This window comes from Zerene cesonia, chromosome 29 (assembly GCF_012273895.1).
Source record: "Zerene cesonia ecotype Mississippi chromosome 29, Zerene_cesonia_1.1, whole genome shotgun sequence".
Lineage (NCBI taxonomy): Eukaryota > Metazoa > Arthropoda > Insecta > Lepidoptera > Pieridae > Zerene > Zerene cesonia.
The window spans coordinates 5,542,878-5,597,283 of NC_052130.1; the positions used below are offsets into that span (position 1 = coordinate 5,542,878).

General features: G+C 33.8%; 2 protein-coding genes across 2 annotated transcripts in view; both read left to right on the forward strand.

The window, feature by feature from the left end:
- LOC119838032 (dedicator of cytokinesis protein 1) overlaps positions 1–5,480 on the forward strand; it is a 48,383-nt gene extending 42,903 nt beyond the window's left edge. Inside the window, exons 36-38 of the mRNA XM_038363845.1 lie at positions 8–164; positions 1,488–1,590; positions 3,629–5,480. Of these exons, the coding sequence (XP_038219773.1) occupies positions 8–164; positions 1,488–1,590; positions 3,629–3,888 (520 nt within the window). The 3' untranslated portion in view covers positions 3,889–5,480. The remainder of the gene's footprint in view (positions 1–7; positions 165–1,487; positions 1,591–3,628) is intronic.
- A 15,678-nt stretch (positions 5,481–21,158) lies between these two features.
- LOC119837962 (sodium-coupled monocarboxylate transporter 1) lies at positions 21,159–51,148 on the forward strand. The gene is made up of 10 exons (XM_038363761.1): positions 21,159–21,283; positions 36,153–36,365; positions 43,285–43,427; positions 43,920–44,122; positions 45,568–45,699; positions 46,175–46,534; positions 47,138–47,268; positions 48,007–48,257; positions 48,885–49,024; positions 49,646–51,148. The coding sequence occupies exons 2-10, from the start codon at positions 36,158–36,160 to the stop codon at positions 50,007–50,009; spliced, it is 1,932 nt and encodes a 643-aa protein (XP_038219689.1). The 5' UTR covers positions 21,159–21,283; positions 36,153–36,157; the 3' UTR covers positions 50,010–51,148.
- Positions 51,149–54,406: the final 3,258 nt, after the last annotated feature.

Here is a 54,406-nt window from a genome sequence, read left to right on the forward strand (position 1 = left end):
AATCCAGCGGCAGCCAATGGTACACGACGGCGACAACGAACGGCGTCAACAACGCAATCAACAGCGCCATCAACACGGCAATCGCGAGCGCGTTCAACAGCAACAGCATCAGCTCGTCGAGCCTCGACACAACAGTCTCGCCTTTGCGGGAGTTGCGGCAAGAGGTGAGGGTGTTCGGGATTGGCTATCAACATATAGCCTAACCCCTTGTACGGCATAAATAATAATGAAATAATATATATCATATCAGAGAAATTTTATAAGCGATAACAGTAGAAAGTCGACGAACCTTGATACAACAGTCGCCTTTGAGGGAGTCGAGGTCGTTTAGGATTTATTAAGAATTCTATTTAGCTTATAAAAGCTGTATACAGTATCAGCCTATTCCCTAGTTAGATATGGGGCAACTAAATATAGACCGAGCAGTTTTATAAGCGGCTAGTCAGCACATATATAGCCTATGCCACTCAACGAATTTGCAGCTAATAGTGAAAGAATTTTTAAAATCTAACCAGTAGTTTTTGAGTTTCCATTCCATCCATTACAAACAAACAAACCAAAATACAAATTCTTTTTCTTTATAATATTAGTATAGAAGTGTAGATAGGTCTAGATAAGACAGGAGGTGAGATTATTTGGCTTATTTACGATATATACGAGATATGATAATATATAAATAGTAGAGAAACTATTGACTCAAAAGAAGCCTTTTCAGCGTATTTTTTTTAGGTCTTCAAAAAAAAAACACATAAAAAGTATTTAATTTTTAGTGTTAGAGAATTCAAATGCTTTATATGCTTTATCTCATATAAATTCATATTTTTTGTATAAGAGAATAAAATTGATCACGAGACTGGATTCGAACCTGTGATCGATTATTTTATTCTGCTGTCTCATTTGACACTTGAACTATAAAATATATGACGGTTTGAAGAAACATCATCAAACCGTCAGAGGTAAGAAACAGTTTGCTTTGAGCTTGTGATTCGGTGTTATTGTCAACTATTTAAACGCTGAATTATTTCAATACTATAAATAATTTAGCTTATAAATCATTTAAACGCTTAGTATTGCATTTTATTCGTACTTTATTCGTGTATGTATATATGTACGTGGCTTAGAAAGCTGATCATGACCAAATAAAATTTAACAACTATGCTTTATAATTATTATGATTTCAACTCATAAAAACGACAATATCAAATTTTGTTTCATTTTATGCCTTCCACAGATCAGTAGTCTATAAATGAAACCGATTTATTGGTCTTTATTAATTTAGAATATAATTATATTCATATTGAAGTAGGATTTTTCAAATTCTAATGTCATTGATTGTTTATTAAATTGTTAAAGTAAATAATTGCTAAAATTAAAGTGGAATAAAACCATATTTTATGAAAGATTTTCTTTCTTCAATTAGTAAAAAAAAACTCACAAACTGTCTATACATACAAGCACCGATACTGAGCTTAAAATGAATTGATCAGTTGGTGACGGAGCGTCCGCTCCGCGCGGACGTCGAGCGGCGACTGTCGCAGCGGACGAGTTTCGTGACGTCATCCGAACCGCCGTCCAACCGGGACTCGCTAGGTAACGGCGGCCATTTTGGCGCGAAATGTTGATGCATGGGTTGTTGGTTTGTTGTTTTAGGGCTCGGATTGTTGTTGTTTTTATTTTATTGTTAATGTATCTAATGGTTTGTTAGTATATTATTAGGTTTTTGGGTTTTTGTTTTTATCTATGTATTTATATGTATGTTTATTTATTTATAAAAGTTTAGCATACCACATTAATGATTATCGCGCTAAATATTGAATAACGCCATCTGGTAGTCAGCAACGGGAGTTAATTTTAGTTTATTGATTATAGACACTGAGGGTTTTTATAAATCAAAGTCGTTATACTATTACAGTACAAAATAAGCTATTAATATATTAGAATCAGTAAAGTTGAGTACAAAAAGTAATCCATCTACTATTAAGAAAGATGACTACAATTTTCGACTTGATTTATTTATTTATTATGTATACATTTACAAAAATACAAAACGGTTGTAATTAGAAAACAACTTAAAACTAGTGCACAAATGTCGTCCGTATGGCTAAAAGCGATCTCTACCAGACAACCTCTTTATGCTAAAGATATACGATTGACCATTTAAAATCCTGATTCGATACACTCTCAGTCTAGTATATCCATTTCTAGAAAATAATAGTAAAATTTACCTTTCTTTAACAAAACCGCGAAATAATAATTATTTTACTTTACTTAAAATAATAGTTTATACAAAGCATGATAGCATGGTGTCTTGTTTGGATGTATGTCTGTACTCAATCGATTCTGGGGGAACCGTGACGTCATAAAGCAGTATTTATTCCAGCGTGGAAAAAGTGTTCTATAGATCGTCATGCGCCATCACATTTCCATCCTGGAATCGTGACTGATTTAAGACGTGACGATAACGCCCCTGGGTGAAATTGATTATAAACATCATTGTGTGGGCGAGAAACTATAAGCGAATGTTATTTCTTTTATGTTAGCACGGTTCACAATTTATTACCGATTCCATTTTGAAAGAGGTTTTATATTTTTCATCTCTTATTATTATATTGTATCTGTTACTGTGAAGTAATATTTAATAATATCACATTGTATACCTAACAAAAACAATGTCGTCAAATGGACCTTATTGCACTTAAATTATGGCTCATTTTCATGTATCTCCACTTTGCAGGATAACTGTACTAACTTTTATTATCGCTTCGCTCGCATTGCATTAATTACTAAACGCATGTTACATCATATTTGGAATAAAGGTTCGTTTCTTTATGGCCGTATAATACTGACTAGTTATGCTATCTCATGTTTTTAAAGACAAAAGAAAGAGACGGCTAATGGTTTAACCAGTTAAGTTAAATTACCTTACGTTATACGTTACAGAATATAAACAAGTATTTTGATTTATATGAGACTATTAGAAACGAACCTTTAGTGCTGATTTCACGATATCCACTCAGAAGTACGTGAAATGCCCTCTCTTACTATCTGAAACAAAAGAAAGAGAAGGCTGGAATGTTGAAGCACAGGGAATAGACCAAAGAGATAAAATATTCTAGGATTAATTACACATTGGGACATATATTATTTATGCTTTTCAATTCACAGTTAGATTTAAAATTTTGACATTCACATATCTTATGACGAGATTGCTTGTAACCAAACAGCAGAAGCATTTAAAGATTACCTTTGACATTATATTTATATGATAGTACTATTTAAACTGTGCTTTGAGATTTTAATCATCCATTTATGGAATTGGTCTTTCGATAACTTAACTAACATTGTTAATTTGTGTTGAAGCACTTGTGTTAAATAAATTAATTATGACTGGCGCAGAGGTTTTTATTTAACCTAAATCTTACCCAAATGCTGCTCATTTTAAAATTACCTATAAAGTTCATGAAAGAAGCACGTTCGAGCATGATTTGTTTTTTATTCGAGTGTTTAGCTGAATTTTGATTAGGACTAATTAACTTTATAACGGATTTTAAACGCGTTTTATTTTTCCAATAAAATCGCGTTTCTCGTCCGTCAAATGGGACAAAAATAAAATCGTTATATAATATAGGAACCACTGACTCAAACCAAGATGAGGAAGAGCCGCCGCCGCTGCCAATAAAGCAGTCCCACCGGAGTTTAGACCTGGACAGCGAGAACAATAACCTGGAACCGAACCCCCTGCCCACTAGATATAACTACGATCTAGTGCTTTCGCCGAGGAATTCCTATTTGTACCAGTCGAAAAGGAGAAACACCTGCGATTTGCCGCCGGCGAACGAAAAAGCTCCAACCCCCCCGCCGAAGAAACGGAATCAGTCTAACGCTTAAATTGTTATCTTACTAGTGTTATATATTATATTAGCTATTGCCCGCGTTTACGCCCGCGCGGTCTTAATAAACCGTGGTATTCCTTTGTGGTAATTTATCAAGATCCTTTCTAAGCGGATGCCTACGTCATAACATATATCTGACTGTCAAATTTCAGCCCGATTCGTTAGTGGTTTGGGCTGTGCGTTGATAGATCACTATGTCACTCAGTCACCTTTGAGTTATATATATTTAGAAACTTTAAAATAGTATAATAATTATTATATTTTGTTCATATACATTGTACTGGTATGCTAGATTTTATCCAAATTAAGATATTCAATTATTCAGAGTGTAACTTCAAATCTACGATAAAGATTCTTCTGCAAGATGTGATGTGATTTAAGTGTAATTGTAATATTATGTATGTTACAATAATAAGTAAATAAATCAATAATAAGGTAAATAAAATGAAAACCATTACATTATTGCTTTAATAAGTTTTGCGCAATATAGTAAATATAGTACACATTTTTATAAGAACATACTATGATAATTAACATAGTCAAAGATTTGATAAATAATTTATTACGTATTGTTAAATTTACTTGAGTATTTGACTCGAAAAAATATAGCAAAAATATATATCAAATTATAAATCCTTAATTATATTAAACCACATCCTTTTGAGTCGTTTTAAAGTAGAACAATGGTCTTCCATATAATTATGAAGAGATATTTTGATATTTATATTAAACGAAGTATAATCATATGTAAATGGACGATAAAAATACTTATTTCTAATATACGATTGCTCATCTTTACATTGCAGGCCACCGAAAACGTAACATTAGAATAATATTTAGTATTGTGATAATATTGAAACGAAATGCCATTATTCCAAAGCGACGTTTACCAGATATGTGTCATAATAAATTAAAATATATAGGGATTATATTTTTATTGATCTTATTATATATACGTTAAAACCATGAACATAATAAATGAATGTTATGAAGCTATTATAACTTTTGTCCTATGTGATAAACGATATTAATTTACTATCACAAAAAGATAGAATTGTAAACTATTTGCATTTTTAAATTTCTTTCCACATTCACATTTCGAAAAATAAGTATATTTTTGACGTCTTTGTGATGTCACCGAGACAACATTTCTCAGTAATAACTATAGGTTAGGTTATACTTACTAACTTTTAATGTTTCTATCGGCAACCTAGAGCTATACCGTATCGATAGAGAAATAATGACAATCAAACGTGCCTTGGTACAAAACCACTGCTTTACAATAGAAATAGAACATACGATAGTTAAGATTTTTATTTATATTCATTGTAAATAGGTACATAGTCTCATTCCGATGTAAACAAATTATGTTGTTCGAGTAATGTTACCACATTTTGTAATCAATATATAGTAATAGAAGACAATATGAAAACGTGATTTTTTCGTTGTTATTCCATTTTCGTATTAAAATATATGGCGTGAATATTTTTTGCTTCATATTGATAATTTATAGAAAGGGATAAATTAATAAAAATGCGTTTTTTCGACTTAATACGTATAACACAATGATATTATTTGATGATAATTCAATATTGTAGAAGAAATTAGTGGTTATTTATGATTTTCAGCTGAATTGTTAAAACTCGATAGAACAAATTATATTTATTAAGCGTTTCTTTTTTAATGACAGTAAGTGTAATGATGGCAAATATATCAAGATAAGCAATTGATAATTTTGAAATATACTCGTGTAATTAAACTATTATTTAAACTCATTTGTTTATAAATGTTATTATAAGTGTTGCATAATTATGTAATAAAATATTATGATGATTTTGATTTTTTTAATTAACCTTTTTGTATTTTTGTTTATGTCGCTTGGTAAATATTAACTCAACAATTTTTTTTATAGTCTTTTAGCGCAATTTATTCAACCGAAATTATGTAAGCATTAATTTAAATCTGTTTGAAATATTAGCAATATATTTCTACTGGTCTTAAATTTCTAACCCCTTCTCATATTATAAATGCGAATAGAACGCTGTCCGTATGTCTCTTGAAATCACTGAACTGATTTGGATGAAATTTAATAAAAAGATAGTTTGAGAACCGAGTATTGGCATTGGATAGTTCTTATTCTTATATAAGTTTGCGAGGGAAATCCCGGTACTATCTTATGTTTTCCTTTACCCGGGTGGAAAACAATCCTTACTAATATTAATTCGAAAGTTTGTTTATTTCTTTGTTTCTCTCGTCTTGCACGTTGCCGGAGCGATTAATCATCTATAATATTTTAATGTATGGAGATCGGAGGAGACTAGAGACTGACATAGGCTAGTTTTTTACCGGGGTGAAAAATCTCTTTCCCATCGGTTTTTTCTTTGATTGTTCGTTCAATGCCGCGGAAAGTTAGTGTATTATAAAATAACACATAAAAACATCAAAAGTAGTGACTACATCACATAAATTGAATAGTAAAGGTTTGTTCGTCTGGGAAGATAAAAAAAAAATAACTCATGTCACTAAGGATTTAGGAATAATGTAGCTTTAGGTAAGTAAAATAAGATTCAAAATCGAATCAACAGCATTTTTTTAGGAAAATAATGGCTTAGTCAGATAGCGTCAGAGCGCTGTCACTGTTTGACGGTATGTTACCGCGTAGTACAACACAATTACAACACATACAACGCGGCGTCATAGCGGGGCCTCTGATGCTCTCACGCGTTCCATCCAACAAAGCCATAAATGTATTGACGCAGACATCTCAATAGAACTATACATATAATTTATAAATACCTACACAATACGTTTATGTAAATTGTTTTCAAATCGTCCCCATCCTGCAATTTTGTAACACTGGACACTTAAGAATATATCACAGTAAATTTGTAGACACCGTTAGATTAAATTCCCGCAATTATAATAGTAGTACTGTGGACAAATTGTAATCATAACGTATGGCTTAGAATTAAATATACTCTTCGTCGGTAAGTAGTCTATCGATGTGAAAACGTTAAATTGCGAAATGGGGATTCAATAATATGGTGCGTTAAATTAGGCTTTGTTTATTTAAAAACTACACAGTTGTAGGACGTCTAACCGACCTTTGGGAAAAGTAACAATTACGACATTGGGGCCTTCAAGAAAAGAGCGTATATGTCCCTGAGAGGCCGGCAAAGCACTTGTAACACCTCAAGTGTTGCAAGTGTTTATGGGCGGTGGTGAATGCTGTGGTGGTGGCTGCCATAAAAAAAAAGTAAATTGCGGGCATAATACATAATGCGATGTTATGTATGCGCATAAATACCGCGTCTCTATGTTCGTCTATTATCAGGTTGTATCTCTTGAAATTGGAATAACAGTCGAAATTTTAAAATTTGACGTCATGAATTGCTTATAAAATTTGAGGTCATGAATTGCTCTTAAGCTTATTTTTCCGCAACCCTTAGTGTCCTGAATCCGAACCTCACTCGCCCATTATTTTCTATTGCATACAAACTTACATCCCCAATCCGTAACCTAAGCAATCCTTCTGAAATATTACCTGTTAGAGTAACTTCATTCGAATCCAATCAATGAATAACTGAAAGTTAGGTAAAGGTTGGTTACGCAATTAATATGACGGTTTAACACGTAATAGCGCTGTCTCAACATTTATATTCATATAACTATTTTGCTTACGTAGATACGTCAATTTTTTCAACATACGCCTTGTAACAGCTTGCATTTTTCTAGGCTGAATTAAAACTTTGTTATTCGGAAGTGTTGAAGTGCTGTTATTTTTATTGAATCTGTAGAATTAACTCAGTAAAGATTAGTGATGGTGTTTTCATATTGTTTCGGGTTTGTGTTCTAGTGATATTCTTGGAGGGAAAAGGTAAGCGAAGAAAATTAGAATAAAAACGTCATAATATGGTGATACTTCTTTTTGGTTTTGTGTTCATCATTGTTTATGTTAACAGAATCAGTATAAGATTTATATCTCACAATTATTAAAGACCTTGTGGACTCTACGCTACATATTTTCAAAAACAAAGGAGTTTCTCAATTCTAATTAAAATCTTTGAGTTTGTCACTCGATAACTCTGTGAGTTCTCAACCCATTGATGTTATACTTTTTGTTTTGATAAAGAATTATTGTCGTTTGGTCCCGTTTAGAATTTGAATGGTACTTCGCCCCTGGCAGAAAATTTTCTTTGTAGAAAAGAATTATTTGCCAACCAATTTATTACTGATATTAATAGACCATACATCGTCATATAAGCAGGATATAAACTTTACATTTTGCTGTGTAGGTACCTACATATATACATAGTTTAATAAGATGCTGAATCGTATTCAATAAAATATTGGGGTATATAGGTATTGCTAGTGTATTATTTATATTCATTTAACTGAAAAGACAAAATTCACCTGCTTCTTTTACATAAATATCGCTTCAATTTCCCAAAAACGAATAAATCACCAAATATTTATGTGACATGTTTTACATTAGCTGTGCCGCGTGGTGTCACCCGCGGGCGAAGCTGGGGGCCAAAGCAAGGATTTCTTAGCTTATATGTTAGTCTGGTAAATAAGCTACATCACTGCCAAGTGAAGTCCCGTGTCCCCTAGTGGGGTATGGGGCAGATGATACACATCTGTTTCACTGATCGATTTTTTTTATAGACAAGTAGGTGATCAGCCTTCTGTGTCCTGCCAGACCGAGACTTTTTTTTTGTACGTCCCCACCGGGAATCGAACCCAGGACCCCTCGGTTCTACGCTCACGCGTTAACCACTGTACCAAGGAGGCGATCACATCACTGCCAAGTATAATCAAAATCCGTTCAGTGGTTTTGGCGTGAAAAGTTACATACATACATTCGTATAAACTTTCACACATATAATATTAGTAGGATAGGATATTACGGGGAAACTAAAAAAGACCCAAAACAGCACTATATGCAGAGAATTAAAAGATAATATAAAATCTAGATTTTCCTCTGACACCCTAGCACAAAAAATAAAATGCATTATTTACCTACATCGTTAATTTTAGTAACCGCAGTAGGTACGAGCAAATATTGATGTAATAAAATTAAACCGAATATACATAAAGGCGTGTAGGCCTTCACCCAATAAGATAATAACGAACAACATATTTTTTATTAGTTTATGAAAACCGTTGTAAGACATCGTTTGTTTTTATGCTTAATGCTGTTAACAAGTGCATGTTATTCATTCGTACTGGAAACATTTATGTATTATTTTTGTTTAAATAGGTCATTTTATGTAAAACTAGACTCCCGCCCCGGTTCCGCCCGCGTATATAAATGTTATAATAATGACTTATACGCGGATATTTATATTAATTTTTATAAAACAAATTGAATAAAAAATCTTTAGATATTTTATAAAAATCGATTCAGTATCTATAACGTCACAAATTTATTTATTACGTAAATTATCTCTGCCTGGTACTGTCTCACAGTATCCGTCTGTTTAATTATAAATCTATTAATTAATCCACGTAAATTCAGCATTCTCGTGTTTCACAAAGTTTAACACTAAAAATCGATTTCATTTGAACAGAGAAGAGCTAATAACCTTATTACGTATTCAAAATCATTCATCAATATGACATAATTATTTTTAACAATAAAATAAACGCCTTCTCATTGTCACAACTAGACCAATAAATGGGATCACCCAGTCGAAAGTTCTGAGGAAACTAATCCAAAAAAATACAATCGAATTGATGCCTCCTATTTTGTAGTCGGTTGAATATGCATCTGCCTTACAGCACCTTGCAAGCGAACTTTTGTCATTCAAATTTCGATGCAATGTAAACTGAGTCACTGAACAAAATAATATTAGCATACCTATGGACACCGACGTCACATTATAGTTTATTGTAATATGCAGAGTTAACTATCTATGAAGTTAAATAATACATAAAGATGATTCACAGACGGCATACAAATTGTTCACTTGTATAAATAAGTTTTTTAGCGGCACAAGGCATTTCAGTCGTGTATTTTTAAATATAGCTGAATTCAAAAACAATATTATAAGCCAATCTATAAACAGGAAATTGTGTTTTGGAGAACTCGCGATATTAGCTACTGAGTAATTTTAATTACTTTCGTTTTTAAAATTATAAATTTTTACTATTTCACATTTTTTGTACCTACCTACTTATGTGAAAATGTACTTAGAAATTTTGAAAGAATAGAAAAAATTTGATCACGAGGTGGGATGATCAAATATTTTATATTATTTCAAAATTTCTCATTTATAAAGCATTTCAATGCTATAAAACTAAAAATTAAATGTACTTAGATATTATAAATTAGATGCAGCATTTTAAAATATCATTTATTACACTCGGATATCGTATCTTAAACTGTCTAAGCTGTGTGTATATGCAGTAGGTATTATTACGTAGACGATTTCGAAAATAAAAGAACAGTATTAAAAATAAAACCGATTGATAATCCTTATCAAATGGAATATTTTGAACTGAAAATAACTAAGCTATGTATTTGTCTGAAGTATTTACATAGAAAATAAGAATTGATGATGATGATCGAGATTAAAATATGTAAAATTTAACTGATGCGTTATCTGCAAACGTGATCAGCGGCTGAGTGGTAGCGTGGTCACAGAATGTATCTGTCTCGCAGTGCGAGATGGTTTTTAACTTGCGTCATTTTTTGGTAGATCTATAAAAAATGCGTCAAAGTTAATCTTTTTTTTTATTTTTAAACTATCGGTCCGCCCCGACTTCGCCCGTGGTACATATATAGCCTATAGCCTCCCTAATAAAAGGGCTATCTAACAATGAAAGAACTTATTTTCAAATCGGCCCAATAGTTCCTGAGATTAATAGTGCGTTCAAACAATCAAACAAACTCTTCAGCATATTAGTGTAGCAAAAGAACACGTTTTACGTTTGACGTTTGTTGAGTCATTGTTGATTTAATGAAAACGAAAAAACGTACAAATGAGAACCCCCTTTCTTTTTTGAAGTCGGTTGAAAAGTTACAACGTGGGTTGCGTTTCACAGAGGACGCAATTTTATAATGTGTAAGGGCCATAAATGATACACTTATATAATGGTAGTAGGTTAGTAAAAGCTTTACTTAAAGTTTATTGCCTTCTGTTTTATTCCAAGGGAGCATTTAGTCGGGATAAAAAGTGTCCTCATACTCTGTCTGTATACAAAATTTCATTAAAATCCGTTCTGAAGTTTCTGTGTGATTGACGGATTAATATCCAAGCAAACAAACTTTTACATTTAAAATATTAGTCTGATGATAATATAGAGTTAACCTTACTAAAATTCTCTTTATCTGTAAAATATCCAGTATATTATAGTATATTATATACCTATCAAGAAATAATTTATGTATGTACCCATTAAGAATTGCCAACAAAAAGTACAGATAATATTTTAATTAACTAATAAATAATGCATTTATGTGGTCTTCGGTAACTTCAGTTACAAGAAATTACAGCATTTCACTACACTGGGTTATAATAAAATATTAATTTATACTTCATGGATAAAAATATTGTAACAAACTGATATGCTGAAATTATAATAGTAAAATGGAATAATTGTAATTAAGCGTTCCTCAGTCAATGGACTATTCAACACCAAAAAATCTATGTCATCGAAGTAATTCCTGAGATTAGCGTGTTCAAACAAACAAAATCAGCTTACATTGAATATGAGTACAATCATCAATATCTTAACAGATTTATATGTCGTTAAAATTTTACTACCATGTTACCTTAGTTTAGTTTTTTTTTTCTGTCTCTCATAAGAGCCTTTACCTCACAATAACCAAAAGTAATTAGGGATATCGGTCCAGCCATTCACGAATGATATAGATGCAATGGCTAATTTTCCATGTTTCAATTTTTGAAAACAATGACTCGAAAAGAAAATTGGAAACTCATAAATTGTACTGTACTTAACAATTCCAAGTCTAACTTAAATATTATTCCGCTCACGGTTCTAAAAAAAACCCGCCTCAAGTCTGTGATCGTTTATCGATTGTCAAATAATGATTTTTTACTGACTAATATCGATGATAAGGTGATAGCACTCCACTAACACGCGGTAGCCAAGTCCCGAGAGTGACGTTAGCGACTTGGCTTATCACTGCAGGCTGCGACTGATAGCCTCCTGCCCCGGCTTTGCGTGAAATACAAATTCATCATCATCAGCCAGCCCATATATGTTCCCACTGCTGGGACACAGGCCTCCTATGAGGGTTCAGGCCATAATCCACCACGCTGGCCAAGTGCGGGTTGGCAGATGTCACATGTCGTCGAACTTTTGATTCATGGACATGCCGGTTTCCTCACGTTGTTTTCCTTCACCGTTTTAAGCAGTGGTGATATTATTCACATGTGCAGATAAATTGAAAAATCAATTTATTTCCTTCACGCTCCGCCCGGTCTCGAACCCCGACTTATTGATTTTGAAGTCCGAGGTTCTCACCACTGAGCCACCACTGCCTAAATACAAATTAAGGTTCTTTTATAGCAGACCATTCAAAGAGGCAGATCGGTCACATCATGTAACAATTAGAAAGAAGGAAGAAAAAAAGAAAATACGTTTATTATATATATATGTGTATATATACACAAAGAGAAATATAACAATAAAGGTCACTTATTAGGTACTTAAAATACATATGTGCCTTAATTAGGCTTGCTACTCAGCGTAATGCCATGGGCCAGCTCGCACAGGGGAAGTACAACACTCCCACAAAAATGGCCGTGAAATAGTGCTACTATTCTTGCTATTATGATTCGTACGGTGAGTGAGTGAGACGGAGGACTGTTTCCTTTTCCTCATTGGTTTAAAAAAGAGTTAAATTTAAGAAACTGACTAAAGAAATTAAAATAATACTAAGAAGTATGGGATAATTTCTATTGAGAGCTTAATATCTAAATCACTACAAAGTCGCTTTCTCTGTCCCTATGTCCATATGTATCCTTAAATGTTTACAGTTACGCAACGGATTTTGATGGGGTTTTTTAAATAAATATAGTGATTGAAGAGGAAGGTTTATATGTATATTAACATCAAAGTACCCCGAAATTAACGCATGCGAAGCCGCGGCCAAAAACTAGTATACCTATGTAACTCAAAGGTGACTGACTGACATAGTGATCTATCAACGCACAGCCCAAACCACTGATGAATTGGGCTGAAATTTGGCATGCAGATAGATGTTATGACATAGGCATCCGCTATTAAAGGATTTTGATAAATTCTCCCCCCAAGGGACCAAAATAGGGGATGAAAGTACCATGATAATTCATTATGACCACGCGTGCGAAGCTGCGGGGAACAGCTAGTTTGTATATAAGACAAATTAGTGTTCATTACAAATATAAGAAAATAACCTAAACAACAGACGAAATGAAGCGAAACAAATACTGAATCAGAGTTAATGAGAAAGCAAACAATTCCCATTAATTTCATAATTTGTTTATTAGTTCAGTAAATATTCAAGCGCAATTGGTTTCATTCATGTTGACTATATGACGCTGTGTTTGAAGTATAATTAAAAGATTATTCTATTACGTGTTGAATCTTTTATGGTATTGTCAACATATTAACAACTAGCTTTTCAGACGACTTCAAAAAAGGTTATTAGTTCGATTGAATTTTTTGGTTGTTACCTTATAATTTGCCTATCTTTATTACAGTTATAGTAGCAATTATCCTGAATCCGACTATGTACTTACAATAACTTAATAATACTCATAAAAAACCTTTTTATGACTGTACAACCAAATTAGCAGATGGGAACATAATATTTTCAAATCTATTAATAGAATTCCTAACATTTTATCATAATAATTATTGTAAATTATAACATAACTAGCGGTCCGCCCCGCCTTCGCCCGTGGTACATATATAGCCTATAGCCTTCCTCAATAAGTGGGCGGGACATTGAAAGAAATTGGACCAGTAGTTCCTGAGATTAGTGCGTTCAAACAAACAAACTCTTCAGCTTTATAATTTTGGTATAGATAGGTATGTGCTTCTTCACGTAGTTTCGACTTTCGGTTTCTTTTTGGAAAATCTTTAAAAACATCAATGACTAGCTTAGTAAAAATATAGATACTGCTATATTATCCATCTTAATCTAAAGCTTGATAAAAATGCTTACTGCGGATGAAAAATTTATTAAAAGCCGTTTTGTGTTGTTTTTGAATTAGTTTCTTACAAATATTAGATACATGTATATATTAAAGAGTGGATACCTTAATACCGTTAGAGGTGACAAAAAAAAAATTATGTAAGTAAAGGTTATGAAACCTTTTTATGATAAAATTAAGATAAAAATTATATAAACTTGCACAACCAGAAAATCTTATAAAAATTCTTAATATGGCATAACATTTATTGAATTTTTGTTATTTATTCGAAATTATTTGTCGTAATACGTATAACATTATTTAACATTTATTTCTTGGTTAACATTGGCGTTTTATGATAACGTGATGTTTTTTATTTTGACGTAGACATGCACTTGGCGATAATGAAATGGGTTATTTACAGTTAACAGGAGATAGACGACGTTTGAACGCCAGAATTCGCTATGGAGTATTATTGAATCGTGATTTTATCGTAAGCATGAGACTGGAAAGTGCACATCATCGTCGAAATATCAAATGTAAAATGTTCTCAATGTATTTAAATAGAGCTACTTTTAAACGTTTTGTTAAAGAATGTGGTAGCAGAAGTAATTTTTGCACTTGATTTTATCTATTAATTTTATTTTTATATACTTTTATTGTGTTGGTTAAAATTCTAAGCTTTCCTTAATAATAATTTATGTGTAATTAAAGAGAAAGTTTTTATATATATGACAATAATAATCCTCAAATATAACATGCAAAATTTTGTAATAATGCAACATTATTATTTTAGACCATTTTTCATGTGAAATAATTGTATAATTGGTATTATTCCAAACGTTGTGTACTTACATTTAAAATTGATAAATATATAAGTCTAGCTGCTCCCCGCGGTTTAACACGCGTAAATCTGTGTCCCGTAGGAATGTCGCGATAAATAGTTGCCTTTGTTTTATTCCAGTTGTCCAGCTATCTATGTACCAAATTTCATTACAATCAGTTGAGCAGATTTTGCGTGAAAGAGTAACAAACTTACATCCATTCATACTTACAAACTTTCGCGTTTATAATATTAATAGGATTATATTAGTTGATGATAATGGCTTTAGTTTAAGTTTAATACGTACTTGCTATTGAGTCCCATAAATTAAATAAACAAATAAAAATTAGTAATATTTTAATTGTCTGAACGTCAGTTTCTCATTTGCCCTATAGATGTAAACAATAGATAATCTATTGAATGATATATCCATTTGTATGTTCAAATTGTAATTTGCATGTCCAAATGACGTATTATGTTACATAAATTAAAATAACAGATGTTCGTAATTGTACATAAAATTATTAACCTTACTTTCGTATTTAACCTTTCTTGGACACGTTTTATCGCTATTATTCACTTTATAATAATAGATAATAATATTTTTATGGGGCATAGACAATATAGCAGCTGTACGGTTCATTGGTCCCCAAACTAGGACAGCCTGTGTCTTGGGGACCACCTTCCTCTTGGATACAGTTACATTTTGGTTAATTGTAGCATAAACGATTACATGAAAACTATGAATACTGATTATCTACATAGTATTAAACGATGTCGCTTTCTCTGTCCCTATGTCTCTATGTATGCTTAAATCTTTACACAACGGATTATGAGTTGTTTTTTTTTTAATAGATAGTGTTTCAAGAGGTTTATATACGTAATAACATTTATTAAACTACTCCGAATTAATGCGTGCGAAGCCGCGGGCAAAAGCTAGTATGTATGTATATTTTAATTTTTTATTTCATAGCGGGCAAATGATCTGGTGTGCCCCGTTTTTAGGATAAGGGATAAGGAAATGATTGTTTACTTGAAAAAAAGGAATGCACTGGGATGGAAACGGGCCTCCTTACGATACTTTTCAGTATCGTTTTGAAAAGTGGTAATGTGATAATGTGCAGATAAATTACAAAATCTATTTAAATTATGCACTCTGAATCTTGAACCCTTGACTTTAATATAAGTCGGGGTTAACCACTAAACCACCGCTGTTCAATGCACCACAATAAAAGACAATGCTAACAGACAACAGAGAGTGTGTTTGCATATTTATTTATTACAAGACACGTTCCCAGTCACATGGTGTTCGCATACCATAGCTTATCGGCGTTATTACCGTGGAGAAATCGCAATTGTGCTTTAATTACTTCCCTTGCATGATTAGTTTTACGATTTCGCTGAATATTGATGACTTGATCTCGTATACGATTAACTGCGCAGAAGTTTAGCGTTTTTCCCAACCCTTTGGGAATAACATCTTGACAAACCATAACTGAAAAAATACCCTAATGTATTTTGTGTCAGCCATCTTGAATTTGAAATTAGACATCGTATTCTGCTAGCCTGAGTATTTATATTTGATCTACGTATATAGCCAGATCCCATTAACTTGAGAATAGCTTATTGTAAGGACCGCCGTAAGTCCTTTGGGAAACTAGTACAGGGACACTGAAAATTCACCACTACACCCAGTACAAATGTAGGCGCACGTCGACCCCGACCACGTACGTTACACGACTGACTGATCGACAGCTACGCCATCTACTGGTGTACATGTGACAATGTATATATCTATAGGTACAAACACTATACAGATGATCTTTAAACAGCTGAACTAATTTTCATCAAACATGTTTAAGCACTCGCACGTAAGTCACCTTTTATTTTTTATTTATCTCATGCTATATATATCAAACATCCCAACCAAAGTTTCAATACTTATGTAAAACGCAAAGGGTTTTAATCAAATCTACCCTCAAGTGGATAAAAAAGAGGATGGAAGTTTGTACCATGAGCATTGATGGTCAGTTATAACATCCCAACATTCACAAAAAAAGTCTCGGACTGGCAGGACGCAGAAGGCTGATCCTTACCTACTTGTCCGTGAAGAAAGTCGATCAGTGAAACAGATGTATGTCATCTGGCCCATACCCCACTAGGGAACACGAGACTTATAATATCCCCATATTTCTAATAATCTATACACATCCATATGCCTTCGTAGATACGTCATCATTTAAGTCTAGGTCTAATAAACAATTAAGCGGTATTTGGAATCAAACGTAGACAGCGTACAGAGGGATCAACGCGGCAGACAGAACCGATGATAAAGTAAATATTAAATATTTACATCGAAATCCAGTGACCAAACACCGTGTGTAGCGCGTGATATATAACATGCTATAAGTGACTCACGATGCGGTGAAATGTATTTTTAATCTATCTTGTAATGAGGACTCTTTACCCTCGTTCGTATGTGTACCTGCTTACTTATAAAATAACTTTCGAGCTGCTTGCCGATTCTTCTAGGTCATAGTCATTGACGGTGGTGACCGGCGACGGTGAACCATCAGGCGAACGCAGTTTCCCACTATGGCATAAAAATATTTTTTTTTTCAAGTTTATAAATGATGTAAATTGATCGTTTAAATATAAAACCTTAACAGATTATTATATGTTGAAAGCTTTATCGAGAACCACGCTGTCCATTAGTGAAAACAGATAGAAAATTGGTGCAGTAGTTTTTGATTTTATTGCTAGCACACAGAAAAACGCCGCAGACGACTTTGTTTTCACTCCCGTGCCCAAATCAATGTATTGAACATTCTCAACTCAAATTTGTCGCAATCAAAGAAATGAGACCAGAATTATAATTATGCATCTGCAAGCCTTCCGTATGTGTTATCAGTATGTATGATTCACATCCGGAACGCAGGTATTAATTGATAAAGAAACTAGGTCGTAAACGACCTACGACATACCGAAAACTAGTTTATAATTAATACATCCATTTTAGTTGTATTAAAAATTAAACCCTTGGAACATAGCTTCAGAATTATTTGGAAAAAAAACAAAAACCTTCATTCTTCTAGTATATTTTTAGGATTTTGTTGATTTAAGCAGAGCAGGTACTCGTATAATAATATGGATTAATAATTATTTTTAACAAACTAAAACACCATCAAATTGACAGAACTAGAACAAATTTAAATGGGATCAGGGAAGCACATGGCAGGCTCCAGATTTTAAATAATAAATAATCATTAAAGTCTCTTTAGCCAGTAACAAGTTATGAGGTAACAAACACAAAAAATATTGAATTAATAACCTTTTTTGAAGGCAATTGAAACATACAGTTAAATTCAGAACAGCATCCCCCTTTTTAAGTCGTTTGCAATGCCCTACTATGCATAATGATAAACACTGAATAAAAATTACTTATGACTACTAGTAGATAATTATTATCTGTGCTTTCTATTGCGTACTTATCGAAGCTCTTAAGCCGCATCAAATAATATCCATCTTTACTACAGATAACATATTACTATCTATACGAACATACGTAGGTGCATTGCCATGTAAATGCACGTAGGTGTGATATTACTCATAGAAGCAATTTTCCGTTATTACAACTCCCCAGAAATAGATTAATGGTTAAATGGCTCTTTCCTTAGATTTTAAATAGACTACTAGCTCTAATCCACGGCGTCACTCGCGTGATATCCGTGTAAGAAGTAGCCTATGTCCTAATTCAGACTAAACCTCTGTAAAAAATTCAAATTTCATACAGATACGATAAGCTGTTAGTCTAAGATCCCGCTGCAGGATTAGTCCGTTCATCGGTTTTTTTATGTTTTAGTATGGATACACGCTTGATTGATATAAATATATATATATATATACATACTTACAAAGTTTCGATTTTATAATATTAGTAACACTAGCTGAAGCATATGGCTTCACTCGCGCGGTAAAGTGCCACAACTTATCTCTGAAATATTTATATCATTACCTTCGCGTGTTACATTTTGAACAATATTCCGGGCATGATTTTTAGGCACATTCTTCAGTAAACATTTGAAATTAAAACACACAGCACTTGAAGTAGTCAGCAATGTGAAATATTCATCATCTTTACCTAAATTTTTCGCCATTAAAAGATAAATTGGTGGCACTGTATTCGATAGATAGAGGAAGTCGAATACCTGATGAAGATGGCAATGCATCTTTGTGCCAACCGTCATCAACGTTTTTCACAACAATCTCGACTTATGTCGCTTGTAGTACTTCGCAGGCGATAAATTCGGAGTAGTGTAAAATATATTATTATACATATAAACCTTCCTCTTAAATCAGTCTATCTAAAAAAAATCCCATCATAATCCGATGTATAGTTTTAACGATCTAAGAATATATACATACAAACAAACAGAGACATTTATACTTCGAAGTGATGCGCGAGTAACTCTGTCTCTTCTTCACGCCTACACCACTGAACTGATAGCGATGAAATTCTGAGTGAGAGAGAGTGATACGCGAGAAATGATTTAGTTTTTATCCCAGAAATCTCACGGGAATGGAAAGTATGTAAGGAAAACCCTGAGACTGCTTTCCTCTAGACTATGCGGGCGTACAAACCTTCCCGATTTCAGTACTAACTGTAGCCCCCGACGTAACTCGTGTACTATCCACATAATAGAGCCTGTGTGAAATTTAACTCGGCGATGGTTAGGTTAGGACATTTTTCGTGATTAAAACACTCACATCATAATACTTAGATATTCGAATGTGAAATGTAATTATTGTTTTTTGTTATTTCCTTGATCGATAAAGTTAATTGTGCTGTTTTCAATACCCAGTACCTATTTTATTAAATTGAAAAAGCAAAAAAAAGAAATGTATTTTACATGCTCGCCTGTCTGAATCCCCCACTTTTTGATATAAGTTCGAGGTTCTTACCACTGAGCCACCACTGCTAATGAATAATGTTATGATTGACTTATTAAATTTTATAAAATATGAAAGCTTTAAATATTAAGTATGTATGTTCTGAGTGAAATTTTCTTTTTTTTTTTCTTGTTAATTATTCGTGACTAATTAATTTTCACGCATGTTACGGGTTACTGGCCCTATAACGCGGTTCCTAAACAAAAAAAAAAATTATTCACCGTTTCGAAAGAAATAAAGAATTTTTTTTTTATTATTTCTTTTCATCACTGTTTCAAAATTTACTGGAAACATCGTTCTACCCATTTCACTTGGGGATATATATGAAAAAGTTTACGCACTTAAAATAAAGAAAAATAAATCATAAAATACGATCACGAGGCGGGATTCGAAGCCGCGTCTTTTTGCCAAACCGTAGCAACGCCTAGCCTCTCGGCCACCCGTGATAACTCGGGTTCCAATCCCGCCTCTCTTTCTCTTTTTTCTTTCAAAATTTCTCATGTATAAAGCGTTTCAATGCTATAAAAAAGTAAGATTAAATCACAAACAATTGGACCGACTTTTCGTGTCGGAGTAGACGGTTACAAACACGAGACATGTGAATTTTATTTATTTCTCCTGTGCGTGTCTATGTCACTGAACCTCCTAAATGGTCCTCCTCCTAAGTGGAAATACTTTCAGGAGGATAAGATAATGGTATATATATCTATATTTGAAACACGAACGAAACCGCAGACATTTCATTTTTTTATCTACGAACTCAGAATTCTTGTCTTGTATTTATTTCTTATGTAATAAACTTTTAAGTTATTTTTTTTATATAACAGTAATAATTTATAAACACCTTCCGTGTACCAATACACAAGCTAAAAAATCTGAATAACATAAAGCTGAATAGTTTGTTTGTTAGAACGCCGTTATATTAGGAACCAATTTGAAAAATTCTTTCATCATTGGGTATGTACGGCATTTCTATCCCTACTCATATTACAAATTATGTAACAGTCATTATGTCTGTCTGCCTTTCCTTCACACCTAAACTACTGATCCGATTTGAATGAAATTTGGTAAAGAGATAGTTAGAGACCCAAAAAGGACATAGGATAGTTTTTGTGCTGGAAATCCATCGGAAACAGGAACTAAAGAGGAAAAACCTCGGACTACCCATTTTTTCTTTGACTACGCGAGAGAAGCTGCGGACGAAAAGCTAGTATGGTGATAATATTGTGTATGTGCCACGAGCGACGCCGGGGCGTATCGCTAGTCAGCTGCAGCAAGTCGGGAAATCTCGAAATCCGCCCGCCTAACGCCTAATCTTTGCTTATTTACTCTGTGCACTATATTACATACGTTTGTCGTGTTTTGGCGGCAGTTTTCATTCGGCCGCGAGATCTCACGGAGCGCGGACGTGTGACGTTAAATACAACGTGTGGATTATAGCCAAATCTATTTCAAATACGGAAGATGTAAGTTATTTTGTGTCGTATTTCATGTGATTGTGCTGTGTCATTCGTTTAATATATTCTAGTGACTGTTTACGGGTTGATTCTACAGGTTTATGTGCATATTTTAATATGAAACTAATATATCTTATATGGTATTGTTTTTGGAGTATGATGCGTTAATAATGATTATATTTAACAAAAAGCTAAATCGCCATCAAATTTTTGAATTTAAATGGGACCACTTGGCAAGCATCAATTTTCAAATTATGAAAAATCATAAAATTCGGTTTAGTCAGTTATGAGGTAACAAACACAAAAAAAAACACAAGTGCAATGTGGGTAATTTACCCCTTTTTTAACGTCGGTTAAAAACGAACGATTTTTATGACGTTTTTAGGTACATTTAAGTGGTATTGACTTTTTCTATTCGGTTAAAATAAAGCTACATCTGATGTTAATTATAATTATGATAACATTAGGCACAGATAATATAATACTATTCTAATATAGGATTAAATAAATTATACTTAATTTTCCATAATATTTCTAGTATAATATAAGCAATACCGAAATATTATCATGATCTGATAAATCCTGCAATGTACATAATGGTGTTAAAATGTGAACTATTATTTCTTTTTCATCATCAGCCCATATATATGTTCCCACTGCTGGGACACAGGCCTCCTATGAGGGTTCAGGCCATAATCCACCACGCTGGCCAAGTGCGGGTTGGCAGATGTCACATGTCGTCGAACTTTTGATTCTTGGACATGCCGGTTTCCTCACGATGTTTTCCTTCGCCGTTTTAAGCAGTAGGTGATGTTATTCACATGTGCAGATAAATTGAAAAATCAATTTATTTCCTGCACGCTCCGCCCGGTCTCGAACCCCGACTTATCGATTTTGAAGTCCGAGGTTCTCACCACTGAGCCACCACTGCTTTGCATTGCACTGCATTATTTCTTTTTATTCTTATGTTATTAACTAGCATACCCGACCACGCGCTGCTGTGGCTGAGTAATAATTAAAAATTTTAAGATTATGAAGTATTGGGATAATTAATCGAAATAAAAACTATCCTATATCTTTATTTTTGGACCAAATTACACATAAAATGCCAAATTTCATTAAAATCGGTTGAGTTGGTGAAGAGTTCATTAGGAACATACGTCATGACTCTGGATTTTTTTATATTAAGATTTATTAATTTATACCAGGCTAACGTTGAATAAGAAAGATTACAACAAATTACGTAATGATTTAAGAGTATCTTTTATATATAGATATAAAATATAAAAACACGCTCGCTAGGTTGTTAAAACTGGTTTAAAATTTTAACTGCAACAAAAACTTTAATTATTAATTTGAAGCAAACGCAGGTATGTTGTTTTGTTTCATATTATTTGATAGTCTATGGATTCAGTTTTAAATCTATCCATAGTAATAGCATAAAGCTGAAGAGTTTGTCTGTTTGAATGTTCTTATCTCAGGAACGAGTAGTCCGTAGTAAAAATATTTTAGGGTTAGTCAATCATTCCTTCAAGAAGACGGACGCGCGGCCTATATAAAGTCATGTATTTCGAGGGTAAAGCCGCGGGTCCAACTAGTTATCTATACTTTTACAGAATAAACTTAACTTGCTCCCGCGGTTTTATTCGTGTGGTATCCGGATTAAAACTAGACTTTGTACTAGTAGACTAATCCATATCTACCGCCCTAAACACTTTAAATATACCCTTTCGTATTTATCTTTTGCTGTTCATATTGTTACTTTGTTAAAATCATTCTAAAAACTAATTTTGCAATTAATAGAAATGTGTATTATTCGACTAAAATATTTATAAACAATGTTCATAAATCTAAACTCTCTTCAATATGTTCATGTTTTCTATTTTATGCTTAATTCAACGATATTAAAAAAGTTATGTTATAAATTTTGTACTATGAAACATTATTTATCATGTTTTTGCAGTTATTATTAACTAGTCCGTCCCGGCTTCGCCCGTGGTACATATATAGCCTATAGCCTTCCTCAATAAATGGGCTATCTAACACAGAAAGATTTTTTTAAATCGGATAGTTCCTGAGATTAGTGCGTTCAAGCAAACAAACTCTTCAGCTTTATAATATTAGTATAGATTACATTTTGTCGACCATGAAAACACATTTTCTTTGTCGTAATAATCGAGTCTTAAAACGTAGGTTAGTTGGACAACCCCCTTTCCCGCTCTCTTTAGATATTGTGTTCTGATAAACACTAAATTTCGGTTAAGAATATTTTTGTCTTTGCTTAGATTTTTTTTCCTGTGACCGTCTGATTTCTTCGATATTCTTTCGCTTTAAGAAATGGCATTTGTAAGCACGCTGTGATTGCCGGCTTCTAACCTACACTAATGTTATAAAGATGATTGTTTAGTAACGATTTCACGTAAAGACCAATAGACCGATTTCAAAAACTCACTCACCGTTACAATGCTGCAACTTCACTGAGTGACATGCTACATATGACCACGGGCGAAACCGGGACGAAAACCTGGCCGTATAATAAAACGAACGTGTAATATCACAGATGAAAAATAATTAGATGCTATTTTGTGCTCTTTAATTCAATCTTACGTCAGATTAAATACGGGGAAAGTTCATAAAGGAGTTCTCAAGGAGGCAGGGCGGTCAGAGAAACGTCATCAAACTTATAACCTAAGAAAAATTACAAGCATTTAAAACACTTATAGGACATAAGAGTCTATTGTCACGTGTTTTATATCATTAAAGTATGTATGTGTTTATTAAATTGGCATAATTATTCCGTACAATGGTTGACTGGCATTGCACCTGCGTGAACTCTGGGAAATTGATGTAGCCTTCATCTGCTGGAAGTAATAACAAAATTGTGTTTATTTCGTCTAGATTAAAACTAATATTACTAACTTTTTCCCGCGGTTAAGTACGTTAAATTCGGAGTAGTTTAATAGATGTCATTATACATAAACCTTCTTCTTGAATCACTCTATCTATTAAAAATACCACATCAAAATTTGCGTATTTTTAAAGATATAAGAATACATACATATGGACAAACGCGGAAAGCGACTTTGCTTTGATAAATTTGAATAAGCCAATCGTAATATTTTCTTGTGTTTGATTTTACGCGAGTATTATACAGTTAGAAATTAAAGTCTTTAAAACGGATTTTAAAAGCGATTTATTCATTTTATTATTAACCCGACGTTTCGAACACTTTACAGCGAGCGTGGTCACAGGGAGTCTCCCCGGGACCACGCACGAAATATAATAAATAAATCGCGTTTAAAATCCGTTTTAAAGTCTTAAATCCAATCATGTGACTGTCAAAAACGAATTAACCGATTTCAGTTTGGTTTTTTTATAGATAGTTTTATCCGTTCTGACATATCATAGTTTATTAACACACTATATTAGCTAATATACACATATACACAAGCATGTTTATGTGAAACCATCTCCCTTAGACTAAATTTTAACTCACTATAAGCGGACAGATTTAATTCAAACTTTGGCAAAACAAACATCGATCGATACAGTAATTTCATGAATTTATCTTATTGTCATGATTACAATCGACGGGTTAAATAAATTTCCTTCCGTATACACTATAAAAAATGGAGACAATTTTGTTTTTTTTTTTATTATATGATAGAAGCGAGTTTTTTTAGTTTTTAAACTGTATTAAAGACAATAGTAGGTACATTGTTATGATAATGATACTGATTTAAAATAGCTTGTTCATCAGTTTAAACTGTTTATAATAATTATTTATTTGAATAAATGAAAGATAAGCATAAAATTAATCTATTTAAATAACTACTGGTTTCTAAATACTGTCTGCTAGATATTTTATGTATAGCGATATCAGTTCCACCACCTTCTTGGTACAGTGGTTAATACGTGAACGTAGAACTGAGGTGTCCAGGGTTCGATTCCCGGGTGGGGACGCATAAAATGTATATCATCCGTCTCACTAGGTGACACGGGATTTCAAATTTTTTTATGTCAATAAATTAACTACTTGCATATAAGCTGCCATTAAAATGGCTAATGGTGACTTAGATTTATTATTATCAAACGCTTCAAATTCTTCTGTACACGTGACGATGCTGCGTGTTACGGCTAATGTGATGTATTGGTCATTTTAAAAAAGACTAGGATTTATGATAAATATGTAAAATACATAAATAATACCGCATTGGACTGTATGCACAAAAAATAGTAAATAATAAGCTTTACTTCTTGCAAGACTAAAATTAATTAATTGGATACCGAAAATACGAGTCGTATTTTCGGTATCCAATTAATTAATTTTCAAAGATTTCATCATTTTCAGATTCAAAAAAAAAAAAATTACGCATTACAGGAAAGCATCACTCAAATTTTACACAATAATAATATTTCTGATGGTAGCATAATATGTTTGATAGGTAAGTTAAAATAACATATTTTTGTGGCTAAAAGAATCTTCAAGTTTCAAGGATTCGTTCAATATATAGTAAATTTTAAATCAATTACATACTTTTTATATAAAATATATTTGTCATAACTTAAAAAAGTCTGGATTGGTTATTATTTTTAACCAGTTTTTATGCATAACGTTAACATAAACCACTTAAACCGTAACATAATATAAATTGCGCATATGCTATACTAACCTACAATCAATTACTTCTTTGAAATGAAGCACTAATAAAATAAACATTATATTGCATTATTCACATACAGCACACATTCACGAATAATGCACAAACACACACATATTATTCTACACATTACCACAGATAATCCTACTATAATATTATAAACGCGAAAGTTTGTAAGGATGCGTGTGTGTTTGTTGCTCTTTCACGCAAAAACTACTGAACCGATCGCCATGAAATTTGGTACGTAGATAGCTGGACAACTGGAATAACATATAGGCAACTTTTTATCCCGATTTTCCTACGGAATACGTACTTACGCGGCTGAAACCGCGGGGCGCAGCTAGTATTTCTATACTAGAAAGAAGAAAGAAGAAAGAAAAAAAGAAAGAAAGAAAAACATTTATTTGACACAGACATACACACACACAACAGATCAAACAGAAAAAACAGAAGCATACAATAAAAAACAAATATATAAGAGGAAAAAAATAGATAAAAATAAAAATTTACACTTAACAATTATGTGTGGCTGCGTGTGCCAAAAAGGGATGCCACTCAGGAAACCTGAGGCTTAACGCCTCAGCTCTGATTTTCAGTGGCACCCTTTACTACACTAATTTACTATGCAAGAAAGTATGAGAGCTAGAATTCCGCACACACACATTGACAGTCAACATGGTGGCACTCGGCCGCACGCACACATGCCTACGTATAACGTTCAGAAATGAGAAAACGCGATTTAATAAAAAAATATTGATTGCGCTAAAAGAGTAAATCACTATTGAATTGCAATGTTACCTGTAGAATAATTTAACAAAATTTCAGAATAACTTTCCTAAATTACAATTGTTTAATTATAAAATACGGCGAGTTGTTTTATGTTTTAAATATACTTACGTTCTTTAATATATAACCCTTTATACAATACTATATTTTATAACTTCCTTAGATAATTTAATTGCATAAAGTACCCGGATAATTAGATTTACCATAAGACAAAATTTATTGTTCGGGTAATTATTATACGAACAGCATGAATGTACATGCCCTGATATATATTTAATTTAAATTTTATTCTATACAGCCTTATAAAAAAGATTATCAGTATATTAAAATGTTAGCTGTGTATAATATACACGCTTTTGCCCGTGGCTTCGCATGCGTTAAATTCGGTGTATTCGGATATTCGGATGTCATTATACATACAAACCTACCTCTTGAATTAATATATCTAAAATATTATATAGTATTTAAAAAATATATAATATAATATTTAAAAAACCCATCAAAATTCGTTGCGTAGGTTTAAAGATTTAAGCATACAGAGGGACATAGGGTACCACAGAGAAAGCGACTTTATTTTATACTATGTATATACATATTATATTATAGGTACATTGTTTTATTATACCTATTCCTTGAAAAATGTTAGAACAAATATTTATGACATTTTTATTATTCAGCTTCGCAATTGAATATTTTCGCGATACTGATTGAAATATATTTGATTCCTTGTTATTCAAGTTTAAATTGTATTTAATATTACATGGAAGTATTTTATGTTTATTGAAAACTTTAAAACGTATTAAAAGCATGATTTCTTCCTGTTAGTTCAACCTTTATAATTATAGTACTAGCTGCGCCCCGCGGTTTCACCCGCGTAAGTCCGTATCCGGTAGGAATATCGGGATAAAAAGTTGCCTATATGTTATTCCAGTTGCCCAGCTGTCTACGTACCAAATATCATTGCAATCGCTTCAGTGGTTTTGCGTGAAAAAGCAACAAACACACACACATCCTTACAAACTTTCGCATTTATAATATTAGTAGGATTATGACTTCGAGGGATGGATCATTTATGCTATTTAATCTTTTATCCAAAAGCCGCTGATTAGATCTGTGTTAAATTTTGCATAATGAAAGATTATAGTGCGGCAAGTATTCAATGGAGAATTTTCGATAGTATTTTGGTTTTTTACTAGCTTTCCAATGCAGCTACAGTCGAGCGTTGTTTCATTCATTGGTCACCTTTTAATATTGTTGTGTAATAGTGTTGGACGGATAATTTTAAACCACAGAGTGAAAAACGAGCCATATAATGAACCCTTTGTTAATTGTAATATAAATAATGTAAAAAACGTGTTAAAAATGTATATAATAAACGATATTTAAAATAATGGAGTGGTGGCTCAGTGGTGAGAACATCTTACTTCAAAATCGATAAGTCGGGTTTCGAGACCGGGCGAGCGTGCAGGAAAGAAATTGTTTTTTCAATTTATCTGCACATGTGGATAACATCACCACTGCTTAAAACGGTGAAGGAAAACATCGTGAGGAAGCGGGCATGTCCAAGAATCAAAAGTTCGACGACATGTGACATCTACCAACCCGCACTTGGCCAGCGTGGTGGATTATAGCCTGAACCCTCTTTGGAGGCCTGTGTCCCAGCAGTGGGAAGTTATATGGGCTGATGATGATGATTTAAAAAAATAGACAATTTAAAATAATAACGGACAGTTATAGTAAAATAATATTATGTTATCTGTTGTGATACGATACCTAATATATTATCACAGTTATTGTAACATTATTTTTAATAGGTATAAATATCGCATTGTTGTTTTAATCTGACGGATTTGTAAAACAATATCTCATTAGTATTAGTATACTAGTAACTTATTGTGTAAGTTATCATAGAACTGCCTCAGAATAATAGGTAATTATTAGAAATAATTACGTAAGATATCCGGTTGGCGGTTAAAATATTTTAGGATTACGGTGGGCTACGTCATACATATGTGGTACTAGCTGCGCCCTGCGGTTTCACCCGCGTAAGTCCGCATCCCGTAGGAATATTGGGACAAAAAGTTGCCTATATGTTATTCCAGTTGTCCAGCTGTCTTCGTACCAAATTTCAGTGCAATCGGTACAGTAGTTTTTGCATGAAAAAGCAACAAACACACATAGACATCCTTACAAACTCTCGCATTTATAATATTATTAGGATTAGTTGGAAGTAGGATAGTAGGATAGTGTGTACAGTGGTGATCACTTACCATATATCGAACCACTGCCTGGTTGACCGCTCTGTAGAAAAACAACTTCGATTTGTTATACTAGACCGGGAAATTGAGCTAGTGTTTAGCCGATGGTAAGCGATCACTACCACCCATTTACAGAGGTACTAATTATGTAAACGCGTTACCCGCTTTTAAGGGGTAAGCAATAAGGAAAGGTTTGACTACGTAGTATGGGATCCCCCACTAACCGAACGAAACACATTGTATGCTACTTTTTTCGTCGATCTTCTGTGAGGGTGTGGTACCCCCCCGTTGCGAGCTGGCCGAAGCGTGCTAGGCTTCAATATTCAAAATTCTAACACTCAAAATATACCTAATTAATTTAAGATCAGCTGCATTGTTATTATTTGTTATTTACTAGGTAATGTTATAACAGCTAGTCTCCACGTGATATTGCAAATGAAATTGGCCGTATGCCAGTGCAAGTGAGAACCGAGGCGCCTTGCTGACCTTTGACCCTACGTTTATTTAGTTGCGGCTCATTGCATAGTATTTATTATTTATAATATGTAAAGTTACATTAATAACTCAATTGTTACATTATTATGACTTTTTTGTTTTATTGTGTAATGAACTAAATTTCTTAATTTTTTACTTATCTATTATACTAATATTATAACGCTGGAGAGTTTGTTTGTTTGTTTGAACGCACCAATATTAAAAACTACTGGTGCGATTTGAAAAATTCTTTGAGTGTTAGATAGCCCATTTATTGAGGATGGATATGGGCTATGTATGTACCACGAGCGAGACCGGGGCGGACCGCTAGCCGTTGATAAACATAGAAAGTTGTAATAAAATTTTTATTTCAAATCAAAATCGAGTCAAACGAAGTCGTTTACATAAACATTCAGGTGAAGCTAAATCATGTTAACATGTTAACTATTATTGTATTGCAAACGCCAGTTCATGAGATTAGTGCGTTCCAACACACTCTTCAGCTTTATAATATTAGTATAGATTGGTGAGAATACTATAATTGATTGATCTTATTATCCTGATAAGCATCGCCAGGATTCAATCATTCTCTACGAATTTTTTTTTTATTTGAAAGCTGGTGTGTCCCAACTGGTCCCATGTAACTTTCTAGTTCTGATAATTTGAAGGCAGCTTAATTTTTTGTTCAAAATAATTATTTAATCTGTTTTTACTCTTTTCATTGACAAAACCCATTATTATAACAGTAGTCATTGTAGTTCTTTGTGCATTATAACTTTAAAATGTCATTAAACTGAAAATATTATTGTTACATATTTACAATGCGTTTTAATAAGCATGTCTCCTGTATTACACGTCTGTTATATTTCACAGTTATTTATTTTTCACAGTGATTTCGCATTGCAGTGAAGTTGATAGTCAGCTATACAAGGTCATATTAATCTTACACAGTTTCCTAATTCGCAAGATACTGTTTGATTCGTTCACTGTTGTGTGGTTTTCTACTATTGGAATAAATGCGAAATTAATAGCATGAACTTAAAGTTTCCCATTCCCTATTTTGTGATGGCGGCCATATTGGATTTCGAAATATGTCACAAAGTTATCTACTAGACGAGTCCTTTCATTTGATTCAATTATTGAGTGAGGTCTGAAAGAATAGCAGTTCACCTTTCAAACAAAAACAACAAAATCGTAGTCGGTTCATCCGTTCTAGCTGCGTTGCCACAAAAAACACACAGACACGTTAAACATATAATAACCCGTTGTTTTATTATTTTTATCTTTTGATTATTTGTCCGCTATGGCTTCACCCATAACACATAACGTATACAACAAATGGTGAAAGAATTTTTGAAATCGGTCCAGAAGATCCTGAGAATCGCTCGTCCAAACAAACATACTTTTCAGCTGTACGTTATTTATATAGAATTTATATAAACGGTGTGTTTATAGATAATCTCATGTATGAATATAATAATAAATAATGTATACTGTCGCTGCTATTAAAAATATTCACAGTTGAAACATTTATCATAATTACTCGACGTGGATTATGTAAGGGAGCAGTCATTTATTGGTTCTATGTTATAAGCGGGTGAATATAAGATTTCATTTGATTTAAACAGTGGTGGCTCAGTGGTGAGAACCTCGGACTTCAAAATCGATAAGTCGGGGTTCGAGACCAGGCAAGCGTGCGGGAAATAAATTGATTTTGCAATTTATCTGCGCCTGTAGATAACATCACCACTGCATAAAACGGTGTAGGGAAACATCGTGAGGAAACACCGTGAGGTAATCTGTCTGTAAAACAAATTTCATCAAAATCCGTTCAGTAGTTTCAGCGTGATTGGCGGACAAACATCCAAACAAAAACTTTCACATTAATAATATATTGTGATTAGTGTGTAATTAAATTAACCCGCGTTTAATATGTTTGTATTCTTTTGCTTCTTCTGTATGTTTGTATGTTACAGTCCCCTTTAGTGAACCACTTTAAACGGATAGTCTTAGTTCATACTTTGTACATTTTTCAATAATCAGTAACAATATCATAATTTCAGGAGTGTAGCGTGTTTATTTTTATTTATTAATTTAACAACTACCTATCACACGCGCAAATCTGTATCCCGTAGGAATATCGGGATAAAAAGTTGCCTATATGTTATACCAGTTGCCCAGCTATCTACGTACCAAATTTCATTGCAATCGGTTCAGTAGTTTTTGCCTGAAAGAGCGACAAACACACACACATCCTTACAAACTTTCGCATTTATAATATTAGTAGGATGTTTTGCTGACAGATAAGTAATATAGACTACAAGCGCAGCGACCAAGGACTGTCATACCATAATGATGCTGTGTTCTAACTATTACATAACTTACTGAATGTATGTATGTCATAATATTGCGAACAAACTGGTGAGAAGACAATACCCTTTGTGCTATGATCTACATAGCTACATGGAACATTGTATGTAAAATAGACGGACTGGCGAAGTGGTTGTAATTGGTGTCGATTCAATATCTATACGAAATAGTTGACGAAAATGCACGACGCCAAAGATTATTTTTAACTGACCTCGAAGCACTAGGAGGTTCTTAATTTGATTTTTTTTATTTGAAAATTTGTCTGTCTAAAACGTTAGCGTTTCGAAATATCTTCGGCCCAATAGCTATCGGGTCTAAAAAAATTAACTAATAATATATGTATTTAAAAACCTCATTACGCTAAAATATGTATAATTAAAGCTTACATATAATAGGTTAATGTGATTAACATTTATAGTATTAAAAAGCATTAGTGAAAGACGTAACAAAAAATTATTCTATTGCATTAATAAATATACTTATAACTAGCAGTCCGCCCTGGTTTCACCCGTGGTACATATTATAGCCTTCCTCAATAAATGGGCTATCTAACACTGAAAGAATTTTTCAAACCGAACCAGTAGTTCCTTAGTTCCTGAGTTCTGCGTTCAAACAAACAAACAACCTCTTCAGCCTTATACTATTAGTATCCCACTAGTCCTACTAATATTATAAATGCGAAAGTTTGTAAGGATGTGTGTGTGTGTTTGTTAATCTTTTACGCAAAAACCACTGAACCGATTGCAATGAAATTTGGTACGAATATAGCTGAACAACTGGAATAACATATAAGCAACACATTATCCCGATATTCCTACGAGATACGGACTTATAATTTTCCTCCCAATATCTTTCTCTAGCAGCTGATACCTTACGTTTTTAATATGCTAATATTAGTGTAGCAGAATTCTGTTATATTTAAGATATATATTGTATGCCTATCTAATATTTGATAATGTTTATTGTGTTAAATGACTGTGCGTTTATAAACGATACCTTCATTCATTCACTACGTTGAATGGAGACAGACTTATCAGGTAATCTCTTTATAAATACAATGATCTGATGTCATCACACGATTTTCTGATATACATTTTAGACTAGTTTTGATGTGTAACATCAGTGATAATGGTTATGTTAACAGACTAATCTTTTGGGCTAGCTGCACAGACTGGCGGGTTGCTTGGGGACTAGACTTCTTTTTAATGGGAAAATCTTGCATAGATACCAACGGTCCGTGGAAGGAGTCGTGTAAACCTCAATTTTTATTGCTTTTTCTTCTAGCGGTAATAGAAATAGGCTATATCTGAAAATTTCAGTTGCTTAAGTATCACGGTTCAAGGATACAATCTGAGGACATACAGGCATACAGACAAACAGACAGACACTGGAAGACGTCTGTCCCCTTTACGTTTTGGGTACGAAACCCTTAAAATAAGCGAAGTATCTACACTAATAAGAGGAAACTTTTGTATGTTTTGTAACAATTTCACACAGAAACTGCTGGACCGATTTCAAAAATTCTCACACCATTAGCAAGCTACATTTTCACTAAGTGACATAGGCTATATATATGCACCACGAGCGATGCCGGGGCGAACAGACAGTACAATATACAAACCAATATTTATAAATAATAATGCAAGCTCTGGGCGCTAAGCCAGCCGCCTGTCTATGCGGCAGGGTTTCGACGGTAATATACATATCTATTGCCATTTAAATTTAAATTTCTGTATACCTTACACTACAATATTTTATAGTAAACAATATTAAACAAACGGTTATTTATTGACCTGACCTGACTGACCATTGCGTTCATCGAAATGTAGGTATAAATAATGAATGACAAATTAAAAATAAATCGCAATTTAAACCGTTAAAACCTTTTTTTTCTAAACGTATACCTATATATACGTGAATCATACAAGGAAATTCATTAAAAATATAGCATGGGCATAGTATAATTTAAATAAATAAATAATAATGAATACCTACTTGGCATAAGTGTGTTGTTACAAAAACTCGGAACTCCCCTGATGACTTCTAAAACCTGTAGGAGGAAAATTCCTTTTCCTCATTTGAACATTGTAAGTGCTGCTTGCTAATGATCTTAAATTAAAGATAATTAGTATACACCTGTATATATAAAAATGAATCCCTAATTTCCTCGGTCACGCCATCACGCGAACGGCTGGACCGATTTCAATAATTCTTTCACAATTAGAAAACTACAATTGCACTCAGTGACACAGGCTATATAACCGCGGGTGAAACCGGGGAGAACGGCTAATAAACAATAAATGCTGGCAATGAAATCTAAACTTACGCGTATCTAAAGATTTAACCTATGGAATCCTACCCTACAACGTATGCCAAAAGATGGTGGTTCGCCTGATGGTAAGCGATCACCAACGCCCATGAATATTTGCAGAGGTAGTGCCTTTGCGAATGCGGTGCCCGGTTTTAAGGGGTCAGCAACTGTAAAGGGATGACGGAAAAGAAGGAATGGTTTGGGAAGGCCGATGAAAAGTATTTGTAACAATATAACAGCAATTAATAAAAAATGCAGTGGTGGCTCAGTGGTGAGAACCTCGGACTTCAAAATCGATAAGTCGGGGTTCGCGACCGGGCGAGCGTGCAGGAAATAAATTGATTTTTCAATTTATCTGCGCATGTGGATAACATCACCACTGCTTAACGGTGAAGGAAAACATCGTGAGGAAACCGGCATGTCCAAGAATTAAAAGATCGACGACATGTGACATCTGCCAACCCGCACTTGGCCAGCGTGGCGGATTATGGCCTGAACCCTCATAGGAGGCCTGTGTCCCAGCAGTGGGAACATATATGGGCTGATGATGAATAAAAAATCAGGACCTAAAAGCTATGGTTGGCATAGCCATATATGGATGTATCAACCATCCCATAATAAAATATCAAATGATTTCAATCATATTTAATAATAGTAATAATTCTTTATTGTACACAAAGAAATTGACGAAAAAAATACAGCACAAGAAGTTGAGGTACAGAAGGCGCTATCGCTATTGAGCGATTTCTACCAAACAACCACAAAGCAAAGGAAAAGTGAAGTGAGAGTGTAGGCGTCGTACAAAACGGAATTTTCATAACAGATACATGCGTGATAAATATAAAGAGAGATAAATACATATTACAGAAAAATATTTTTGTACGGCCTATTAAATAATGTTACAATTATAGCTGTTAACCTATCGTTTTATTTTTAAAAGCTAATGGTTACAGATAAATAATTGGGTACAGTTTCACCGTTTGGACATGGAACCCAAGAAAACCAGTAGTTTAAATTCTAGTTAAAAATATGTTATTTTTATATTTTACAATGAAGTAAATCCTAGCATAAATTATGGTTAAATTAAACATTTAGGCCGTGTTCTATTATTTGTAATCTGCATAGTTTTTATTCATTTGATAAGACATGACTTGTGTACAAAAAATAGAGGTTTATTCGAGATTTATTACCTTTCGTCTTCACGATTAAGAGGCCAATGACCATAATTTTGAAAGCCATTTTTTGCGTAGGTAATATCAAAGTTTGAGGTTTGTTTTTCATATTTTTTCAGTTGATCTGAGTATGCTACGTGTTAAAGTAAAGAATCCGAAAGTAGATAGTATCATGCGAAAGAAATGAATGAATTAATTAAGCTAAATTATCATATTTTTATATCAATTGGAAAAAAATACAATTATATTCCTCTAAAACTTCTTTCACCGTTCGATAGTTACGTGATATCCGAGTATTATAAACTACTAGCGGTCCGCCCCGGCTTCGCCCATGGTACATATAAAGCCTTCCTTAATAAATGGGCTATCTAAAACTAAAAGATTTTTCAAAACGAACCTTTAGCTTCAGCTTTATAATATTAGTATAGATATATATACTACGAGCAAAGCCGGCGCGGATCGCTAGTCATATTCTAATAACTATAAATAACTAGCTGCACCCCGCGGTTTCACCCGCGTAAGTCCGTATCCCATAGGAATATCGGGATAAAAATTTGCCTATATGTTATTACAGTTGTTCAGCTGTCTATGTACTAAATGTCATTGCAATCGGTTCAGTGGTTTTTGTGTGAAAGAGCAACAAGCACACACACATCCTTAAAAACTTTCGCATTTATAATATTAGTAGGAATAGGATAAGAAAAGAATTGACGACCGCAATAAAGGAATGGACTGAGAAGGGTGAGGAAAAGGATACGGGCCTCTGGGTTCCACTTACTCTGTTGATATATCTTGCATTTCAATGCCATATTACTTATATTTATTACGTTATTTTCTTTGTTCCAGTAATCATGAACACTGGTTGGCTTGTATGGGAGTGCGTGGTGTTTGGCATATTCGTGTTCGCTTCGTCGTTCGCTCCGCTATGGAAGCGCAAGAAGGACGCGAAGGCGGGGGGCAACGCGAAGCGGGCGTACATCTTTGCGGGGGGAGGGGTGTCCGTGTTATCGATGGTGCTGTCTGTGGCTAGAGGCACATTGGGAGTGAGGTTATTTTTGGGTAAGTGAAATAAGTTATATTTAAGTAACTATATGTTACTTACCTTTAATCTTTTATGAAATAATAGGTATTATAATTGCCTTTGTTAATTGTTGTGTGACGTGATTCAAATGTCTATAATAACTAGCTTATCGCCCGTTACTTCCTACAGGCATATTAAAGGAAAAAGTCGATCGATCTCGCTGCCGTGAATAGAAACTATTCTTTAGTCGAAGCACTATCTCTGTACTAGATTTAAATCAAATCGGTTTATTTGTCTATTCGCAAGGGTAACAGTGCTTTATATTAGATTATGATAATTCACCTACAAGTCATATTTATAGAAATTAATGCCTTTTTAACGGATATTCATTATAATATTTAACCCATTTAACCCATAATTCATGGGGTGACTAAGACGTTACATTATCATTATAAGTGAAGTCCCGTGTCCCCTACTGGGGTATGGGGCAGATGATACACATCTGTTTCACTGATCGATTTTTTTTTATGGACAAGTAAGTAATCAGCCTTCTGTGTCCTGCCAGACCGAGACTTTTTTTTTTTATTGTGCGTCCCCACCGGGAATCGAACCCAAGACCCCTCGGTTCTACGCTCATGCGTTAACCACTGTACCAAGGAGGCGGTCGCATTATCATTATACATCCTAAGATATTATAAAATTTATCATGGCTTTAAAAAATGTATCCAAATTCAGTTTAAATTATATGCGGAAATGTAATTACTTAATCAAATTATCCATCGATTAGTATGTATTTTATGCCATAAAATTAATCTACCTGTAGTATTTTTAAACGTTATTTTCATTAATTAAAATAAATTTATACAACCAAATAACATTCGTTTAATGAACGTTTAATTTACAAGACTAACAAGACATTGTATATCAAAGCATAAGAATGTCTCTCTTATAATTCTCAAAGAAGAATCGACACCTATCTGAGACAAGGTGCAGCTAATAAAATCGATTTGCTATAATGATTAATTCCTGCGATCATATAAGCAATTTCATACAAATTATACACATCTGTAGTAATTTGATTCAGTGAATGGCTAATTATAACAGAGGGTTTTATCGGAGTGGGTTTTACCAAGACGCTGGCGCATGGTAATTTAATAAACTTGGTATAGAAATATGTAATTGGATAATTAATTATAGTTTAAAAACATTACTTGTGTAGTACGTAGTTGAATATATACAAACGATGCACCGCGTCTTTGCCTTTTATATATATCACTTAAGGATAACGAACACATCTAACGATATAAGAATTTTTTAAAATCAATACAGCAGTTTCTGAGATTATTGCGTTCGAACAAACAGACTTTTCAGCATTATATTATTAGGATGGGAAAAATGAATGCATACTTTTGGAGTAATTAATTATATGTGATTATTTAATAACATATAATTATTATATATTATTTAGTGCTTTTTTATTTCTTTTTTTATGGTATAGTGGTAAACGCGTGAGCGTAGAACCAAGGGGTCCTGGGTTCGATTCCCAGTAGGAACTCACAAAAATAAAAACGTCTCAGTCTGGCTGGACACAGAAGACCTACTTGTCCATCGAGAAAATCGATCAGTGAAACAGATATCATCCGCCCCATACCCCACTAGGTGACATGAGGCTTAACTTAATTAAAAAATGTTATCACATTTTATGTTTGATTGTGACTACACCAATTATAAATACGCCTGTAATAAGCTAAGTGTTCGAAACGCTAAGATAAATAGTTGAATAATGAATAAATCGCGTTTGAAATACCGTAAATAGTTTTTAATTATTAAATGAAATACTCATGTTATAATTATTCTTGTGTTATGTATAGGTTTGGTACAGTGGTTAACGCGTGAGCGTAGAACCGAGGGATCCTGGGTTCGATTCCTAGTGGGGACGCACAAAAAAAAAACGTCCCGGTCTGGCAGGACACAGAAGGCTGTCACCTACTTGTCCATAAAGAAAATCGATCAGTGAAACAGATGTATATCATCTGCCCCACTAGGGGACTCGGGGCTTTACTATATATAGGTACAATTTAAATTGATACTTATACACATTATAATAGGTATAATAATGTTTAAAATATCCAGTTTAATTTCAGTAAAAATATATTTTTTTAACCAACGTCCTACCAACGTACCTATACGTACGAAAATTATGTATTCATGAAATAAGTTTTCGTATTACTTACAAATTGAAATTTTATAAAAACCTTGTGAACTTTAATAAAAATATAATACTTGCCAGACGAGTTTGTATAGCAACTGTTACTGCCTTCGGCTTCGCTCGTGCAATCAAGAGTAGTTCATCATCAATCATAATTTATCTGGATGTTTAATCATCTTTCAGATGATTCTTCGGTAAAAATTAGCCAATATCACACTCTAGACTTCAAGCTATCTCCAGACACAAATATCCTACTAATATATGTATGTGTGTGTTTGTTACTCTCGCAAAAACTACTGAACTGATTGCAATGAAATTTGGTACGTAGATAGCTGAACAACTGGAACAACACATGGGCAACTTTTTATCCGGATTTTCTTACGGGATACGGACTTGCGCGGGTGAAACCGCGGAGCGACATGAGAATAGACTAACATAAAAACAGACACACTTTCTCAATTATATTATAATTATTATAGGTAAGAATTATTTATAAGAATCACACAAAAGTACAGATGTATTGAATGTATTTAATACAATTGTAATAAAATAGATATAAATAATAGCATAGTCATACGTAATAGTTTATTTTAAATCTTAATATATAAAATTCTCGTGTCACAGTTTTCGTTGCCAAACTCCTCCGAAACGGCTGGACCGATTCTTATGAAATTTTATGTGCATATTGGGTATGAGTGAGAATCAGCCAACATCTATTTTTCATACCCCTAAAGGATAAGAGTAAGGCAAAACAGCGTTTGCCGGGTTAGCTAGTTTTATATAAAAACTAACTGACCCGGCAAACGCTGTTCATTTAGTTGTATGAAATTAGATGCTTGCTGATTCTCAAATCTACCCGACATGCACGCAAAATTTCATAAAAATCGGTCCAGCGGTTTCGGCGGAGTATGGTGACTAACATTGTGAAACGAGAATTTTATATTATACTTGCTATTACCTGCGGCTTCGCACGCTTTAATTCGGAGTATTTTAATAGATGCCCAGATAAACCTTTCCCTTGAATCACTCTATCCGTTAAAATAAGGCCCATCAAAATCCGTTACGTAGTTTTAAAGATTTAAGCATACATAAGGACAGAGAAAGCAACTTTGTTTAATACTATGTAGTGATAGAGATAAGACTTCAAATGTTTAGTAGACAGTATATGTCAAGTTAAATGGCTTATCAAGTTAAATTTTATTCCGTATAATTTAATATTTAAATTCCCGCGCTTCTTTTATTCTTTTTTTTTCTTTTTATGAGCCATTCGTCAATAATACACATAATTAACGAATTAGCTAAATCATTCCAGTAGGTATAAACATCTCTCACTGACGACAAATTATTTTGAACCTTATGGAGTTAGAGTAAGAGTTTAGATTTGCATACCAAAAATGACATAAGAAATAACGAATACAAAAATCATGGACACATGAACCTTATTAAGTTAGTGTTAGAATTTAGATTTGCATACTAAAATAATATTAACGAACACAAAAACCATGGAAAAAAACGTAACTCAAAAAAAATTGTTATTTCATATTTTATTCTTAAACCACATGTCACTAATGATCAAGTTAGTTATTTTTTATATTTCTTATACATATTTTAACAAAAAAATAACTCGTATGTGCGAAATGTTAAGATAAACTCGTTTCATCACTTTTAATAATACGTTTCTATATATATAGTTTTTGCTTAATCTGACAATTAGTGTTGTTAATTTATTAGTTATGTTAAAATCCGGTTCTTCAAAGATAACAATGATGTGAAAATATGTGAGTTTAGGTTTCTGTAGTATCTCTAGTAGGAAATATATGTCAATAAAGAGTTTGTTGGTTTCAACGCGCCAATCTCGGTAACTGCTGGTTTGATTTAAATCTTTTTTGTGAATAATCCATTTGTACGCTATCGTTGCTAATATCATAAATGCGAATGTAACTCTGTACGTCAGTCTATCGATTTGTCTGTCTGTATGTCTGTCTAATCTTCCCGCCCAAATCAATGAATCGATTTGGATTCAATTTACTACGGATACAATTGGAGACCCGGGAAAGTATATAGGATAATTGTCATCCCTGAAAATAAGTATCCCTGGTAATAAGGCTGTATAGTTTGTTTGTTTGTTTGAACGCACTAATCTCAGAAACTGCTTTTCCGATTTGAAAAATTCTTTCAGTGTTAGAAAGCCCATTTCTTGAAGAAGGTTATACACTATATATGTACCACGGGTGAAGCCGGGACGGACCGCTAGTGCGAAACGTTGGAAAGTGTTATAATGTGAAATATCATTATAAAGTATTGGATAGTTTGATATATGTGAGTAATATAATTTTAGAATAGGTTACACACACTTATAACTATATAAATACTAGCTGTTCGCCCCGGTTTCACTCGTGGTACATATACAGCTTATGTCAATCAGTGCAATTGGAGCTTTCTAATGGTGAACGAATTTTTGAAATCGGTCCAACCGTTCATGATTATTGCGTGACCAAGGGAAATAGGGATTGATTTTTGTATGTATAGATTGAAACGTTGTTTCTTTGCGCGTCATAATCTCAGGAACTACTAAGCCGATTTAAAAAATTCTTCCATCGTTGAATATGTACGCGATCTCTGCGTGTTATAGGCTATATTTGTACCACAGGCGAAGCCGCGGTGGACCGCTAGTATGATATAAATGTTGTGTATGTGTTTTTTGTTACCGTGTGCTTACAAGCAATAAACGCGTATCAAGGTGAAGGAGTTTAATTTATATTTCACACAAGCTGTGTCCCGCGGTTTAGATCTGATGTTAAATGGGATCACATGGGAGGCACCAGCTTTCAATTATAACATGAGTCACATAGGAGATTCATCCAGTGAAAAGTTGTATGTAAGTAAATAAACACAAAAAATGCCCTCGAAAACTCTTTTCTTAAAAACGACTGAAAATATGGCAACTCTGATATAGTTATGATAGAAGCAACGATTCTAGAATAAATAAATAGATATTCAGAGTCGTGTAGATAAATACATGTTTAAGATTAAGATAGTATGCACGTTCGTGATCATATTATGCTGTAACATTATATACGTATACTATATGAAGTATTGTATTATATACCATACAAGAAACAGCTAGTCTACGTTCGAGATAAGACCTGGTTTCTATTATATCCACAAAGGAAATAGTAAATATAATAATATAAAAGATTTATTGCAACCAACTAAGAAACACAATAATAATTACAAAAAGAAGCATTTATAATATAAGAACAACACCAACACACTTTCAACAATAACAACAGGTGTGTATGTGTGGGTTGTGGGCAAAAAGGCCCTGACTCAGCAATGTTGTAGAAAAAGTCTCTACAACGCTAATTATCTTGCCAGATAGACAAATAACTATAGAACGTTTGGGCTTATTACCAAAAAATAAGGTATGGATAGGTAAACAAATTAACATGCTGGAGCGTACAATGTGTTCCCGCAGTCCCGTTTAATGGGAATCGGAATACAGTGGGGTTTCAGTCGGTAGGAATCCGACATAATCCATTGTGATAAAAATATATGTTGCCTACAATACACACAGCTTCCCCGGGAGCCGTGTATCTTATGCAAGATTTCCCCACTTAAAAAAGGTGATCAAATGAAAATGTCGAAAACGGTCATTTAGTTAACATGTTAACACTATGGAAAAATTATAGTTTTTGTATATCTACACCTATATATTGAGAAGTTGTAATGAAAATGGAAAATCAACATAAGGCCGGCCTAAAATAATTATAACTAAAGGTTGAAAGGTCACGAAAACCAGATTTACGACCACACTCGCGTCTATTGCGCGAAGATGTCATAATAAAAATTGTTAATCGTAAAATAATCAAATATTCCCTTGATGTTTTTCTCTTATCGTTTTCGGTGGAGGGCACCGTTGTAATGAAATCGGCATGTCCAAGAATGGAAAGTTCTAAGACTTGTGACAACTACCAATCCGTACTTGGCTTACCTACTGTGTCCCTATAATGGATTCATTATCGGCTTGTCATGATGAATATATTTCGGAATGAATAAAAATATATGAATATACGATTTAATAATCTAGTTGATACATTTAACTTGGTCAGCGCTAGTGTTCAGAACACACAAAAAATAAAGTTGCGCGGTTTCACTCACGTGGAACGCGGATAAAAACTAGCCTATGTGATGTTTAAGTTACATTATTGTAAAGTTTTACTAAAATCCATTCGGTAGATTAAACGTGAAAGAGTAGCAAAGACCTACCGATCCACACTTTCACACATCATAAAAATACCACAACATAAAAATAAACATATAAAATGACACACAATACACAATAGGAGTAATAATACATATATGAAAAATAAATAGAAATAAGAAATTAAAGTTTACGCACGTATTTTTCCGTTGACAAAAAACAACCAACTGAGTATCTGGCGCGAATGATAAATTTCGTGTTTTATATATAAAAACTAGCAAACCCAGCGAACTCCGTTTCGCCACCAGATGGCTGTATGTAAAAAATTATTTTCCCGCTTTTTTGTTCAAATTTTTCCTGAATTTTCTTTGCTATAAACCTCACGGAGCCCGAGACCTTTCCAACGAATGCAAAAATCGGTTCCTGCGTTCTGGAGTTATAGCGTCAGGAAGGAAAACCAGACTTATTTTTATATAGTAGATATTAGCAGGATTCGTCCATGTATTAAGCATCTTTGTGTGACACAGTATAAATTACATTTCAGGCTTTCCCTCTGAGCTCGTGTATTTTGGTTCTGCGATGTGGGAGACGCTGTATGGCATGATCTTAGCATTCCCTATCGTCTGCTGGGTCTTCATACCGGTCTACTTCAGGCTGCAAACCAACTCCGTTTATGAGTACTTGGAGGTATGTTTGGAAACCCTTGATACAGATTAAAATTTAACACATTTACTATTATTGTTGAGAATTTGTCATTTCATTAATAAGGTCAATTTTTTATTCAACAGCTTTATTATTTTGGTATTTTAATATCTATATTCGTAGACGTAATGTCTAACAATATTAAAAACCATGTTTTATAGAAAAGAAAATCAACATGTTATATATTAAATAACAATTTCTTTATGTTTCATTTTTAGTTTTATTACACTAAATTCTAAGTTCATGAAGAACTAATTCAAGTTTAAGTTACTTTAAACTCAGTTCTTCATATCGTATATCGCCATTTGTTTATATTTGTTTATATATTCAAAAAGTTCTCATACTCCTTAAAACTAGGCCTTAAGAAAATAAAAAAGACAAAAGATAATGTATTATGTACAAAAACTTCTATGACAAAAAAACTGCGCTTTAAGAAGATTTAAAAAAAGAATACACATCATATCTAACTCCTTTCAGATGCGATTCGGTTCCAAATCAGTTCGACGTCTAGCGGCCGCGACGTTCCTACTCCGGCAGATCCTGAACCTCGCTGTCACTGTGTACACGCCTACAGTGGCCCTGCACGCTATACTCGGCCTACCGCATTGGGCGTCAGCTGCCGCGCTTACCGTGGTAGCTGTGGTGTTTAACCTGCTTGGCGGGCTGGCTGCTGCCATACGGTGAGTTCTGGAATTGTACACGCTCAACTGATATAAGATTGAGAGCATTGTGAGGATCCTAATCCTACTATATCCTACTAATATTATAAATGCGAAAGTTTGTAAGAATGTGTGTGTTTGTTGCTCTTTCACGCAAAAACTACTGAACCAATTGCAATGAAATTTGTTACGTAGATAGCGGGACAGCTGGAATAACATATAGACAATTTTTTGTCCCGATATTCCTACGGGATACGGACTTGCGCGGGTGAAACCGCGGGGCGCAGCTAGAAGGTCTATAAACCCAAGATGCACAGCTTCAAAAGTAAAGTTCGGAAATAATAGCAAAACACTCACCACACACGAAGATGTGTATGCTTTTAGCATAGCGTTATTCAAATCCAACCTTATGCGAAGTATTTAAAGTTGTTTTTGTAACGATTGCTTATTAGTGCACGCGACTAGACGCGAGTTCACGTAACTACCTAGAATGTAGCGCTGATTTTATACAGACGTTTTTAAAACGTTGAGTTTTTGATGTGAGTGGTTTTTTTTTTATCAATACTTTAAGATGAATAAGCTGACGACACAGCTTTGTTAACATTTAGTTGATTATGAATATAAGATTGAGAAAAAATCACTGGAACTAAAATAAAACATAAAATAACATTAAAAATACGGTTATGATTATTTTATTTGCTATTGACTTAGTAATTCATACAAAGATTTGGGGGTGTGATATCTTGCCTTGAAAGTATATAAGACTGTACAGGTTACTTTGCTGGATATGACGAATAATATAAATGAAATAAAAACGTCATTGAATGTCTTTAAATATAGTTAGGTTGAAGCAGAAATTAGTCGAAAGAATGCAACGTTAAAATTGAGATTTGATAATCTTCAAATGTTTTATGTATCACTCTCGCAATTAAGATCTAAATTTATCTTTAAACCTACCCTATTAATTTGTAAAAACCGTTTATCCTTAAGAGCATAGAAATTAGCACAAAAATATTTTATAGGGCCTATGTATATTATGTCAAATCTATACTAATATTATAAAGCTGAAGAGTTTGTTTGTATGTTTGTTTGAACGCGCTAAATTCAGAAACTGTTGGTCCGATTTGAAAAATTATTTCAATGCTATCTATGGCTATCTAAGCCCATATATTGTGGAAGGCTTGGACCGCTAGTTTTCAATAAGTATTTTTTTTTTTTTTTTTTTATGTTTTTTTTTTTATGTTATAGCGGGCAACTGAGCTGGTGGTTCGCCTGATGGTAAGCGATCACCACCGCCCATGAACATTTGCAAAGGTAGGTCCTCTGCGAATGCGCTGCCCGCTTTTTTGGGGTAAGGGAAAAAAAATGGATTAACGACTGGAAAGAAGGAATGGACTGGGACGGGTGAGGAAAAGGAAGTAGGTACAAATGTAACAAATATTTATCAAATAAATTTAAATTTTCAGAGCTGATGTTATTCAAACACTGACAATGGTACTGGTAAGCGGCGCCTTTATAATACAAGCCACGATCAAATCCGGGGGCCCAGTTAAGGTTGTACAAGACAATATTGATGGTGGAAGGATGAATTTCTTCAAGTGAGTTGATATCGGTTTCTCTTAGACTTCAGTATTACCGGTACTACAGTATACCAATATAAGATACGTATAACAATCGTTTATATAGCTAACATTAAGGTTGTACAGGACAATATTGATGGTGGAAGGATGAATTTCTTCAATTTCTTCTCTTAGACTTCAGTATTACCGGTACTACAGTATACCAATATAAGATACGTATAACAATCGTTTATATAGCTAACATGGAATAAATGGTCCCTGTATCTTTAATTAAAGAACTGATAGCATTACAATTTAACAATTTGGTTGGCAATTACTGGTTAGCTTTCTGTTCGTAAGTATGTCCGCCTGTTAAAGGAAATTCCATTGAAATAAGGTATTTTGCTGTGGTTAAAATTACCCACTCTCTAAGCACCTATCTCCAGCTCAAAAACATACCATAAAATAGGTCACACACTCATAATATTGATGAGTATATCTATTTCCGTTTCAGCTTCACCTGGGATCCAACAGTGCGCGTTGACACCTTCTCCGCAATCCTCGGCCAGCTCTTCATGTCTGTTTCCATATACGGCTGCCAGCAAACGTTGGTCCAACGTTACTGCTCAATGCCGAGCGAAGCAAAAGTCAGGAAGATTCTCTTGGCCAATGTTCCTGCGTTCTGTATTCTGTTTAGTTTGTCCTGGGTTGTTGGTATGGCACTATATGGGCTATATAGATACTGTGACCCTTTGATGAGTGGAAGGATCAGCGAGCCGGATGAAGTACTGCCCTTCTATGTGCAAGATCAGTATGGATTCTTGCCGGGTATGCTCGGATTGTTTTTGGGCAGTATCTTCAATGGAGCTTTGAGGTGAGATATGGTTTTATATACAGCAGTGATGTTCCTACATTTATATTATTATTGTTCTAAAATAGGTCATCATTTATTATTTATTACGTAGTTAAATCTGGTCTGATTTGAAATTTTCTTTCGAACTGAAGTAGTTTTGATTTTTTTTTTAGTTATTTATAAACTGATCACAAATTATAATTTTACGATACAATATCATTCTATTTATTTATTTATTTATTTATTTATAAAATTTAGCATTTAACATTCTAGAATGATATCTGTTTAAAAATTGCTTTTAGGTTTACGATCAACAAATATATAAATACAAAATACGCTGAAAGTGAATTGTTTTTCTAATAAAATACGATTGAACTAGCATTTATCACATAACTACCAGCTTTCAGCCCGCAGCTTTTCTCACATGGTTAAACAAAAGAAGGTTAGCTCCTGTTCCCGTAGGCTATCGGGGACGAATCCACCCTATTCTCCATTCTCATACTAACTCTATACCAAATTATCCAAATCCTTTTAATGGTTTAGGCGTGAGAAGAGACAGATAGACATATAAATACGGTTGTTTTAAACGAGTATAGAGTTACAGTACAATATTTTTTCTTACAGTTTTATGGTATCAAATATAAACTCATTGTCTACGGTAACATGGGAAGATTTTATCTCAACCGCGCCAGCGTTCAGAGGGATAAACGACAAACAACAATTGACGATCATTAAGGTGATTGGCGTCATTTACGGTGAGTTAGCAACATTAACTTTTACCTACTGCCGTAACGTGCCTGTTGCTACAAGAATTATTGTTTGTTAAGATTTAATGAAAATATAATACCAAATAAAAAGAAACGCATTAAGTTTGTCTATATTTCAGTCGTTAACTTATGTATAGTTAGAAGTCTTTAATATAATTTTGTAATAAACTTTGCGTATTCATTCGCATACATTAAACACACATGACTATCCAAATCACTGTATTATATTCAGCACTAGATATTTCTACAGATAATGGTATCAAATCTGTGTAGAACTCTTACGACTACGAGACACTATATTCTAAATTCTTACGTAACTCATTAGGCGATATATGGATAAAACAGATTTAAAATATATCAAGAAACTTCCATTATTTCTCGTTATTTAGACAATCCTTAGTACCAGATTAAGCACTTTAATAAAGAATTTTTCACGTGTATTTTGTCATTACACGCTTTTTATTAGCTTCACCTGTATGTTTGTTTGTAACCGACTTCTTTGGGCGCGATTTTGACCCACTTTAAACGGCCAGATTTCGTTCTAACTTTGTAGATTTATTGAGGACCGATGACAATACACTAATTTGATAAAATTATTCCAGTTTTCAATTTGCAAAATATGATTTTTGTTAAAGCGTGTTTTTTAGTTTTTTTAAACTATTATTTATTTTCCATCCGAACTAAACAGAACGTATTACCTAAAAGGTTTTTTTCCTTCATTTCCAGCTGTAACGATAATGGGTATGTCATTATTCGTGAGCCTCGTGAACGGTGTAGTGGAAGCCAACATGCTGGTGACATCAGCGACATCTGGTGCGCTTTTGGGCGTGTTTCTATTGGCTGCTTTGTTTCCAATGGCCAATGCGAAGGGGGCAATGTGTGGGATGATCGTATCTCATGTCCTGACCGTTTGGATGGCTTTGGGCAGGTTGATTTATGTGGATGCGAAAATGGCTATGCTACCTTTGTCTGTTGAGGTGAGAATAGATACAAAATATAAAAGTGAAGTCCTGTGTCCCCTAGTGGGGTATGGGGCAGATGATGTACATCCGTTTCACTGATTGATTTTCTTTAGGGACAAGTAGGTGATCAGCCTACTGTGTCCTGCCAGACCGAGACTTTTTTTTTTGTTCGTCCCCATCGGGAATTGAACCCAGGACCCCTCGGTTCTACGCTCACGCGTTAACCACTGAACCAAGGAGACGGTCGCAAACTATAAGGCATTAGGATATTACGATTGTCCTGGCTCAATCGGCCTTGATCCGGGATGACAACTTGATAATATATAGCTATATTCATTACCTTCTACTGATTGAATAAATCTAAATAGTTTGAATCTTGAAGTTGTAAACATTACAAAGTATTGCAAAATCACCGGAAACCCGATTCCTTTACCTCTCTCTTCTCAGTCCATTTCTTCTTTTCAGTCGTCAATCCTTTCCTTATCCCGCACTTCAAAGTGGGAAGGGCATTCGCAAAGGCACTGCCTCTCCAAATCTTCATGGGCGGCGATTGCTTACTATCTTGCAAACAACCAGCTCAGTTGCCCTTTCATGACATAAAAAATAATAATATATTAATATACATATCTTTTTATATTCCAGAGCTGTCCCAACGCTACACTAAACGCATTAAGCCCTAAGCCAATGACGGTAGTTGCGAATCGCACACTCACACAATACGCGTCCGTGTTCGACGCGATTGACAGCACGCACACACCGAGGCCACCGAATGAGAACCTTCTGTGAGTATGCTTTGTAAGCCGTCATAGCAACCCTACTAATATACACGCGAACGTTTGTAAGTGGACGGGTGTATGCATGATTGTTACTCTTTCACGCGAAAACAGCTTATCGAATCGGTATGAAATTTGGTACAGAGATAGATTATAGTCTGGACTAGCAATTAGCCATATAATAGGCTAATTTTTAATCGGTTAACACGCGCGTAACGCCGCGGGTTACAGCAAGTATGTATTATTATATTTTGTGCATGGTTTGTATACCATAATATGATCATCACAAAGAATGTTAAGTGAATTTTAATTTAACTTATAACAATTCTTTCGTGGTTTTATGGTGGTGCGTTGGTGATGTAATGTTTAAATGTATATTTAATAAACCGACTTAAAAAAAAAGAATCTCATTATCAATACGACTGCATTTTGCTTTTTTGGCTTTTTTATCTAAAACTTTCGGCTGGGTGAACCGATTATGAATAATTTTTTTATTTGAAAGTTTGATGGCGGTTATAGTTTTGTTAAATATCATTTAACGTTACTTAACCATACATATTTTTTAATTGCTTTATTCACGTTCATTCTCTACGTATGAATTTAAAATCATTGAATCATTATCTTTTCCAGATTCGACAGTTTGATGAAGGTATACTCAATATCGTATATGTGGTATGCTGTTATAGGCACAATTGTGTGCGTAGTTTGCGGCGTCGTCATTGGCTACATAACCGGCAATGACGATGACAATTTTGATGAACGCCTCGTCCATCCATTAGTGGCCAAAATCGCTCGAAAGATGCCCGGCAGACAGCGTACATTTACAACAGCAGAACGCGAGAAAACCTCAGAGGAAAAGGAAGCTTCTGACAAGACTTGTGAAACGATAGTCGAGGATGAGAAACCGTCGTTAAAACCGGTGTTTTCTACTAGTAATAGTAAAATATTTGATGCGTACGATAGTAAAATGTCCCCTATGAGGACAAGACTATGACGAGCTGAATATGAGATTGTGTTAGTGTCATTTATTTATTGTAGCCTTGTGCAGTGTTTTGTCTCGTTCTTGCATAAGCTCATTGATGTATGTACGAATATGACAGAAAAGATATTGTACAAGTTTTGTTTTGTAAGGATTTTGTTTTAAACAATAGGGAATTAATTGTGCAGAGTATTATTATTATTATAATCTTATCGATGGAAGTGACGTTTATATTAACTCGATTGATATTCTTGTAAGCCGCTAGTATTTATGAAGCAGAGGATTAATTCGCATTTCTTACTCGCATTGAAGAATAAATAGTGTTGGAATATGTTAAGTATTTTTGAGTTACAGAAAAGGATAGAGCTATTCAAAATATTGCATCTCTCTCTAACATTTATGAAAACCCTCTTTGAAGTGGCGGTTTATAAATGCTTACAATATTGTCGTCTTAGCATATTTTAAGCTGGTCTGACCCTAACGGAATGGCTGTTTGAATTCAATTCCTAAATTCAGAATCTAAATTCACACGTGTATTGTGTAACTTTTTTGTGTATTTAAGCTAATAATTTTGCACAATTGAGACGATTCATAATTTTAATTGCTCTGTGTATGTTCGTAAAAATAAATGTTTAGAAATATTTGCATCTTAAATTCAGAATCTTGTTTTTGGGTCCGGACGTGCACACGTCAGAAGCATATTAACTGAAAAATTAAGAATCTGTTAAATTCAGAATGGGTTTCAAACAGTGAAATTGTATGCGTTTCCGTGCTTTCTGAATTCATATTCTGTATCCAGAGATGTATTTTGAACGTGTTAAGCTGGCCCTAGTCAGTGCAGACAGTAACTTCAGAGTGTGTAATGCTTGTTAATATATATCACAATGTCACTATCTTTGAAATTGCGAAAAAATTTAACCAACGTCGTTGTCATTTTTGACTTCATCAAGTGCTGTATGTTTTATTTCTGTGTAAATGTTAAATATGCCGAAAGCTATCAAAGTAATGCCTAGTATATGGAAGCGCCGGTGATGACACCCTTCATTTCCGGGATAAGTCTGTGGCACAAGATTGATATCTTTTTTGTATTGTTATCTTAGTTTGGCACTAGATGGCGCTGTGATAAAGGGCCAAATATTTTTTTTTATTTTCAACAAAATGTCAGTCCATCACCATTCGCTTATTCTTTATTTAAACAATCAAATAATGCAAAATAAGTTTTAATTGCGTAATGCCTAAATTTTATATGATTATAATATCAGGTTGATTATGGTTGTGCCTTGTGTGATTTAAGGATAATAAAATAATTCAATATTTTAATAGAATAGAAATTGTTAATAATAAGGAAATGACGTGGATAAGAGTTAGTTAGAAATCATTAGGAATCTTAAATGACAGTTTGTCTGTGATTATATAAATATAGTTGTTATTTTTGTTAAGCTGTACCTTAACTTAAAACATTATAAGAATTTAGTAATTTTGTTTCTTTAATAATTAAGTATAAAAAAAAAAGTGAAGTCCCGTGTCCCCTAGTGGGGTATGGGGCAGATGATGTACATCCGTTTCACTGATCGATTTTCTATAGGGACAAGTAGGTGATCAGCCTTCTGTGTCCTGCCAGACCGAGACTTTTTTTTTGTGCGTCCCCACCGGGAATTGAACCCAGGACCCCTCGGTTCTACGCTCATGCGTTAACCACTGTACCAAGGAGGCGGTCAATAATAATTAAGTATAATATGTTAAATTTATATTAATTTATCACTAAACTTTGCACGTATATATCTGTAGTTTACCACTAGACCAGGTATTGCAGTGTTTTTACTATAAAAATACTAATTTATTGTCTGCACATTAAATGTTTATTATTATAATTGTAAATAATAGACACTAGCTGAATTAAAATACTAATGTATGTTTAGATTAAGTAGTTTCATAGAATTTGTTGCCATGTTGATATTTTGTCACTTATTATGTTATTTTTTGTCATTTCTACCTTCTATTATAGTGTGACGATTTATTTATAACATAATGCGATTTAAATATGGATACAGTTATAAAAAATATTTTTATTATAATATGTAAATACGTAAATGAAACATGATGAAAACATGTAATAAAAAATTTCAACCGTCATAATTGTAGCATTTTAATATCCGATTTATATAATGTGATGCCATTTTTATGTACTTATAAATCAGTATTAGAATATATCTAACATAGTTGATATTTTTATAAATACAATCTTAAGAGATATAGAATATTTAAAGAAAAATAGTAAGTCAAATATGTTGTCTTTTATTTTAAACCATATTTGGTAACGCCGATATTATTAAAATAGTGAATTAAAATTAAATATTTATTATTTTGTGGTGTAATCCAACTACCCTCCTTACATGCGAGCACAACCAATCACCGCACGCTTTTAAAGCAACCGCAACGTCCCTATTGGATGTAATGACGCATATACATCACACAGTCTGCATCGATCTTCCGTGACGATCTCAATAACCGCCGGAGTGCCTTCACGAGGCCTCTAGACATTTCGTGTATAATTCGCATACCGGACAGCCTTTATGAGGCTTTCTTGTCACCGCATCAATCGAAGAGATCTTTCATAAAGATCGTAACCCGCAACCGCCGGAGAACCTCCACGAGGTTCTCTAGATATCTCAGGCATTGTGCTAGTGTAACCGCCTTCCTATTTGGTGGCGCTGAACCGCCGCGTGTGTGTGTGTGGAGTGAAGGACTGGATCTGGTCTGCCTGGCCCGAGCTGGAGGACCCTTGACCGCGTGGTGCTGTGCCGCGTGCTTGCTTGGACGCTACTCCCTCAGACGAGGTATGTGCCGTGTGTTCCCTTTCCCTTTTTCGCTACACCGCGTAGATTAAGTTTTACAGTCCGCTTAATATTGAATTTAATATATATTGGCGCGACCAATATTACATAGACTTTTAATGCCATTTTATATTGACAACTTCATAAGTGTCATTCTCAAATAATACGAAGTGTATCATTTAATCAAATCATTTATTCCGGCCTCATTTTTGCAATTTTATGTAATGTTAAAACTTTAAAATAATATAGCCTGTAATGCCCCTACAAAATAAGACGGATAAATGAAAAGTTTGGCGTACTTAAACGCATTGAGTAAGATATCAAAATCCAACAGTTATATAAGACGAATCGTTTGAACATTATGAGAACGAATCAATGGAAGTTTGTCCTTCATCGGAAAACTTCGTCCAAAAATCAGTGAAGTATTTTTCCCATAGAAAGTTATCGAAATTCGGAATAATGCAAGTCAGATTTTGCTCGTGATGGATGACGAAGATATTTTTATGAAGATCTCCATATTGAACATTGAAGATAATAAAAGCTTTGAAATTGTGAAGCCTTAACTCAAAAAATACGCAATAAATTGAAAACAACCGATGGGTTTTGGAAAAATATGTTCAGTTTAAAAGTGTCTGTACATTTTGAATTATACATATAACAGTTATTGATTTTTATGCCCTATGTATGCTACTGATGTTTATACCGTTTTATTCTAGATTAGATTCAGGAAGAGACGCTATTGAAATAATATTAAAGATATTAAATGCTTATTTACCTATTGAGTCTATGAGGGATCTTAAATTTTCTTTATACGATTGTTCCAATTCAATTCAAAAACTACTCTACCGATTTCATTATTCTACAATTAGATAGCTATACGTTGAATAATAAAGAATACATTTTAATCTGTCTTCGGCTCTAGCAATAATTCGTTAATTTCATTTCGGGACATTTTCAACGACCTCTTACAAAGGGCTTTACAAAATCGAGTTTTATCTCGATCCCGAAACCTTACTAAGTTAGATGAGAAACAATAAATACTCTTATAAATTGTATTTGCAAGCATTAATTCTAACAAATGGTTCGTTCCCACACCCATTTGAAGTTCGACACAGTTCCAGATAAAACTTAACCTGACGTTTGTTGGGACGGATTTGGGGCTTCGGGGGCCCTGGAGCAACACTACAGTCTCATTGTGAACTAAGGGATAAAGCCAATGGCTACATTCGCGTCTTACCTAGGGAAAATTGGAAGGACAGTTTTATACTTGATTCAGACTCTTAACAATATATGGGTTTACTAGCTGCCACCCGCGGATTCACCCGCGTAAGTCCGTATCCCGTAGGAATATCGGGATAAAAAGTTGCCTATATGTTATTCCAGTTGTCGAGCTGTCTACGTACCAAATTTCATTGCAATCGGTTCAGTAGTTTTTGCGTGAAAGAGTAACAAACGCAAACTTTCGTATTTATAATATTAGTAAGAATTAGTAAGATACTGGAAACTGGCGCAGTGCAGTAGCTTTATAGTGTTAAGTTATTAAAAAAAGAGAACTTATGTAGGTAAAACAATACATAA

What these genes read in the sequence shown, in the direction of transcription:
- LOC119837962 (XM_038363761.1), top strand. Translation starts at nt 36,158, where the DNA reads ATGAACACTGGTTGGCTTGTATGGGAGTGCGTGGTGTTTGGCATATTC. An exon ending in CCGTTTATGAGTACTTGGAG is followed by an intron (nt 43,428 to 43,919) that starts GTATGTTTGGAA and finishes AACTCCTTTCAG; the next exon opens with ATGCGATTCGGTTCCAAATC. An exon ending in GGTGATTGGCGTCATTTACG is followed by an intron (nt 47,269 to 48,006) that starts GTGAGTTAGCAA and finishes CTTCATTTCCAG; the next exon opens with CTGTAACGATAATGGGTATG.